This window comes from Argentina silus, assembly GCF_951799395.1.
Source record: "Argentina silus genome assembly, chromosome: X".
In the NCBI taxonomy this organism is placed as follows: Eukaryota; Metazoa; Chordata; class Actinopteri; order Argentiniformes; family Argentinidae; genus Argentina; species Argentina silus.
In genome coordinates, this window is record NC_139653.1 from 21446249 (window position 1) to 21507196 (window position 60948).

At 43.0% G+C, this 60948-nt stretch overlaps 1 protein-coding gene across 1 annotated transcript; it reads left to right on the forward strand.

Annotated features, from left to right (window-relative positions):
- Nucleotides 1-37837: 37837 nt before the first annotated feature.
- On the forward strand, nucleotides 37838-59893 carry sptlc3 (serine palmitoyltransferase, long chain base subunit 3). The gene is made up of 12 exons (XM_083695734.1): nucleotides 37838-37967; nucleotides 39064-39255; nucleotides 40271-40425; nucleotides 40552-40700; nucleotides 46341-46465; nucleotides 47843-47936; nucleotides 50400-50505; nucleotides 51975-52194; nucleotides 54394-54520; nucleotides 57631-57766; nucleotides 58801-58930; nucleotides 59031-59893. Exons 1-12 carry the CDS (start codon nucleotides 37860-37862, stop codon nucleotides 59142-59144), a joined length of 1656 nt encoding a protein of 551 aa, XP_083551860.1. The 5' UTR covers nucleotides 37838-37859; the 3' UTR covers nucleotides 59145-59893.
- Nucleotides 59894-60948: the final 1055 nt, after the last annotated feature.

Below are 60948 nucleotides of genomic sequence, written 5' to 3' on the forward strand. Positions count from 1 at the left end.
ATGTTACTGTTCCTTTAGGAAGACATGTTGCACATGTTACTGTGCCCTCATTGCACTGTTGTGTTGGATGCAGGGTGTCATCCGACATGCACTAATCCTGCTGTATTGACATGCGCGTCGAGTTGCAATGCAGCTCTTCTATTTGTTTTTGTTTGGTAGGTAGGTAAGGGCTTGCTGGAGTGACTCTGTGTCCGCTGGGTTCGTTGTCATGGCCAGATCGTACTGTTAAGGTCAGAGCTAATAAGCCCAGGTGCGGAACACAGAGTCAGGATACAAATATAAAATAATAGGGTATTTAATGAGGGAACGGGAAAAGCAGGGTGGAATGGTAAACGGGGTAGGGCAGGCAGGCAGATAGGGCAGGCAGGCAGGCAGACAGACAGGGCAGGTGAGGCACGTAGAGCAGGTTGGGCAGGCAGGGCAGGTAGACTAGGCAGGCAGGGCAGGCGGGTAGTGCGGGCAAGCAGACTGACAGGTGGACAGGCAGGCAGGTGGATAACCGGGTCGAGGTCCTGGAGCATTCAGACATAATGATCAGACTGAGTACTAAGACACTAGGACTTTAGAATCAATTAGAGACTAAGCGGCCGAGAACAAGACTTAGTTAGAAACCGGAGCCTGGCCACGGCCACACACAACACGAACAGACAGAAGACAGATAGGAGGCACTGGCACAGGCTAGGTGGAAGTGGAGAGTGTGACAGTTTTGGGGGTCTTAGCTACCTTGGTTCAGAGCATGGTGCGAATTTGATGCTGCTCAAGGTGCCTGGACGCTGGCCTGCCAATGCCTTGCCTTCCTTCAGCTATGGTTAGACTTGTTAGATTCTAGACTAAAGGGGTTGCATCCCTTGTGTCCAAGGCACCTCTATACATGTGAATGGGGGTGGCAAAGAGACAGAACTACAGCCTCCTAAGGCTCAGATGGCAAGCTTCTGTCAGTTGCGGGCATGATTGTTCGGGAAGTCCTCTATTAGTCTCTCAAGGGATTAAAGAAACACAATTTAGCAATTATATAAGTCCTTGACTCTTCTTCTAAGTGAACAGTGGTGTCCTGTAAGAAAACTACATTTTAAATCACTATCTAGATTCAGTCGCTGAGTAGCTTTTCTAGGTTTTCTCATGGTTGCATGGGCTTCTAAGGTGTGGTGAATACACTGTTCAGTATTTTTTCATCCTTATGATTCTCACACTGATTGCGTAGTAAATGTAGAATGACCAGGCAGATCTCGATAATCATCCATGGTGGGTCTTGAACTAGAAACTAGATGAGTTTTTTTCACATGCTTTGGTCAATCCTGAAACATGTGCAGGAAAGTGGTGATGAGGGACACCGGGATGGTTTTTCCTGATACACATAGGTCACACAGTTGCATTGGTGTTGGATGGTTCTGTTGTTAGGGTTTTGAAAAGTTATGGGCTCCCTGCCTTTTAATATTGTATTTTATGTTGTTTAACTGCAGACGGGGAGCTACATCAGAGTGGAGCCATCCAATTATGCCAAACCTAATGTATTACCATGTTCATTAAACTTGTTAAACCGACGTAAGTTTCCTGAATGAAATGAAGTTTACATAGGTTCAGGTAGGACACTTTAAGGAGAGTCAGGTGACGGACAGATGTACCCATGTATGAAATAAAGCAAAACACATCACATGTTCATGGGACAAGGCTTAGAGCCGAAATATGCAACACTCCACCATGGTTAAACAGTGTTTGATGCAACACTCCACCATGGTTAAACAGTGTTTGATGCAACACTCCACCATGGTTAAACAGTGTTTGATGCAACACTCCACCATGGTTAAACAGTGTTTGATGCAACACTCCACCATGGTTAAACAGTGTTTAATGCAAGTTACATTTGTTTGTCTAACCCGCCACTTCCACCTGCAGGTTTGCTCTGTGTTTACCTTCCTATGCGGGGTTTGAAAATGTATGGGCCTTATAATATTTGTATTTAAAGCGGGGAGTTATATCAGAGCGGAGCCATCCAATCATAAGGGTCCTGACTGAAATCAACAAGTGGAGGGTCTCAGTTTCTACCATGTCTGATGAGGGTAGTCATGATGGTTATTGTAGGATAGAGGCATAGATAGATAGAGTACATTAATTAAGAGTAATTACACCAAAGATTACACAAATCCAGTGTGAAAACTAGCAAATAGAAAATGACCAATTGTGCAACCATTGCAAATAATGTTGCATGATTTCACATCAGGGTTGGTTTTCAAAGTATTTATAAGTGCATTTATAAAGCGTTAAAAACTGACTCCTGACTGCAAGCTCCATATTGAATATCGAACAATCTAAACAAATGAGTTATAACTGTTTGTATATGGTTTATAATTGAATAATAAACTGGTTATAAATAATTTCTTCACTAATTCTAAACCATTTATAAACCCTCTACAAATGGTACCTTAACGTAAAGTGTTACCAAATAGGGTGTTTAATGTATGTTACACAATGTGTGTGTACATATCCGTTGTGTACAGTAAATTCTTCCAAGTAGAGATCTATTGTCTTGCAGATGGCATCTTACTACAGTACATACCTGAATAATGTACCTATCTAATAATAGCCCAGAATATCTGGTATGGGTGCTTATGTAATTGTTCACTAGAGTTCTCACCTTACACCAACTAATATGCTTGAGTTCACATCCACACGAGAGGGGTAGAGGAAAACAATAGGGAAATAGAAATGGAAAGGCAGAGAGAGGGAGAGTGGAGTGAGATATGGACAAAGCTGTACTGTTTGTGTGGAGGAGTGAAGGAGAAGGGAAGGCTCATCTCAGGTGCACTGGAGCCAGATGGAGAAACAACTGAATCAAGACCACAGAAATGCCCTCGTCATCAAGTATGGCCTCCAATTTTCATTAAAAAAAGTTGTGTGTGTGTGTGTGTGTGTGTGTGTGTGTGTGCGTGTGTGTGTGTGTGTGTGTGTGTGTCTGTATGTGTGCAAGAGAGAGAGACAGAGAAAGGGGCGGGGGAGGGGTAAGGGCTAAAGACAGCATGTGAAATCACAAATTAAAATTCAAAGCTGTTTCACAGCAGAATGATTTGACTCTGGCTTAAATAGATTCAATAAGAGAATTATGTGCATGCTGACCTTTCTCTTAATTACAGATTTTGAAACAAATTAATTAGTCAATCAAAGTCTGCCTGCCCACTGAAAAAGGAAGAGAAGGGAACAGAGAGCTCTTTATCATATTTATTATGACAATTTTGATATAATTCCACAAATGATCTCCTTTATGAAATAAGAATTCAGTTTCATTAGTGCATTGCATCCCCCACCACATGCTCCCGCTTCCTTCTATGGCAACCAAGGATAACATATTGCTTTAACTACAAAGGTAAAATCAATTGAACTATGAGGCAGCATATATGTTTTTATGACTGTGCATTTGTATCTTAGCAACTTGAACACTTGCCGATATGGCCTGCTAAGTGCTGCAAACTGGCAAGGCTCTAAATCTAATGGATCCCACGACAAACACAACCACAGATAAGGGTAGGTACAATCAAGAATGTTCTTTATTAATATTAAAATCCAAAGATAAAAAGGTAGTCCGTTCCTGTTGCAGCTATAGTGAGAGTCATAATAGTAACAGTGTCTTTGGCAATGTTCAGGTCCGTAAGTCTGACTCGGTAGTCTGGTTCGCCACCAGTTGTTCCACACTCTGGATCCCATGGCGCTTATTAAAGATCGCCAGTGTCCTGGGTAAATTCCCAATCTGACCCTCGTACTACCATTTTATTTCAGCCTTATTTTACTAGGCAAGTTCACTGAGAACATATTCTCATTTGCAGCAACGACCTGGGGAAGAGTTGCAGGGGAAAGGAGAGGGGATCTCATTCTATCATGGCCACCTAATCATCCCCTGCTTTCAATTGGCTCATTCATCCCTCTCCTTTCCCCTGCAACTCTTCCCCAGGTCGTTGCTGCAAATGAGAATATGTTCTCAGTCAACTTACCTGGTAAAATAAGGCTGAAATAAAATGGTAAGAGTATGTCTCAGTCAATTAAGTCCAGACCAACTGCAGAATCACAACATAACATGCAATGCAAAACCAATAGTTAATGCAATTCAATTTCACACTTAAGAATGTAAAGAGTAAAATTAATGGTTATCATTGTAAAAACAACAGCACACGATTGGAAGGCAGTCATCAATAAGGCATTATAATAAATGACCAGACATGCTGATAGATAAATATAATAGATAATCACAATCATAGCAAACTATAAGGCAGAATGGCAGTCTTTAGTAGCAATGAGTCAGTGTCACTTCTGACATAACAAGAGAGTTTGACCTGATAGAGACATCATGCTGTATTGCTCTGTTGATAGCCACTAAGAGGATCCCATAAATGGCTACAGTACATAAGACAGTTCTACCCTGAATTATATATTTGGAGGAGCAGCAGTGAGGACAGAGACTGTGTGTTTATTGGTTCTGTATGTGAGGGCTTTTCACTACTTCTGCTATTGCTTTTGTGTCTTTAAAGTCTTCCCCTCACTCCATTGTCTTACATCAGGTGTCACTATTCTAGTGTGACCCTGCTTCACCTTAACTACAATGTGGACAGAGTTGCACTATCTGTCGTAAGACAGATGCCTCCACTCCCCTCTACTGCGTTTGATTGGCCAGCTCCATTCAGAGGCTTTCATCTCTCCGCTCTCTTTATCTCTCTCATTGCCGTGGAAGATTGACTGAACCTCTGGACCTGATAACAGTGAGTGTTATACCCACCCAGGTCTCTGTCTCCCATATCCACAGGTTTCCTATCTGCACATGTCCAGGACGAGCTCCCAACGATGAAGCATGGAGGCGATCTGTCTCTGAAGCATCTGCTTGCGACAAATAGTTGCTGGAAGGCAGGCCTGCAGGGGTGAGATGAGAGGGACGAGTGATGGAGAGAAGATGCTGGAAGCAGAGGACAGGCCTGAGGCAGAAGATCTAAACTCCAACCAACTACTTCACTTACAGTGGCTGCTGAAAGAGAGAGAGCGAGATGTAATAGATAAAACAGAAGGTAATACCCATAGAGGGAGGGAAGGTCAAACAGAAAGAAAGACACTGCACCTGGGAATATTTTACATTATTGTTGTTATTTTGTATTTTATACATCAAAGATTCAATCTAATTTTCAGGATTCAGAGAAAGTTGTTTTTTAAGAAGGTAGGCCTAGCGTTTAGATATGTGTATCAGCTCTTTTTAAATAAACAAGTAATAAACATAAACAAGGAGAGGTGACTTGAGTTCCAAATTCTCTTAGATTAAGTATTCATACTTAATAATAACATTCACTGTGTGTCTGATTTCTTCTCTCTTAATTACCATCGTTCAGTACAGTATGGCTTGCCTTCAGTTCACCTCAAAACTTTCTGGGAAAAAAATGCACAGAGCCATGGTGAGTACTGCGGAGGCAAAGATGTTTTAAACATGAGAGGTTTTTGTTGCCTGCGTTTTGCTCTCAGCCATAATTAAATTCTTAATTTGTGAGCCCTCTGAATGGAATACAGGGGGATGGAATTCAATTCGGAGCCCATAATCATTTTCTGTGTCATCTGTGATGGTTTTTGGGGAGAGAGGAGGTACAGGAGGAGTGGAGGCGAACCCAGAGGCTACAAGCAAGGATGCTGTTCCTAGGCCTCTGTTAACTGCCACTGCTGCTGCCCCAGCAGCCCCAGCTGTATCTGTTACATCTTAATGAAGATCTCAGTAAAAGGCTGTGCCCTCGATCTCACAGAACAACTCCCTCCATTTAAACTAGCCAGCGAGGGACAGTGTACAGAGAATGATACACAATTAACATCTCTTGACCTCTCTGCCTTCCTCTCTTCCCTTGCTGTTATTATTGTTGGGTTTGGCATTGGTTTAGAGTTAATGGGGGGACTGTGCTGAACTGAGTGAGGGGAAGAGACAGCTTGTATTAAAGTGTGAAAAATCACTTCTGTTTTTTGTAAGTGGGTGTCAGTAAAATCTGCCTCACCACACACTCCATTTGACAACACTCCTTTTATCCTGTGTTGCATATCTTACAATCCAGCTCCCCCTCCCATCTCAAGCTGTATACAGTGTACATATACAATACCTTTTCAAATTCAGACCAGATAACCCTCCACCTATTTCTACAGGCAGGTCCTTTGGCTTTAACCCATCCAAGAGGGGAGGAGGGAACCCATTTTGAGAGTGCTGAGGTCTTTAGTCATGCCTGGCCTCTCCATGGTCTGCATCTGTCTGACAGTGCTGCGGAGCAGAGAGGCTCAGAGGTGGAGCGTAGAGTGCCACAGCTCTTTGATGTGTCAGCAGTGCATTGGCTGCACCTCTGTGAGATATTGAAATGTGATGCAGTGCTGATAGGGAAGGGTGAGGAATTGCCCTGGGCTAATTGAATATGCTTTGCGCTGCACAGTTTCTCCTGTCTCCAGGTCCTTGCCTCCCCCCTTGAAATCGGGAACTAGAAAAATGCATGCACCTCTGTGTGTGTGTGTGTGTGTGTGTGTATGTGTGTGAGGGGGGGCACTCCTTCAACTGTTCTTTTGACCTCTTTTTCTCCAAAGTTTTGAAAAATGTTCATTTCATCCTGAATCACTCCGGGGAGAGCTGGCTTGAGGTCAGTTCCCTGGTGATCATGTGTGCACGGAGGCAACCTGACAAATTTACTCATGGTCCGACCTTCCCGGGCACTGCGGAGCAAGAGGGACCGTGTGACTGGAAGTAAGAGGCAGCCATCCTGTGAGGATGACGGCCTGATGGCCAGCAGAGAGTGGGGGGATGATTGTGCGGTCAGATCAGCTCTGTGGAGGCGAGGGTTTAAAGGGGTTTAACATGTACGCAGCACATGCAATCCCCTAGCCCCAGGGTAGGACTCTATATTAGTAGGAGCTAGCAGCACTGCCTTTCTGATGGGGACTGAGCACAGCCTCAAAACCACCATGATTTTGCAATCATTACTGATTTAATCCTACTAATGAATCAACATATGAGACATACAAAGTTTATCCAGCAACTAATAATGTACAACATCAGATCATATGCTGAGCATAGTTTCATCTGAATAAAACCTCCAGGTACAGATATAGGAAATCTGTACATTAAAATGTGATCCATTGGACCACCAATCCATGAAGTTGGGGGCCCTTAGTCCTGAGTGAAGAAACAAGGCATCAGCACTGCTGCATTGTGCAGTAAAAAATACTTCAGCATAGAAAAAAATAATTCAGCATAGAGTATACTATAGGTGTCTTTAAGACAAAAAACTACAATTCCAGTGATTCATAAATGATGAATCATTAGTTTGGATCAAATGACTATGCAGGCAAATCCATTACTGTATATCTGTATTCATTTTTGTGAAACACCTTTCTTGGAGCAGGAAGCATCAGAAAAGGTTGAACAAAGCCTTGTCACATCAAGCCACCAGCTGTCACGTCATTGAATATTTTGCATCATGCACAAACACTGACATTATGTCACAAGTCAATGCATCACATTTACTTCCACTTACCTACTAACCTACTAACCTACTGATGTTGTCAAAACGTGACAAATTCACAGTCAATTTCAAGTTCTCCCTTTTCTGAGCAAGGAAACTTTTGACAGTCTGTGCTATGAGAAGGGAAATACTGTGGGGGATTTGAAACATTTCCTCTTTACCACCTTCTATCAGGATCATAATTAATCAAATTGGCCTAATTGGTCTCAGCTTTCAACATTCTATGTAAAACCCTAAGTTGAGAGCACTGAAGGTCCAGCTTGCTTCCTAGGATACAATCCAAGGTGGTTCACCTTGATAAGGATGATTAAGCATTGTCTATGATTACTAATGCCCTTTTCTGAGCAGCGTTGCCTTTCCTCCTACAATCTAATACATTTTCACTTCATTAATACCCTGACAATAATGTTCTCTTTCCAGAACAAGCACTCTACAGCACACTATCACCATTTGAGTGGCAACCGCACTAACTTACAATTTATGCAATCAGACACATGCATAAGCCAGAGAGAGAAGTAATCCTCCATTGGCAATGAATGTCATGAGTGTGAAAAAGGTTGTGGAGATGCCACTTTTAGAGGCTGACTCATATTACATTTATTATAATGTGATCAGATAGGGTACGTATGGGCTAATGTAATCCACACAACCATAACAGCCACAAATCACAGTTCATTTCAAGTTCGCACACTAATTTCCACTTAAATATGCATGAACAAAGAAAAAGTCAAATTAAATAAGATTATCAGATTGAAGAATAAATAACAAGCCTTATTGGAGATTGCATGGGGGAAAAGGGTGATTCATACTGATTCAAGTTGCCAAATGAAAAACAAGTTATATTCTATTCAGTCAATGGGGAAGGGGATCAAATTGCTCACTATCTATACCTTAATGTATGAATGGCAACTGTTCAAGCATAACTGTACAGTGTTCCTCTCTCTGTTTAGTGTACTGTATCTGTATTGTACTGGCAAATGAGACCTCAACATATATAGGCTCATAAATTGTGGTTCTGTAAAATAAATATGCAGCTGTTAATCATGTATGGATTTTATACTGATGTATGAGGAAGATCACTCAGTTATTGTAACTCAAACAGAGTAACTTTAGGAACAAGGGCTTATTTTCTAGAGGCTTGTGTGTTTCATGTAAAGCACCTGATAGCCAAGAGAGGCTTGAGACAGGCTTATTCATGAGACTTGCTGTCTTACAGATCCTATTGAATGTTACGGATGGGGGTCACACTCCCCCGTGCATTCCCTAGGTGTCACCCACCTCTGGCCACCCACTGTGCCTCCTCACTCATGGACTTATTACCTGCACCTGTGTTTAATTGTCACTGTTGCTTTATGTACCCTCACTTTCCTTCACTCCCCGCTGAGTCTTCACAGTGTGTGCACCGTGTGTTAGTCGCTTGAGACACGTAAGCCATTGAATATATACGAATACTGTTTTGGAGACTTTGTTTTCTCCCTTTTGTTTTTGAGTCAAGTCTGTGTTTGTACCTTTTTTTTGCCTTCTCTACTTTCAAGTAAAAATCCTTTTGTCCTTTTGTTTGGTATAAACCTCGACTGCCACCTCCTGAGCGCTACGATGGGTGACCATTGTAGAGCCAGGAGTTTCTCACCCAGTGCTCCCTGGTTTTCAGTCTTCAGCCATCCTCCTTCCCCACTGAGTCCGGGTGGCTTATATCATCACCCTGCTGACGGGTTGAGCCCTGACCTGGGCCATCGCGGAGTGGGAGAGCCAGACCCCGGCCTGCACCAACGTTCTCCCGTTCACACAGGAGCTGCGGAAGGTGTTCGACACGTCCCGGGTGGTTTCGGGGCACAAGGCGGGGAGACGGCTCCCAGCCTACCATCAAGGGAACCAGCCGGTGGCGGACTACTCTGTCGGCTTCCAGGTTAGGGAGGCTGGATGGGAGGGGAATGCACTGGTCGTCCTGTATGCTCAGGGACTCTCTGAGGGTATCAAGGACGAGCTCGCCCTCAGGGAGTTGCCTGAGTCATTGGACACCCTCAGAGTTGGGAGGGATGTGTTTCTCCAGGGGGGAGAGGAGACTATGAGAGGGGTGCTGTCTGTACTGCAGGCACACAGGACATGTCTGTGCAGCATGCCTGGAGGGAAAACGACCGGTCTCGCTAGCCATGGGAGGGGTGATAGTGGGTCGATGGTCACACTGCGACCCAGGAGATACGCTGATTTTTTTTCCTCTCGGTGGTGCAGTGGGCCCAATGCACCCATCATGTTCGGGCACTTATTGACTCAGGGGCGGCGGGGAATCTGCTGGATGCGGGCCTGGCCCAAGAGTGGGGTGTTCCGCTGTTAACTCTTCCCGAACCTATCCCTGTGGCCCATGGCCTTGGACTTGGACAGCTGGCCCTTGGGGTTGGGCAGCTGGCCCTTGGACTTGGACAGCTGGCCCTTGGGGTTGGGCAGGATAACTTGACGCACAGTCCCGGTGCGTCTCCAGGTAGGAGAGGGGCATAGGGAATTGATCCAGTTCCTCATTGTCGACTCCCCCAACTGCCCCCTAGTCCTCGGCCACCCCTGGCTGTCTGCCCACAACCCCCACATCAACTGACCAGTTCCTCCGTTGGGGTAACACTTGTGACAGCCATGGCCGGCCTCCGCGTTGCTGTCCCCCCAAGATACCTCACAGACATAAGAGCCTTTGTGGCCACCTGCATGGTAGGCGTGCGGAACAAAGGCTCCCGCCAACCATCTGCTGGGCTTTTCCGGTCCCTACCCATTCCCAAGCGCCCCTGTTCCCGGAGAAGGAGACGGAGACGGAGGTCCCGTCAATTTGGGCCTACGTCGGCCGCTGCCATTGCACCTGGAGGCGGGTGCACAACATCCCCCAGCAGGCTTCAGTTGGTCTCAGCCCCAGGTCGGTCGCAGGCGTCGCCCCGCTCCGGTCCTCTGCCCTGGACAGCTCCACTGCCCATGCCTCGCGCCTGGGGCCTGTCGCCTCCAGTCCTTTGGTGCCACGGTGAAACGGCAGGAGTCGTTCGTCGGGGGGGCGAGGGGGGGGGGACTGTTACAGATGGGGGTTTGGCCTCTGGTAAAAATCCTTTTGTTTGGTATCGCTGCCCACTCGTCTGCCTCCTTTATATGCACCACACCTGGGTCCGCTCATTATACCAAAACATTACAATTGAATGATAGTCTGTGTCTGATTGATGTAATGTAGGGAGTCCACATGTTTGTCAGATATCCCCCTCCATTAGAGGCTCTCCTGGCATGTACATCAAATTGATAGGCACTATGCTGCGCTCAAATATAAAAAAACATTCTGCTTTTAGGGGGTTAATGATATCTAGGTCACTGTTTTTTTATGAGATATTAAAATGCACAAAAACACAAGTATGCATGCAAGCAAGCACGCATATGCACACATACAGGCACGCACGCACGCACGTGCACACACACACACACACACACACACACACACACACACACACACACACACACTAAAGCCTCTCTAGAGCTACAAAACTACTGGATGGATGCCTTAAAACTGGGTAATCTAAACCCTTCAAAATGCAGTCCTTTTTCAACTCCAAGTAGTTTGTTTAATCTTCCACATACTCTTACATTTTAGTTTCTAGAGAAGAGTGTAACAACAGTGACTGTCCCAGATGTTTGAATGATTACATCCTAAGATGATAGAGAGGTGACTACATGACTGTTTTTGTAAAAACAAATACTGTGAACTGGCTTTCTACAGTACACTATGCACATCTGTGCCTTCTCCTATCAATTATGTCTACAGGGCGAACATGGTCAAATCCATGGTGACACACATGGTGTGACCACTTATGTCTTTGCCATTTAGCATCCCCTCTTCTGAGAGAGCTCTAATTAGGTCACTCTCAGTGGGATGTTAACACTACCCTTTATCAACAATGCCAGTTTAACCCTCAACACACCTTGAAGAGGCTAATGATGAAGAGGCAGGCCTCGACTGTACTATACATAACTCAACAAGAAAATAGTTCCACCTGATTTGACTCTGTCTACAGAACATCCACATAATCACTGTGATGCCTCATCTTTACCTACAAGTCAGAGAGAGTTGTGGCTCAGAGTGAATATATACGAGAGAGTGTAGAGTGCAGTTTGTGTCCTCCCACACAAACACCTGGACACGAAACTTTTCAGCAACAGCCAACGTTTACAGGCACAGATCACAGAGTTCATTGCACAAAATCACATTATGCAGATTCTGGTCTAAATTCCTATCTTCAATATACAGCCACACCCTTGAGTGTTGCATTATTAGGTTGCACCTCTGACTTATTCTCATTGATGTTGCAGATGAATCTAAATTATGCCTTTCATTTCATTGGCTGTTTGGAATGAAACATGTTTTAATTGTGATGTTCACCCCCTCCCCTATGTTCTCTACCTTGTGACATTTACTGGGAGTTCTGACGCAATATGAATTTGCATATCAACACCAGATAAACCCGTTTTTTATGTAGCATATTTATTTATTCTGTTGTTTGTTTATGCATTGTTTTTCCACATTATGATGATTTGATTTTAGGTTATCCTAATGTAATGCATGGCATGGAGGAAAATCATGGGGTTTGGGGAGATCTAAGGAGTTTGTTTCCGAGTTCACACCAGTGATGCAACACATTCAGAGGAGCCCTCTCCCATCCAGTCTACAGAGCCTTTGCCCACATAATTTGGCTTGTTTCATGAAACCTAAATCCTCATGAAAATTAAGATGACAAACCACAGCATGATTCACTATATATACAGTGCCCAGTGTAAGTAATGGGACAGCAAAGCTTTTTTTCTTCTTTTGGCTCTACACTCCAAAAGTTTGGATTTTAAATCAAACAAGTACTGTGAGGCTAAAGTATAGATTGTTAGCTTTTATTTGATGGAATTGTGTACATATTGGTTTCACAATTCAGAAATTACAACACTTTTTATGCATTGTCCCCCTCTTTTAGGAAACCCAAAAGTCATGGGACAGTTGGCATGACAGGTGTTTCTGGTAAGTCAGGTGTGTTCATCATTTGTGCAGGCATAAGAGAGCTGTCAATACACAGTGCCTTTGGCCTCTGGAAATTTATTAAAATGTAATTACAGAAATACCTCATGTACATAAGTATTCAGACCCTTCGCTATGACTCTTAAATTAGCTAAGATGCCAAAATGTCACCAACAAATCACTCAATAAGTTGAACTGAGTCCATCTTAATTTAATCCATTTTAAATTGAGTCTATATATACACACACAGTATGTATATGGTGAGTACTGAGCAGTGCTTTCATTAGAGAGGCGATCGCCAACTGTAACTGATCACTCTCTAATTGTTAATCAGTCTTCCTGATGAGTGCTCAAAGGTGCCATAACTGACTCAATATCTATACATTAATTTGCATTAAAATTCCTCCATGTACCAAATATGCCTTTCCAAATATAAGATTGTTGCCATTCTCATTATACAATATACATCATAATTGAAAAAAAACATTACTCGCATGAAAAAATAAATAATTAACTGCTTATATTTTCTGATTTCTCCTCTAAAAAATTACCCCATCATATGTGCAACAGCATCCCCCTCCCTCCTCCTATCAAACACCGCTGGCCTTCATAAATAATTAAAGATTTAATCTGTGATATTTTCAAAGGTCAGACCCACAACAAAGAGACAGAAATGCCAGTCCTCCTCTGCAGCACATTCAGTATCACTCCCAACTGGTTTTATGTTTTACCTAAAACATCTATAAAGACTGGGTGGAGAGATTTGGTAAGGCGGGTAAACCAAATACTGTTGATGCTTTTGTCATAAAGATACCTTATAGATATTTGATTCTGTAGTCTTGGACTGGATCATGGAGCTGAGCTACTCTGAGACAGACCAGGAGAGACTGCTCTTTCAGTCTGGCCAGAAGAGTCAAAGGGCACAGGAGCATGCATAGACACAGTACATTCTTGATTTAAATAGATTTGAATAGAGCTGCTGTATGAGCCAGCCAGTGCTTACCTTGATAACTCCCCTTGATGTATTATCAATGAGGCCATCTCTGTCCACCTCAGCTCAAGCTCCTGCCTAGATGGGGAGAAATCCTGCTACAGTCATCTCTTTTCACCTGCCCTGCTTTAATCTAATTAGATATCTTGCATTTTCACAGCTGATTAAAGGTGACACCCAAAATGTTTAAAACTTTAACTGGTAAGGTGAGGTATTAAAGGGAGACTTCACCGATTTTTGACATCAATATCGTTGTCCATATCACCTTACGAACGTGTGGGCATGTGAAACCCAGCTTTTGATCTACAGAAGCTGTTATTGCTAGTTTGAGTATTTAACCCAAAGTGACTCTTAGCTTAGACGTGGCTAGGAGGCACAAAGCTCAGTGGACATTGTAGGAAGTTCATAATTCAGACAATAACTTCCTTGTCCGATAAAAGGCTATTACGCTTATTTGCTTGATTTCTTTTTTTTTAATATGTTTTTTAGGGCATTTCTGCTTTATTGGGATACAGACGGTATTGAGATTGACAGGAAGGATGGATGACATGCAAGACGTGTCGAGGGTCGGAATCGAAGAAACTTGCGATTATGTGGTATGCGCATTTGTGTGCTACGCCACTAAGTGCCCCTATTTGCATGATTTTCAAAAAGAACAAGACCACTAATAACTTTGGGATGAAAATCTGTGAAATTTTCCTTCATGTGTTTTTATGGAGGAAGGTACTAAGATGTAGTTCTATACAATACAGAATCTATTCATAATACCAAGAGCACATTTTTTACATTTTATCTAGCTAGAGAGGCCTGCTATAAATGCCACTATAAAAACAACATAATCATTCATAAACTAGACCTTCATAACTGACCACGAAAGCTGTCTAATGATCAAATTAATAATAATCAAATTTGCTTTTTATATTTTTTTATAACGATGTATACATTTAAAAAAAATATATAGTTGCCCTTATATTTCAAACTGACTGACCAGTATCAGACCTGCTGAGTATGTAAGAATCATGCAGTAATATAACATTTAGCTAAAGATATTCATATTCACGCAGCCCTGTCAGTTAGCTGACTCATCTCTGCTTGTTCTTTCACAGAGACTGCTGCTGAGAGCTGAAGGCTTTATCATGTCCTGCCTCTCTGGCAGCAATATTTAAAGAGTCCAAATAAGTAAAACTTTCTCTTCATCCATTCCTCTGTGCCCTTATTCTCTGTTTGTGTATATCTGAGACACCCACAGACACACACGGTAGCATATGTCTTGGAGTGATATGATGTTTCTTAATAAGAGAGAGAAGTATCAACTAAATCTACACTCAATACCTTACACACCCATGTAAGATTTAGACTGTTAGAAGACATGCTAATCAGGCCAACCATTTGGAACAGATTTTCACAACATTCTTTGATGGTGAGTGATCAAGTTAAGTCTGACAGGAACTATCAAACCAAATAAAATACAGGTTGATATGACAGGACAATATTAATGCTTTGTATACTGCTTCAAACTGGGTGATAGATCAGAGGGTAAGACAGTTCTTGGTTCAGACCACACCACACACCAAGTTAGGAATTTTCATGCATGACAGCAGTAAGTACATTATGTTGGGTTTCAGTGGGATTGAGACTGGGTAGAAAAGTAGCCTATAGTTATAATAGGGTGCAAACGTATACATTTTCAGAAAGGAATTTTCTCTCGTTCACAAAATGTGATAATAATAATGATGCATTTATTTTGTATACTGTAGCGCTTTTTAAGGGATTGTTTGAAGGGTGTGTGCTGGATAAATTGGCATGCCTTCGTTTGTTAATCGGAAACGATAATAAAAAAAGATTAACCTCCCCCAGAGACGACTGGGACAACAAAAAGGCCCTGGACCTGTAAGCCCACAATAGTAGACACACTGGGTTGTTGTCTATTTCTAAAGCAACAGGAATACAAGGAGGTTTAAAGCAGCAGCCGTAATAGTAATGGATATGTTGACATTTGGACTGTTATTCCAAATAGCTTCCAATCTTAAAGTAAATGGATGTATTGTTTTACCTTAAAGTAGTAGGGATACGAGAGACAGTATAAATTTTAAAGTAACTGGACATAAATCCTTTAAGGTAACAGACTTAAAGTATTTGGTTCAGGCATTTTGAGTCCAATGTCAGGGTCAGTAGATGTGTGCATTGTTCCTAAAGTAATTGGAATATGGTTACAAGGGGTTGCTGACGTTGTTGGTTTGATTTCCTAGAGTAATGTACAAGAAAAATATTCCTTGAACACAGAAGTTATAACTGTCCTTTTATTTTCTTACACACACACTCTCTATCTCTCTTCCCCCATCAGTCCTTCAATCCTCAGTGTCATTCTCTGTACTTATTTTTTCTCTCCCTACACTTATCTTTCCCATCTCTTCTAAATGTCACCCTCTCCCTCCTCATGTATGTTCCTACTACCTCTGACCCACTCCCACTCTCCTAAACCTCTCCATCTCTCAAAATGCATTTTTTTCTGAGTCTCTTCCACTTTTATCTCTATCTAGCTATTCTTGTTATGCATAACCCTCGCTCTCTCCTCAGACTCTCGTCCTCTCTGGCCAGCCTGTTCATCCTCTGGGTCTTATGGGTTGAGATCTTATGTGACGTTAATTAATCTCTGGTGGCTGCAGTGGAGAATATGGGTCATCTCATCTCCGCTGATTTTGCCTGTGCAGGTCTGAGCATGGACAGATAACCATGACAGTGAGGGAGTGTAAGATCTGTGTGAGTGAGTGTGTGTGTTCTGTGTCATGCAAGTGTGTGCAAGAGAGGAGTAAAGACAAACAACTAGAGAGAGTAAGAAAGAGACAGCAGTGTGTGTTTGTGCCTTGTTTCTCTCCCAAGTCTCTCATCAGTTATTCCCAGCAGCCTCCTTCCTGTATGTCCTAGGGTTGACTTGTTTACTTGTGGAGGGTTTGATTGTGGCGCCCTGGTTTTAACCTCTCCCCTGCCTTTGAGTTAGTGTGTTTGTGTCAGTGAGCGCGCCCTGCTTGGCAGCCCTAAGACTGCCACCTTCTCCATTAAACATTCATGAACTGCAGTGCAGTGCCACCAATGCAGAAAGGTCATTCAAGAATGATCGGTTGAGTCTGGTAGTACTAACTCTGCACATCAACCCACCAAGGGACTGAATTTTCATTATAAATAAACATATTCCCCACATCTGCTGGTGTGCCATTTCCTCTGTAATAAGAAAAGGAACATTGCATTGTATTTTAGTTATTGAAACATGGAATGGTGTGGAATTAATTCAGTTTACCTTGTGTACAGTATGTGAGAATAGTAATGTATATGTTCCCATCTGTGCCTGGGAATTGAGAGTGACATATCAAAACCATGGTTATGGAGCACTCTTCATGCATTGGTTATTCACTGGAAGCCCTGCATACAAGAACTGTTAGTTCTGGTGTAGCTTGTGTTGATGTGCCCTTTTCAGTGGTTATTATTAGTGAAATCATGGTTAAATGGGTATGCGTAGGTGGTCTAAAGCAAGCAGACAGGAGTGAGGCCATTAAAGAGTAATTACAGGGGATCTGAGTCAATAGAGTGGGGAGGGCGGGAAGAGAGGCCAGCTAAACAAATCACATTACACCTCAATTAACATCAGAGGGCCTCATGAGTGTTCTATCTTACTCTACTCTAAAACTCTCCATTCATTCACTCGCATGTACTTCTCTCTCTCTCTCTCTCTTCAACAAAACCAAGCAATTTCACAAAAAAAGTGGCTTCTACAGCATTCCATTTACAGTACATACGAAAATAGAGATCCATAACGTATCCTTTAAGTGGCTCCACTCATCTCACATGGTTAATAATTAAGAGCTGTGGTGGTCCATCAGACTCACAGGGCAGACAGACGATGAGTGTGAGCGGTGGGGTGCCCAATGTCCCCAACAAGAGGCAAGGACAGTCCCACAGAGCCACACAGCTCAGGGCCAATTACTCACCTATTGCATGACTGGAGCTCAGGGGTGTCACATCTTGCTAATATGAGCCACGTAATTGCTGTTGTTTTTTCTGTTATAGTGTTATGGAAATTTGATCTTAGTGGACATTAAAAGGCACTCACATTAGGAGAGGTGACTTGTTTGCTGTTATTCAAGGGCAAGAATGACTGTCGGAGACATGCAGACTGGTGGCATGTTATTTCAAGTACATGCACATTTTTGGCCATTATATCTGTTAAAAGAATGGTTAATTATACTTTTGTTGTGTGTGTGTGTAGGCTTTTATACAAATTGAGGCATTCAACTGTTGTCAAACCATCTAAGGCTAACAATAACAATACATGGAAATATGATACAAACACGGTGATACTGTTGTTCTTATATTCTAGGGAAATAGGAAGAACAAGGATAAACACATGCAACAGCAATAAAGAGCGCTCACATTTTCATTATCTGGTTCATTATCCCTGTCACTGTCTGTTTTTCACACAGCTAAAGTGGTTCTCTGGGAGAAAGCGGCCCTCTTTAATTTCATGGAAAATTCTGGAAGCAGCATCCCACTCTGCTTTTCTGTGGTGTTATTTCCCCTGGGACCATGTATGGGGGACTCTGGAGAGGCAACAAACAAACGAAGGTCAGAGAAAATTATAGAGCCACTGATGCAAATACCAGAATTCTATTATGGCCATCATGACAGTCGATGACATGGCCATCATTATGGGATTCTTTTTTATGTTAGAGTGCTTATAAGAATGAGAAGAAAACACACCTCTTGATGGAGATTAGTCTTACAAGAAAGCTCTTAGGAATTGCCTTTCTAATTGTAGATTGCTTGTTTTTCTGACGTTCCCTGTTGCCATCTCCCTGACGGATTGTATGCCTACTATTCTGATTGATTACCTGTGTACTGAACCCTGCCTTACCTACCCCTTACTGGATTATATGTTTTACCTATTGACTGCCTACCCATGTAACAAATCTTTTCTGGAAGTTAAGACTTTTCTTTTGGATTTTAAGTTTTGGTCTCAGAGTCGTGCATTTGAATCCTTTGCCTGCGTACTATATTCTTTAGAGTACGAACTGGACAACAATGGACTCAGCCGACTCTGACTCTGTGTGTGCTGCGCTTCAGACCCAGGAGAGACGGATTCTCCGCCATGACGAGCAACTCACCTCAATCTGCCTGGGGGTGAGTGGGCTGTCAGAGCAACATGGGGGTTTCCAGGCTTTCATTGGCGGACAGGTTTGCCAGCCAGCCGACCAGACTCTCGTCCCTTCTCCTCCCATCCCAACGCCAGTTCCGACCTGTGATCCCACTCCTGCTTCCCTGCTCACACCACCAGCACTGGCTCTTCACCTCTCCAGACCCTAGCGGTTCTCCAGGGACTCCGGCAGCTGTCGGGCATTTCTGGTACAGTGTGGGCTCCACTTCGAGCTAGAGGCGTCGTCATTACAGTCGGAATGAGCCAAGGTGGCTTACATCATCACCCACCTCACCGGCAGAGCGGAGGCCTGGGCCACGACTGAGTGGGCAAGGGATTCTTCAGTCTGCCATTCCCTGAAGGTTTTCACGATTTTCAATCATACAACCCCCGGTCGAGAGGCAGCAAGGGAGCTCATGGGCCTGCGTCAGGGCACAAGGCGGGCTTCTGACTACACTATTGAGTTCCGCACACTGGCAGCTGGAATTCATTTGCGCAGTTTGACGCGTTTCTCCATGGGCTTTTCAACTCCTTCAAGTACCAGCTGGCTCCTCTTGAACTGCCCTCCGACCTGGATTCGCTTTTTTCTCTGGCCATAAGAATCGACAGGAGAAAGAGCGGGAGAGATCCAGGGCTGCAGTCCACTGTTGATCGCTCTTCGTCATGGTGTTTTCCTCATCAGATCCTGGCGACGGCCAACTCATCTTCGCCCCCTGCTGCATCGGACGAGTCCATGCAGCTAGGGAGGGCCAGCCTTTCTCCTGAGGAGTGCCAACATCGGATACAGGTGGGCAGGTGCATCTACTGTGCTCAGATGGGTTATTTCATGTCTGTGTGTCCTGTAAGACTTCAATGGAGAAGAGGGCGTTGATGTATTGAACTGTTTTTTCCACAATCCATCTTGTTGTTTTACTCCTGCACAACTAATAATTTCTTGGACTATTAACCATCCTGTGTTTGTGGACTCCGGAGCGGATGAGATTTTCATAGATTGGAGGTTTGCTAAAGGACATGGTATAGACGTTGTTCCTCTGGCCAAGCCATTAGAGGCCAACGCTCTTGATGGTCGATTATTATGCAGAGTCACTCACCACACAGAATCTATTCAGATTATCATCGGCAATAACCACACAGAAACCCTGAGTTTTCATTTGTTCAACTCCCCGTTACAGCCTCTCATTCTGGGATATCCCTGCCTCGCCAAGCATAACCCCCACAAAGACTGGTCCACTGGGAAGGTTACGGGGTGGAGCAAGGGATGCTCACTCTCATGCTTTCCATCCGTTCCGGTTTCTGTGTCTCCTCGATCTTGGGCCTCTGTATCTCCAGTGCTTCCTGGGTCTCATGTTTCCTCACGTCCCCTGGTTTCTTTGGATTCCGATTTCCCGGTCCTCTCTAGTGTTCCTCCCTGTTACCTCGACCTCAAAGAGGTATTCAACAACACCTGTGCTACCTCTCTGCCTCCTCACCAGTCCTACGACTGCACCATTGACCTGCTCCCAGGATCTTCTCCTCCCAGAGGGCATCTCTATTCCTTATCGGCCACAGAGAGGGATGCTATGAAGGAGTACATTAACTCTTCCCTACCCCGCCCTGATTGGATTCACCTGTTCATCATCATCATTCCCTGTGTATTTAGTCTGTGTGTTTCCCCTGTCTCGTTGCCAGTTCGTCTTTGTCCCTTGTGTCAAGCCTACCACCTCCTAGTGTTTTTGTATTCCCGTTTTTTTGTTCTGCGTTTGTTTTTATGACGTTCCCTGTTGCCATCTCCCTGACGGATTGTATGCCTACTATTCTGATTAATTACCTGTGTACCGAACCCGACCTTGCCTACTCCTTACTGGATTATATATTTTATCTATTGACTGCCTACCCATGTATCGAACCTTTTCTGGAAGTAAAGACCATTCTTTTCAAGAGAATGAAGTTTTGGTCTCTGAGTCGTGCATATGAGTCCTCTGCCTGCGTACTATATTCTTTACAAAGATAACATTGTGTGCAGTACTATAGTTTGGGTCTACTCTATTCTTTGTTTGCATCCAGTTTTGTGTTACAATGCATCCTTAATTAGGACTTTTCTTACAGGAGTGACGAATGATTCTACTCTCTGCTTCAACTGGCTGTTTGACTTTTGCCTCAAAACGTATTAGTGAAGATGATGATGACTGACAGGAACTTTCACATCTTGCCCCAATTAGCGAGTCACCCTTGTCTCCCTCCACATTCAACAAGGGGAGGGTTGACACATGGCCGTCACCCCCTCCCTTCTCTCCCTCAGGCTCTCAGGACTGTCACCAGCCATGTCACAGCCAGTCAGTCGTCATCATTCTATGCACCCACAATGGTTTCTGCCACACTGTCACTAACAAGGACCCTCTACGGGCTTTCAGCACCAAATCATCAGCAGGACTCTACTGTACATGGATCTCTGAGAGGTGCTTTGGGACCACAGCGGTTTTCTACTGTTGTTGCCGCACCTATTAAAATCCATTGGGTTAGAAGTGATGCTGGGCAAGGGTAAATCTGGTCAATGTGGTTTTGTGATGACAACCACTGTCATTGTACATATTCAGTTAAGCATTCAGGAAGAAATAAAGTAATCTGGTTATGAATACATCTTGACCTGACCAACTCTAGCAACAAGCAAACTAGTACAAAGACTAACTACTTTGAAAGAATGTAAAACGTTGAAAAAGATTTCAACTTTTGTGCCAGACATTTGTGAAATATCTCCTTAACTGTACTCTTTTGTTTGATCGATTCCTTTTTCATAGGATGAGAGTAAGCCATTAACTTCCTCCTTCACTCTGGGAGTTTCTGGTATCAACCCATTCCTCTCTGTGACACTTCCAAAGTGAGAGAGCAGCACTGCAGCGGGTAGATTTCTGTATGGCCAAAAGGCCACAGGAAACAGCTCTGTGATGGGCCCAACAAGGAGGTGCAGACCACAAACCTCAGTCTTCACACAAGGTCAGGGATTAACCAAGGGAGACTCAGGGTCAACTCACAGGCAGCCCTGGGAATAGGTTGCAGATGCATTATAATAACATGGTGCCTAATAATGAGGCTTCCATAATCCATGTCGCTCATGGAAGACTGCATTGTTGATGCAGATGAGTAATTATTAGATGCAACTTCTAAAATATAGTACATTCATTCTCCCATTCCAAACTGATTCAGATACAATATACTGTATGAGCCAGGGAGGGAGTCTTGTTAATTTGGGGAACAGCAGTATGTCATAATGTGGATTGATAGTCCCATAATAGCTTTGCTGCAGCTAAGCAGGACAGAATTAAAAAAAAAAAAAAAAAAAAGCTCTTCAGCTATCTGTCCCTCTCATTCTATTTGTCTCTCTCTTTGTCCCTAACACAAATTTGATTGTGTGGCAGCCCAAATTACAACCAGTCCCAGTCTCCAGTTTCAAATGTCAGTCTAATTATCTGTCTGGAATATGTATGCATTCTTGAGATCGCAAGTAATGAATGTGTACTATGCTTTGACTATAAAAAATAAGGCTACTATGTCGTTACATTGCTATCAACTGGGGTAGTTGATTACATAATTGTAAAGACATACAACAACATAGTACAGTATATGTCTTCTCGGATGGCCTGCTATTATTTCATCTCAAGCAAAAACTACCCTGTTTTTTTACGCTCGGAGATGCTTCCTCAATCACACATAGCTTTCATCAGTTCCTCTCTGTCTCCATCAGGGTGGCAGGCAGTGAGACACCTTCAGATCCAGATCTGCTTTATGATACACACTGATGGTTACTGTGGGACTTTATCAACTCAGATGACAAAGAGGACATACCCTTTAGAGCAGGGTTTTTTTTACCTTGACTGAAGAAGGACCAGCATCATATATGAAAAGAAACTATTGACAAAATATGTTCAAATTACAATTATTGTTTAATGTAATTATTGTTGTTTATCAAAAGGTGCAACAACATATACACCACCTCATTGACATTTAACATACCTATGCTCAAATGCTATCTTTTATCAATGTTATTGTAAGAATATATATATAAAACTCCTACCTTTCATGATAAAACAGTTTTTGTTTTTGCTTTCCTCTAAATTACCTGCTAGAGGTGCCATGACTTGTTAAATTGCATAGAAATGCTGGAAATTAGGTTTATATTGCTAAAAGGGTGTATTGCTTATTTAAGGCATTGTCTGTGTTTTGTCCTTGACCCACCACTCAGATTTCATTTTGGCCCACCAAGCCAAAAAGTTTGGGCACCCCTGCCTTAGAGCCTTGTAGCAATCAGTCACCAGCTAACCACTTGTAATTGTACACTCAGCAACCCTCTAAACCCGCTATGCCTTATATCACAAGCAGGCAACACACAGTTGTACAATCAAATCATTTGAAAAGTGAAAGCACACATACACACACACACACACACACACATGCATGCACACATATGAACACAAACACGCACACACAACACCTTATTTACACATCCACTCACTCACAATGGACACATGCTCTATTCATCCTCTTGCTGGCACCCCCCCTTCTCTACTCCTCCCTTTTACAGGAGGATGTGGGTGTCTGAACCAGTCATCTCATCAGCAGTGTCTACATAACACAACATTTTTACAGGAGGATGTGGGTGTCTGAACCAGTCATCTCATCAGCAGTGTCTACATAACACAACATTTTTACAGGAGGATGTGGGTGTCTGAACCAGTCATCTCATCAGCAGTGTCTACATAACACAACATTTTTACAGGAGGATGTGGGTGTCTGAACCAGTCATCTCATCAGCAGTGTCTACATAACACAACATTTTCTCTCCCATCTCCTGGTCTCACTAAGGTGTCATCCATCCTATATGAGACACAATATTGCTCTACCAGACAATGACAGCAGACCAACATGCTGCAGTGAGAGAGACCATCCCTTAGAACCAGCACCACAGGTCCATACATCACCCCAGAGAACAGCTTCAGGGGGGGCTGGCTGGTGACAAAGAGGAGGAGATTTAGTATGAAATCCTGTGCTCCCTCTCTCCGTGGGCCTGGTCTGGGCAGCCCCTGTAGAAAGAGAACAGTAATTACAGCTAGGGAAGAGCCTCGCTGGGAGTTTGGAGCCATGCAGAGATTGAATGTCATAAGGCAGATGGATTTCTGGGTGCCCGGAACAAATGGCTCCTTTTGCAGTCAGAGCAGGAAGTGATTTACTGTTCCACCTGTCTGCTCATTAATGTTGTCCAACCAGCTGGGATATTCAAAATTATAACCCCAAACTCTGACTTTAACGTCTAAGTAATTGTCCCCCACCGAAGAAATCTGAGAGGGGACTGTAATTCGGTCTCTGTCCATTCGTATGTCACAAAATTCTGTCCATTCGTATGTCACACACTTGGGACAATTTTGACGAAACCGTGGTGAATGATGCGTCTTGCCATAGTGATTGTTTAGGAATTTCAAGGTGATACCGATTCATATCGTACTGGTGCGGCTCAGGTGATTCATATCATACTGGTGCGGCTCAGGTGATTCATATCATACTGGTGCGGCTCAGGTGATTCATATCATACTGGTGCGGCTCAGGTGATTCATATCGTACTGGTGCGGCTCAGGTGATTCATATCGTACTGGTGTGGCTCAGGTGATTTAAAGGTTTTTATCATTAAAAAAGTCATAATTGGGTGTAAAGAGGAGAGCGTACCTAAGGCCGCACCTTTGGGCCAATTGACTGTTTTCAAATAATAATAACTGTTGTCAAATCCTTGAAAATTAATCAATTAAGCACTACACACTCTGGTAACTTTTCAGCCTACCTCAAATCCGTGAACTGCCTTCAAATAAACACAATTGGAAACAAAACTGATAATGAATGAAATAAGCACTACACATTCCAATAACTTTTTGGTCATATGTTTGAATAATTGTCACCAATTCACACAAGGAGGGGTGCTACATCATTCGTGGGGGACAACATGTTTACTGTACATTAACTTTTTGTAGCATATTACCATGACTGGACAGCCTCTCTAATAACCCCATAAGCTCTATGCCCTATTTGACTAATTTCCACCTAAAAACCATACACAAACTAAACTGCTTATAACATTAACAATATGATGATCAGATGCAAAAGCATGCAAAAGGATGCCATTTGATAGGTAACACCTTGAAGTTTGTGTGGATATGCTCAGATCATAGTTCAGAATAACATACTACACATGACAAGGAGACAAAGTGCAAATAGAATATCCGAAATTATTGTTTTTCATTTTCAAAGTCATCTTCCACAGAACATTGGCAAGTCTACTATAGGTCACAAGAGCTAAAACACTTCACAGTGCCTCGACAACTTGTCAATAACAAGTGTGCAAAAGAATTGTGTTGTTACTGCTAATAGAACAGACATTATACAGCTTTTGGTGAGTGGTTCCCTTGAAACTTCTCCAGGTGTCCCAAAATCTCTCCAAAGTGTCCAAATGCTTTACTTTCTTTTAGAACCATAGAAATGTGCAAAGAACATTATAAAATCAATAAAACCTATCAATGTTAAATTATGGATGACTATCAAACAACAACACATACATCAACTACTGTATATACAATAAAGCACAGTAATATGAACATTACCTTTACACCTCCTGGTGGGAAGTCACACCTCCCCCTATTGGCTACAAGCCTGTCTGGTTTTCCACAACCTATAGCGTCATTGTGTGGCTTCAACACAGAGAACATCGTATACAATGCTCTTTCAATGTAGTGACCCTGTTTCACATTTAGACTGCTCACACACTCATTCCTTCTCTGGTCACAGCAAACTATACTCGCTATTTTCTAACAACCTAATAAATAGCTACATACCTATGATATACACTCACTGGCCACTTTATTAGGTACACCTTGCTAGTACAGGGTTGGACCCCCTTTTGCCTTCAGAACTGCCTTAATTCTTTGTGGCATAGATTCAACAAGGTGCTGGAAACATTCCTCAGAGATTTTGGTCCATATTGATATGATAGCATCACGCAGTTGCTGCAGATTTGTCGGCTGCACATCCATGATGGGAATCTCCCGTTCCACCACATCCCAAAGGAGCTCTATTGGATTGAGATCTGGTGACTGTGGAGGCCATTGGAGTACAGTGAACTCATTGTCATGTTCAAGAAACCAGTTTGAGATGATGAGAGCTTTGTGACATGGTGCGTTATCCTGCTGGAAGTAGCCATCAGAAGATGGGTACACTGTGGTCATAAAGGGATGGACATGGTCAGCAACAATACTCAGGTAGACTGTGGCATTTAAACAATGCTCAATTGGTACTAAGGGGCCCAAAGTTTGCCAAGAAAATATCCCCCACACCATTACACCACCACCACCAGTCTGAACCGTTGATACAAGGCAGAATGGATCCATGCTTTCATGTTGTTTACGCCAAATTCTGACCCTACCATCTGAATGTCGCAGCAGAAATCAAGACTCATCAGACCAGGCAACATTTTTCCAATCTTCTATTGTCCAATTTTGGTGAGCCTGTGCGAATTGTAGCCTCAGTTTCCTGTTCTTAGCTGACAGGAGTGACACCTGGTGTTGTCTTCTGCTGCTGTAGCCCATCTGCTTCAAGGTTCGTTCAGAGATGGTCTTCTGCATACCTTGGTTGTAACAAGTGGTTATTTGAGTTACTGTTGCCTTTCTATCATCTCGAACCAGTCTGGCCATTTTCCTCTGACCTCTGGCATCAACAAGGCATTTTCGCCCAGAGAACTGCCGCTCACTGGATATTTTCTCTTTTTCTGACCATTCTCTGTAAACCCTAGAGATGGTTGTGCATGAAAATCCCAGTAGATAGTTTCTGAAATACTCAGACCAGCCCGTCTGGCACCAACAAACATGCCACGTTCAAAGTCACTTAAATCACCTTTCTTCCCCATTCTGATGCTTGGTTTAAACTTCAGCAGGTCGTCTTGACCATGTCTACATGCTGTGGCGCCCGGCCCGTGCCTAAGCCCATGCGCGAGTGTGGGACGGTGGTAAATGGAGTATATATCTCGCCTCGCTTTGTCTCTGCTGTTTCTGCTGTCCCTCTCTTGCCCCGTGTTGTCTTCGGCAGGACCATGTATGGAGTTCCTGCGCCCCAAGGGGCCACAGCTGCAACCCGTGGAGATAATCACCGTATGCCCATACATGGAGTTCCTGCCCATCAAGGCACAGGTGAAGGGCATCAGCAGGAGCAGCAGAGACGGTACAAAAGTAGCCCACGGAGCACCCAGTGGGGAGGAGTTGCTACGGCGAACCAAGGAGCAGTTGATGAGAGAGAGAATAAGCCAAGTCACCATTGTCCAGTGTATGACCCCTGACCATAGGAGAGCCCGCTACGTTGCCAACCTTCGCCTGTCTGACTACCCCGCTGCCGCCCCGACCTGGAACGTAAGAGGACCACCCACCGTGTACCGAACCCCCCTGCTATCTTCACGACACGACGCCTTCTCACCCCCACCCTCTCTCTATCATTTCCCTCTCCCCGCTAACCGAATAAATATCTTTGATTATAATTCTGGTGTGGACCTCTCTGCTTACACTGTGTTTGGGTCCGTGACGCGCCCGCACACCCCGGCGGCCGTCACAATGCCTAAATGCATTGAGTTGCTGCCATGTGATTGGCTGATTAGATATTTGCGTTAACGAGCAGTTAAGTGTACCTAATAAAGTGGCCGGTGAATGTATACATATGATGTCTGATCAAACACAGAGACCGCTACGGTGACTGTTATGACCTGTTTGTTGCTTGATCAACAAAAAAAATGCAAAATCAACATCTCAACACTTTGGGCTGTAGATTCACTTGACCTTCACAGAAAACAACACTGACCTGCTACGTAGAACCAATAGATTGTCCTGTTTCAACTAGTACCAAACGTGTATGTTCTGTAATATTTTTTGAGTATTCAGAGCGTCTGGAGATGGGAGCGTCCATGTTTTTGTACTTTGCGACTTGAAGCGTTGCCCATAGATCGAGGTGATGTCATTTGTGACATCACCGAAACAAAGATATTATGGCATCTTTGTAAACCCACGATCCGCACCTTTCGTTTGGTATATGGCATTCGCCTATGCAGTTTACTGTGTTATGACTAACTGATCAGACCTTTAAACATAAACAGAGATCGGGCCGTAATTGGGCCCGTGCAGCTTAAGAGGACAATATTAACAGTCTATCTAATTAGAACAGAGATGGACTGTTCTATTACCAACTGACTGGCACAGAAACAAGTGCAGTATGCGGATGTGAGAGAAGAGAGACTGTACTGATTGACAGGGACAGAGTGCATGGAGAGGGGGATAAAAGAGAGGAAAAACTAGTGGGCAGAAATCCAAGATATCAGAAGATATTCCCTCCAGCTTTCATTAAGCAGGGCAGCACTGTTCTGTAATGGCAAATGACGCGCAAGTCTTAAATGAGTCACAATATCTGTAGAACTTAATTAGGGTCAAAGCAGAGAGAAGGGGACTTTAAGAGCCCATCTGACCCCCTGACCACAGAGGGAGCCCACAGGGCCAGCCGGGCGCACACAGCCTTTGAAAAAGTCATGAGCCTCTCTATTTTTGTATCTCCTCTCTCCATCCTCAACCCGTCCTCTATATTTCTCCCCCTCTTTCTCCCAGGTTCATTCAGCAGCTCTGTCATTCTGTTTCACCCGCCGTCTCCTTTCAAACCAGACTCTCATTTTTCTCTTTTTCTCTGTTCTTTTTGATGGGAAAAGAGCTGTGGGGAATCTTCCATCCCCTGCAGACGTGCACACCCACTCAAGGTTAGGCACACTGCAGCTGTTGGAGATAATGCACCAGGGTACCTACTGTCAAACATGACTAACTGAAGACATTTATACAAAAGTCTATATGGCCAAGCCTCCAAACTGCTGCACTTATAGAGGAGTTTGTCTCTTTGGCAATGGTCTTAGGCTGTTTTCATATATCATATCTACTAAATAAACCAGCTATGGAATCCAAGATGGCGGCGCGTGCACACGCAGCGACCACTCGCGCTCCAGAGAATGCGGTGTTTTGTTTGTTTAATAAGTGTTTGCCCGAAAGTTTGTCGTGTTCGTCTCGTCTGTCTGCGTCGAAATACAAGTACAGTCGACAGGCTCTGCTAGACATCTGCGAGAGCAAGATTTACAACGTTTTGGACACCACAACAGAGACACTCAAAGAGCTCGGATTACTTCGCCGGCCCGCGACTACTCGACCCGACCCGACTCGACTCGACTCGACTGCCAACACTCCCCCGGAAAGGAGAGGTCGGAAGCGGTGCGCGAGGAAGCAGAAGAGGGGCAAGCGCGGAGGTATCCGGGCTAGGCTAGCGGCTAGTCCAACTCGCCCAGCCATACCATCCATCATCCTGGCCAACGTACGATCCTTGGACAACAAAATGGATCATATACGACTGCTGAGGTCAGCGAATCGGACAGTGAGTAACTGCTGTGTACTTGTTTTCACTGAAACATGGCTGAACGACAACATCCCCGACTCCGCTGTACAACTTGAGCAGCTGACATGCTATCGAGCGGACAGAGCCCTCGTCAACGGAGGTAAACAGCGTGGCGGCGGAGTTTGTGTTTACATTCGTGATGCGTGGTGCCGGGACGCTGTGGTAGTATGCAGACACTGTTCACCACTGGCGGAGTTTATGATCATAAAGTGCCGTCCTTTCTATCTGCCGAGGGAGTTTACTGCGGTCTTGCTAGCCGCAGTATACATCCCTCCAACCTCCAGCAACAGTGACAGGAATGCGGCACTTTGTGAACTGTACCAGGCCATCAGTGAACAACAGACAGCACACCCAGATGGATTTACCATCCTAGCTAACCCTACCTTAAGACTGTCCTACCAAAACTCCATCAGCATGTCAATTTCCCAACAAGAGGGGAAAACACCTTGGACTTGGTCTACACTTCTCACAAAGGAGCATACAAGGCCTCCCCCCTCCCCCACATCGGACTCTCTGATCACATCACTGTCATGCTAATGCCAGCATATAGGCCCAGAGTGAAAGTCGGAAAACCGGTCCGGAAAGAGATAACTGTGTGGCCGGAGGGGTCCAGGTCTGCTCTCAAGGACTGTCTTGCAACAACAGACTGGGACATGTTCAAGCAAGCAGCCACACAGAACAACCATACGGACAATGAGGAGCTCACAGACACTGTCCTCTCCTACATCCGTAAGTGCTCTGATGATGTGACCCACAAAAAGACCATCATCACTCGGGCTAACCAGAAGCCATGGCTGACAGGGGCAGTCCATCGGCTGCTGAGGGCCAGAGACAAAGCCTTCAGAGCCGGGGATGAAAATGGCCTAAGAACAGCGAGAGCCAGCCTGTCCCGTGGCATCAGGAAAGCAAAACGGGACTACACCAACAAGATTACCTGCCACTTCAAGGACAGCAGAGACACGCGGAGCCTGTGGCAGGGCATTCAGACCATAACGGACTACAAGCCCGCGCCACAGACCTGCGACAACAACATCTCTCTGCTCAACAACCTCAACAGCTTCTTTGCACGGTTTGAAGCAACAAACACAACAAGCCCACAGAAAACCCCACCCCCCCCCACGATCAGGTCCTGTGCCTGTCTGCTGCCAGTGTGAAGAGGACACTCTCTACCATCAACCCCCGCAAAGCAACAGGCCCAGACAACATCCCAGGCCGTGTGCTGAGGGACTGCGCAGAGGAGCTTAAGGATGTCTTCACGGACATCTTTAACACTTCTTTGCGTCAAGCTGCTGTCCCATCACATTTCAAGACCTCCATCATCATACCTGTGCCAAAGAAATCCGCTCCATCCTGCTTCAATGACTATCGCCCTGTAGCACTGACCCCCATCATCATGAAGTGCTTTGAACGGCTAGTCATGTCTCACATTAAGTCCATCCTCCCCCCCACCCTGGACCCCTTTCAGTTTGCATACCGAGCAAAACGTTCCACAGAGGACGCAATCTGCTCTGCTCTCCACCCAGCCCTCACCCACCTGGAAAAAGCAGACTCATATGTGAGAATGCTTTTCATAGACTTTAGCTCAGCATTTAACACCATAATCCCGCAACAACTGATCTGTAAACTGGACCAGCTGGGGCTCAACACCTCCCTCTGCAACTGGCTGCTGGACTTCCTCAGCGAGAGACCACAAGCAGTACGAGTCGGCAACAACACCTCGAGCAGCATCACACTCAGCACAGGGGCCCCCCAAGGCTGTGTGCTCAGTCCCCTGCTCTTCACCCTGCTGACTCACGACTGCACATCAACCCACAGCACCAATCACATGGTGAAGTTTGCGGACGACACAACTCTGGTGGGTCTCATCTCCAAGAACGACGAGACCCACTATAGAAAGGAGGTCAACCTTCTGACCACGTGGTGCAGAGACAACAACCTCCTGCTGAATGTCAGCAAAACGAAGGAGATTGTGGTCGACTTCCGGAGAGGGCACACCGAACACCCACCACTGACCATCGATGGTGCTGCTGTGGAGAGAGTGAGCAGCACCAAATTCCTGGGGGTGCACATCAGTGAGGACCTCTCCTGGACCACCAACACCGCATCACTGACGAAGACAGCCCAGCGGCGCCTCTACTTCCTCCGCAAGCTGAAGCGAGCGAAAGCTCCCACACCTATCCTGACAACATTCTACCGAGGCACCATTGAAAGCATCCTGTCCAGCTGCATCACTGTGTGGGGCGGTAGCTGCACCGAACACAGTAGGAAAGCACTGCAACGCATTGTGAACACAGCTGCTAAGATCATTGGTGCCCCACTCCCTTCCCTGCAAGAGACTTACTCCACCCGCCTCACCCGCAAAGCTACCTCGATTGTGAGCGACGCAAGCCACCCCGCACACCGTCTGTTCAGCCTCCTGCCTTCTGGAAGAAGGTATAGGAGCCTCCGTGCCCACACCACCAGACTCACGAAAAGCTTCATACCCCAAGCTGTCAGGAAGCTAAATTCTCTCCCCTCACTTCCCCCAGCCACATCCTCCAAGCTGTCAAGAAGCTGAAACCACCACCCCCCCTCCCAACCCTTCAGCCCCCCCCCCCCCCCCCCCCCCCAAAAAAAAACACTACGGACTCTGGACAATCCACTATTCTATTGCTACAATGCACTATTGCACTATTATTATTTTTTTTATACAGAATACACAGTATTTGGCTGCTACTTACTGTCTTTACTGACTGCTCTTTTTGCACTGTTTAAATTATTTTTATTGAATGTTTTACTTTTAGTATGTGTTATCTGTTGTGCCTGGGCACTTTATCTGTCTCACCGTGGGAGAGTGAGAAACGTCCTCTCGATTCCTTTGTATGTCTTGACATGTGAAGAATTGACAATAAAGCCACTTTTGACTTTTTTGACTTTTTTTTGAGTTACGGTACAAATTCTCACATCAGTACTTGAAATTCCGTACAAATACAATCTTCTATAGATGATGAAAAAAAATTGTTATTTGTTAAAGACAACATTCAGTATAAACACTCACTAAAATGTCAAAATAAAAAACTTTGGCTTACGGTATGTAAACCCGGTTCTCTGTAGGAAAGAGGGAGACATCTCACTATGGGATATGCACCCCTGCATACCCTGCTCGCTGAAACCCTCTTCAATCACACCTGGAACAGGCTGGGAACACTTTGCATGGCTGACCCTTCCCCAGCACCAGCTGAGCCCACCCCAGCCAGCTAGTAACAAAGCCGTCTTATAAGGCAAAGTCTCAAAGTCGACGGTGCCCGTAAGCACATCGAGAACCAGCAACAAGTACCAAATAGGGATAGTGGGAGAAATGAGGCTGACGGGAGGGAATGTGTAAAAGACCGCAGCTAGTGACTTGTGAGCCATCGCATCCACGGCCAGAGGAACATTGCAATCCTTTATTGCTAAAGACAGACGGCAATGCACATTGTCCGGTGTTGTAAGTACTGTGCGTTCTATGGCGGCCCTGCCATGACATCTCCACATCTCCTAGACGACATCCGGATGGAGTCGCATTCCCTTGCTCCCCTTCATTGAGTCTGAACATATGCCGCTCATTGAACGCCCTTTGTGAACTGCCGCCCATCCCTGTAATGACGCATCTGACGTCACAACCCTGTGTAAGATGACTCCCACTATGAGGCAGCCTCTCAGGAGGTGCAAGGGGTTCCTCCACTGCTGTAGCGCCATTAGGCACATCATGGAGACAAGTACACGTCTGTGCCGATGCAGAGAAGGATCCAGACGGAGTGCTATGACCCATTGCTGGAATTTTCGCATGAGAAGGAGGTGAAGCTGGACTACTACTATCAGGAGGCCATGCACCCAAGTAGCCTCAGACAGTACGAGACAGTACGAGACTTTCATGGCTGGATGAAACACGAAAACTCGAAGCATAGGCGAAAAGCCATACAGCTCGAGCTGCCTGTCTACGGTGGGGGCAGCTTGAGCCGAGAGATTTGTCCCTTTGCTCGGTGTGAGCGAGCTTTTGGCACATTTATCCGGAAGCCTAGGATGATCAGGTTTGACACTGTGTGATCTGCTGTCTGATCCGAGGTGTCCGCACATATCAACCAATTGTTGATGTAAGTGAGGACCCTCAAGCCCTTTTCCTAAAGGAAGGCTATGGCTCCTTCAGCACACTTGTGAGGCCAGAGACAGTGAATGGTAGGGTTAGATGCACTATCTGATACACAAACTAAAATTGAACATGAAAGGAACTACGAGAGAAAGTAGCCATGTAGTGGTTTATAGTAGTTACCTGTGTGGGTTTATTACTAGTCAATCACCCTGTTGTTAGCCAGCTAGCATAGCATAATGTAGTGTGGTGAATGCTAGCGAGCCAAGCTAATAACAGTGGAATGGGGAGAGCAGGCTAATGGTCATGTACTATCTAGCCAAATAATGCTGCAACCAAATGTGGAAAACGCGGGAGCAAACTACACTCTTTCTTTCACCTAGTGTAATAAAAGAAAACAAAACTCATGTGGCACCCGAAAGGCAGGAGAGAAAGTAGCTTGGCAAGTGATTAATTCAATCTCTTATTGGAAAACCAAACTAGAGAGAACTTCGCTCTGTAAGACTGAAGCCTGAATCAGCAGGATTTTTGTGAGGAAGAATAAGCAACCTTACGCCCTGGGGAAACAGTTAAGCTACGTAGCTAGGTTCTATCGGAACACAGGCTTGCAAATAAGTGAGTGAAGAGTGAAAAGAATGAAATGGGCGCGCACTTTTTTTTTTTGTTTCTTATAATGGTGTTTTGTAGTTGTTATATACTGTAGTGACTGAGTCCTGCTTTTAGCTCTCTCTTGACAGCCAGCACATACAAAGACACCACGATATACACAGACAACTCACAAAAACACACTCCATCACACTACTGTTCCTACTGTACCACTTGAGCTTCTAAAACATACAACACAGCTTATGCAAAATGTATTTGAAATTCCATAACTACTTTTATTTTTTCCTTAATGCTTGCTGATGTGGGGTATTAAAATGAGGTCAGTCAGGCCTGATGAAGAAATTATGTGATTTAATGGCCCCCAAGGGGGAGTTTAAATATAGCTCTGCATTACCACTGGCCCCTAACAGCACAGTGGGACAGGGAGTTATCCATAAACGCTCAAATCCATATGTTTGGATCTATGCATGTTTTGTATGCATACACATACACATACATAGGCATATGTGTATGAGTGTGTGTGTGTGTGTGTGTGTGTGTGTGTATGTGTGTGGAGATTTGGAGCAAATGTAAGCTTTAGACTCCATCAGAGCTATTTGTAGGCTAATCCCCCCAGCTACCACTAGGTGGAGGGACAATTCTTTGCTTCATCATGCACAGTGCGTACTGGGTGAATGGGATGTCACTTACATGACCAATTAATACTAATCAACTAAACCATGGTCATGTACACATTTCCATACTACTTTCAGTGACAATTATTTAAAGGAGTGAAATAAGTTCATGGGTTGAGGTCTGGAATTAGTCAAGCTGGATCAATTAGTTCATAATGATCATAGCTAAGACACGTGATCATAGCTAAGACACATACAGTAAGCAAGCAGTTTTGGATCTGTTCATATGCATTGGGTCTTTAAGGAAAGCCCCTTCTACATGACATTAAGATGAAAGCAACACAGAGGAAGCCCTCCTGTTGTGCCCAGTAGGCAGTCAAATCCCCTACAGATCGTTTTCTAGGATCTGTATTCTAGGTAAGGTTCTCTTTTAAAGAAGGTTAAAAATAATTTGTTCAAAAATGAAAACTGTATCCAATTTACATAAAGGCACTCTCTTTACCCAAATAGGAGATGTTAGAGCAGCAGGGGGGGGAAATAAAAGTGTTAAACCTTTTAAGAAATTAAAAAATGTATCATTATCGCATGGGAGATGTTGCATTGGAGGGTTTGGCAAGAATGAAAAGGATTGACATAAAAAGAAGGCCAATCTTAAAAAGTATTAAAAACATGAGAGATGTTTCTTGAAGTTTAAAATGAGGAATGTCCCCATGGAGCTGGGCTTATTTGTGTGATCATCCTCAAACAGTAAGCACATTTTTGTTAAAGAGACTGTGGTTCATAGCCCACAACAACAACAAGATCCTCAATAGCCTATTAAGGAACACAACATAACTGTTAACATTATAGGGAAATTCTAGATCATTTGGATTTTGGATAGCAACAAATATGAAATTAAGAAAACATTCGTAAAGGCAATCTCAACAGCCCCGCACAGATTGACATAGCTAATGAAGCCTGACAGATCTAGGTTACAGCTGGTCCCAGGGTAACAACCCAGCAGAGGCACCAGAGAGCACTGGCCACAAAGACTATGCCACTCAAGGCCGCAGGTTGAGGTAAAGGTTTAGGAGATTAGAACAATGGCTGTCATTAACTTACATAGACTATGGCAACTTCTATTCAATAACTCTGTAGGTGAGAGATCTACATAACTAAGATGAAGTTACACAACATTTCCCTTTCTCAGACTGTCTCTACCTCTCTCCAACACTCAGATAATATGCTCTCTACCTGCACTCCTCACCCTTAAAACTGGCATCTGTCAGCCTGTTCTTTCTCTCCCCCCTCCCCCCCCTCTCTCTCTCTGACAAGAGTGTTGGGTTATTAGACAACACAAACCCTCATCAGTTGGCGTGAAGAAGAGGCAGCTCTGAAGTGATCGCCGATGACACCTGTCATCCCACAGGGCCCAAGTGTTTTCAACCATAACATCACACCCAGCCATCAAACAAGCCCTGATCCTATCAGATTTGCAATTTAAATTAAGATTTAAAAACTCTAGACACATGTCAGAGACAGCACAATTTCTTATTATGGAGGGGTGGAAGGGTGAAGGGAGATACAGAGCATAGATAAGGGGTAACAGAGAGGAGTTCAACATTGAGAAGGGAGACAGGATCCTGTAAGATATGGCACATCAACATGTGATCCCTGTATGTAAGTTAGGATGCATCACTGCCGTTCAAAGAAGTTTTAATATACTGTATTTTCTGCATGCTCGCAATTTCATTGGATGTTGCATTCCAAGAACCCTCCCCCACATGGCCTAGAATGGTTGTTTGTCGTTATGTGTGTCCTCTTTTCCAACCGGGTAAGACTATTTTGCAGAGAGTTGCTGCATATGCTAGCTTGCAAAATTGTAGAAAATGGAAGAAAACTTGATGGGAAAACTGAATTCTGTTTTTTGGAGCTCCGCCCACGGAAGGTATTTGATTGGTATGACCTGTCGCGAGGCATCACTCATTTAAAACGGGTTTCTACCCCTTTGTAGCTACATTCTGCAAAGGATTTACCTTTTTCCTAGTTCGGAAAGCCTGGTCTCACCAAGGTTATTTCTGAAAGAATGTACACACACGCACACACACGTGCACACACACACAAATTTGGCCTTTCTAACTCCCAAATAGAAGGTGACACTGGATAGGTATCAGCAATATGACCAGACAACCCTCTGGTTGTCTATGTATCGTTACACCTCTAGCAGTCAACAAGGGAGGAGGGAAGAGAACAACTTTGTCAGATTAAATTGTGACCCAATAACAACACATGGCAGTGACTCAGTGAATGTGAGCTGGGTGTTGTCACACAAACATACTTCCCTGACTGCATGACGTCATGCTTAGACATGTTTTACATTCCAAACTCTAGACCCATCCCTTAAATCTAACATGTGACATTTCTGACATATACAAACACAAACTCAGCAAAAGGGCGAGAGGTACATTAAAAATGCATTTCCTTTCCCTAGTTGAGGTATGTGACATTGCAAACCCTTCACTGGCACACAATCCCTCTAGTCTATGCAACCTGAATAAGGATTAGTTACTAGGCCCTAACAATTATTTGTGAATTTCAGCAGCAGAGGCAGACAGCTGCCTCCATGAAGAAACTGAGAAGAAACTGATGTTTTAAGTGTTATCTTGATTTTGCGCCAATATAGTTTTGACTAATTCATTCCACACCAGTAAATGATCAACCGGAATCACTAACTGCAGAGCCCCAAATCACCCTTGATCATACAACACCTTTTCCAGTGCATTCAATAACAGCCCTAGCACATATGTGTATGCATTATGTGAAAATAAGCTAGTTTCTGCCCTCTATAAATTAATTTATGTTGTTCTTATTCTACTATAGCCTATCAATGTTTTACTATCACAAATAAGAGCTGTTTAACAGTACTATAGTACAGAAGCTCATATTGTTTGAAATAATCAAGCTAACTTCATGGTTGTTTGTTTAACTTCCTGTTTTAGTAGGCTACAATGAGTAGCACTTTCACAGAAATAGAGAAGTGCAAACTTATGATACAATCCTTTTTTTCTCCAACACAAATATGCAGTGTTTCTGTGTGTAAAGGTCATGAGTCCAAGATGTTTTGAAATGCTAAAATGTACTATTTTGGTTAAAGGTGTTTAATGAGGGTCAAAATGAAGCTGTTGCTATACCTTCTCAAATAATTCACTATTACTTTACTCTGAATGACAAGATGTTAAGCGTGGACTTGTTTTCTCGAGCAGCACAGGAAGTCATAGTAGTATAATTACCCAACCGGTTTTATACTTGACGTGCAACGCAGGAGAACAAAAAAACACTTCCTTAATTTTTCTCAGTCGACTCGATACCTTCTTTTGAACAGGAATGGCAAGAACTGCTGCCCTTGTGCCAAACGGAAACCTAAAAATACAATTGAACCAGAACAATCCGAAAAGTGGCATTTATAAGACAAATGGATACCACAAGGGTCAGGTATGTCAAACCTTTAGCCAGTTAGCATGGTGCGTACATTAAATGTATGTGGACAAAATTAATTTATCTCGAGATCAATGTTTCCATAGTTGGCTATAACTCATAGAACGGTGGGTTACCTGCATAAGTCAGTGGTTACCTGTGACAGTGTTTCCCAACCTGTAGCTCTGGTACGTGTGGCTCTCTGACGCTGAGCCTTCCGTCAGCAAGCCGCACGTAAAACCCTTTACCAGAGCTACACACCTGAGCCTACAGCCTACGTCGGGTATATCTCGTGGAGGTCAGTTTTGTATTTGCGAGAGGATCAGCCTCAGCAAGGCACTGAGCAGTTCCACTGACACTGATCACATAATCGCTGTTTATTTCTTACAGCAGGTGTTATGTTAGTAGTTAGCAGTTAGTCACTCAACGTCACCAATGCCATACGAAAGAATACCTGAGGTGACTTATCGTTCTCTCCTTCAGAGAAATTAACTTAGACGATTTGTAGATCAGTTATGCGCAAACCGACCCTCTCAAACGTGGAGGATGGCTTTACTTCCACAAACCACATCTCCATCACCAAATTAAGACACTCAGTTTTGAGATGTATGCGATTATGCAATGTTGAACATTCGATTAGACAGATGTTTTGTTTCGTTTTGTAGGCTATTGCATGAAGTTCTAAAAACACATGCGGGTGCCTTATGCTTATGCATAGCCTAAGTGGTCAATATGTAAATGTCCTGAAATAGGTATAAATAAACATAAACACACGAGTAGGCCCATACCCTGAATTGTATATTCTTCCATTCATATGTGATTTGTGGTAATGTGATTTGAGCCACCATGTGATTTGGGTAAAAGGCTAATCTGATCATTATCAATGAATGTTATGCACAGATGCTGACTAGAGTCTTAAGTGATCAACACGTTGCCATCCTGTGTCCATTGTATGTTCAATGATAATATAGCTACTCATTTACAAAATTACATGATCTCTGTGTGTTCCAATAATTACATTTGAATCAGAAATAATAAGAACAATATGTTGATATTTGGAAGATCATAGTAGGTTACTGTTAAAAAAACACATCTGTTGTTGTTTGTGGTTTAGAGAAACAGCACAGGAAATGGGGTACACTCCAGGAGGCGAGGACCGGAGTCCTTTGAGCAGGCTCCCATGTATGTGGCTGTCATGACATACCTTGGATTTGGCATTGTCACCCTGTTTGGCTACTTCAGAGACTTCCTTAGGGCTGTGGGCCTTGAGAAATGCCACCTGGCTCAGGAGAGAGAGGAACAGAAGGTTATCCCCAACCACATAAACACACGCATACAGACACACACACACACACACACACACACACACACACACACACACACACACACACACACACACACACACACACACAGACACAGACACAGACACTTCACCCCCCTCACCCAAAAATCACATACATAGGCCTATAGTTAACAACAAAAGTGTCTCCACACACTTAGGACACCATGTAGTGTACCTGTTGAAGACTTAATTAATTCTCAGTAGATTCAAATGTGTTTTTCCTACTATGTGCATATCCTTAGAGATGTCTCTCGCTAAGCATTGGGAAATGGAAGTGCATAAACAAAGTCAAATCACTCATGATTTCCCATACTAGCATTATAGTCTACCACAAAGTCAGACATTTTATTTCAGTCTTTTTTTACAGTGTAGACTTCTGTCCAAATGTGTTCACAACCTTTGAACCTGGCATTGCTGTCCTGTGTGTTGTTATATGGATCATCATCTTGATCAGCCACAATGTCTCAAAGCTACTTTGTTAAGCATCAAGGTTGACAACCTGAAATTGAAATTAGTGTACAGTCTGCTCCATCTGTTTGACATTTTACTTGTATCTCAGGGGAGGGAGAGCTTTGCACTGCCCCTAAAAAAATACTGACTTCATTGGATCAGATGCTCCATAGTGTTTATGGAAGCTTAAATCTGTGATCATCAAATATACTTATAAACATGGTTAATGACATGTTTCCATATTGGCTAGGCTGGCTTGCTCTGTTGCATTCCTAGGGGAACTCTTTGAACAACGCTGGGTTAGGGTCCCTGTGATCTGTAACTATTGATTAAAATAGCCTTTTATTCACTGTTATATTTTGTAACCTCCCTGAGGGTTTATCAAGCTTTTAATGGACAATTAGTTGACAACAATGTCATAGCCACTTACCAATCTACTCAATAACATTCAAGGTAATGTGCCATTTATGTGTCATGCTGTGATATCAAATGATGATATCCAATATCATACGTTTACATTTGTTTGCAGGATTTTGTTCCACTTTATCTAGATTTTGAGAACTTTTACACACGTAACCTCTATATGAGGGTACGAGACAACTGGAACCGGCCCATTTGCAGTCTGCCCGGACCTGTGTTTGACGTGATGGAGAGGGTGTCTGAGGACTACAACTGGACTTTTAGGTATTACAACTTATTGCGAATGATAGTTAGTTCCAGCAAATTATCATGAATTTAATTTAGCAATGAATGCGGGAAAATCGATACAAACAGCATAGAAAATGATTAGTGAATATAACCCTCTGACAGGTTAACAGGGAAGACAATCAACAATGTCATTAACATGGGCTCTTACAACTACCTCGGCTTTGCTGAAAACAACGCTGATTTCCTGAAAACAGTGGCGGACAAAACACGCCAGTATGGGGTTGGGGTCTGCAGCACTAGACAGGAAATGGGTGAGTGTGTGGTTAACATTTCAAGTCTTTCTTGTTTGAGAAAGTTTGCAGACCATAGTTTGCTCCAGGTTCTCAGAATTAATGAATAAACTTCACATTTTGAATGAATGAATATTTCACATTTACGTGGAAAGATTCAGTCAACAGACCTTCATCAGGGTGTTTATTATTTTATTTTATTTCCTTTTCTATGTAGTCATTCTTGAAATACAGTGCCCTGCGTAAGTAATGGGAAAGTGAAGCATTTTTTCTTCTTTTGGCTCTGCACTCCAAAAATTTGAATTTGAAATCAAACAATTACTATAAGGTTAAAGGAGAGATTCTCAGCTTTTATTTGATGGTATTTATGTACATATTTATTTCACCATTTAGAAATGACAGCACCTTTTATAAATAGTCCCCCTATTTCAGGGCACCATAAGTAATGGGACAGATTCATATAATGTCCAAATGAAGCACTCATGTTTAGTACTTGGTCAACAACCCGTTGCATGTAATAACTGCCTGAAGTCTGCGACCCATTGACACCACCAGATGCTGGTTATCTTTTCTGGTGATGCTCTGCCAGGCCTGTACTGCAGCCATCTTCAGTTGTTGTTTGTTTTGAGCTATTTTTGCCTAAAATCTTATCACCAGGAAATGAAATGCATCTTCAATTGGATTTAATTCTGAAGATTGACTTGGCCAGTCAAGACCTCTTCCACTTTTTGGCCCAAGTGAAATATACCTACTATGCCAATATGTTTGGGGTCATTGTCTTACTGCACTGTATGATGAAGCTCCATCCAATGAATTTGGAGGTATTTGCTTGCACTTGAACACACACAATGTTTCTGTACACATTCTGCTGCTGCCATCAGCAGTTACATCATCAAATATGCTAGTAAATTGGAACTTCACTGGAGACACCCAAACAAGCTTGCCGTGCTGTAACACTGACATTATATGCATATATTGGCTGTCAAACGTGATTCCACCATAATAAAATTGACTAGTGTTAACTGTTTCGCTTTCCCCATCATCCCAGGTTAGAAAATGTATTTTCAACAAATGTTTTTCAGCTATATTAGCGATTGGTGAGGTTAATCATGTTACTTGTACCAGTACACATGTCTCAAACATCATATGCAAATATTTTATCACGCTCAATTGCTGAAACAGTACTGTACTATGTACTAGTCTCCTATGGAGCTTCAAATACAAGCTTGCTATGTTTGTCTCCAGATATTTCTATTGTCATGGGATACTTTGATTATGATGTAATCATTTTACTAGTGTATAAAGACAAGTTGGCCAGTTCTAGTGACAGTTATACATGCCCAAGGCATAACACCCCCACAACCATGTTTTACAGATGAGGTGGTATGCTGTAAATCTTGGGCTGATCCTTTTTCCACTTGCAATCACACTGGTACATGATGATATTCATCTTATCTGTCCATCTTATCTTTTCCAGACCTCTGCAGGCTATTTAGGTACTTTTTAGCATACTGTAACTTGACCATCCTTTTTGAGGATAACTAGTGGTTTGCATCTTGCAGTGAAGCATCTATAGTTTGGCTGGTGATGTGTTCTACGGGTGGTAGACTCTGACATCTTCATACCTGCCTCCTATAGAGTGTTCCAGATCTGTGGTGCAGTTGTTTTGGGGTTTTTCTTAATTATAGTGAGCATTCTTAGGTCATCCACTGTAGAAGTCTTCCTTGGCCTACGGAACACACCAGACTTACAAGAAACACCTGTAAAGCCAATTGTCACATTTACTTTTGGTGCCCTGAAAAAGGGAATATGTATAAAAAGTGTTGTCATTTTTAAATGGTGAAACCAGTATATACACAAACACCCTCAAATAAAAGCTGAGAATCTCTACTACCTCATAGTAATTGTTTGGAGTACAGAGCCAAAAGAAGAACAAATGCTTCACTGTCCCATTACTTACAAAGGGCACAGAAGATAAAAAAAAAACATTGCTCACATCTTGCCAATTTGTTTCTGTGAACCACTGGTGTCCACTTGAGTCACTGAAGTGCCTATAAAAAAGCCATCCTATGTTAAGTCAACAGTGTTGTACTTACTGCACACTAAATTTAAGGGATTTTCAGTAACCATTTTTGTTTGTTCCTATTTTTACGGGTGTTTTAAATTCTTTATGTCTGTAACACTTACACAAGAGCCCATAATACAGTTCAGTGCTGTGATGATACAGAAAAGGTTAACCATCAAACTGGTAAAGAAATTCCATCTCTTTTATCACACTCACCATCATTTATTATCTTTCTCATGAATTATACTGCCAGAATCTTTAATTATCTTCTAGGGGCTGCAACGTTGTATGAATAATTCAGCCATTGTTAAATTATGTACAGTTTGAGCAATAAGCAGGGATCATTACATAGTGGTCCACACTGAGCTGTGTTGAAATGGTATCATGGTGTAATGTAACATTATAAAATGCTCTTAACTTAAAACAGGCCACAGATCAATCTGACTCTCAGTGTTAGAACAGAGGAGATCTGGAGGAAGAGCGGATGGCCTCAGAACGATTGTGGGTCCTATTCTTACAACTTTGAACCAGCCTCTGAGAATGCTGTCTAAATGCCTGTAGTACAGGATACAAACCTGATCAATCAGGTTTCAAATTCTGACTGTTGCTGAATGAATGGTTCACAGCTGTGTGTTTATAGGTCAATATGTGTTAAACAGGTGCTGTGATGAACCTCACTAAACACCACACGATTAGCAAAAACTAACTCTCAAAAGGCATCTATTTGTCTCTGCTGTTGACCCTTTTAGTTTTTAGTCTATATATGCTATGCCTGTGCCTGATTTGAGAGTGGAACAACTGAGGTGATCTCTCTTACAGTGAGTTGAGTAGCGAGTGTAGAGTGCTATGGCACTTCAGAGGCTTGACAGACCTCAAAGCTGGGAACAGAGGGAACCAGAGAAATAAAAAGAGCATGTGATCATTAGTCTTATGGATGTTTGTCAGAGTGCAAGTACAAAGTCCCCCTCACACCATCCATTATTCATTTATGTGATTTATTTATATGTTTATTCCTTTTCAAAACGAGTCTGTTTCTTGGTGTGTTTGTAATGTGTTTCTGTTGGCTCGCTGAGAGATAAGAAATGACAACCGCCTCCCCCATGGGACCTTATTAAACATCAATTATTAATTAGCCCAGCATCGATGTTTGAAGAGTGACGCCACAAACTCCCATGTTTTAAGTTCATATTCAGTGATCTGTATACCACTCTTAGGCCAGCCATATTGTAAACAGATAGTTCACTGTAGGTAGAGTTTGTTCTGTCATTGGATGAAGAAAGTGAGGCATACTTTATCATCCTCTGTTCATTGATTGGATTTGATATCACTCTCGACATTGTAGGTACTTGCTTACTGTAGTCACACTCTTAACCAACTTTAGTAGGATATCAGTTGGCTCGATTTACCTTGGGTATGTTTGGATGTTTAAAATACCAGCTGTGTCAATCATTCATCAAACTCTATCAATATGTAGCCTAATGTGTACCATTTCCTACTTTTCACACAATGATTAAAGAGAGAGTTCACCCAAATTTACTAAATCACATATTTGGTTCCTTATCCTGAAAGGAGTGTATGGACAAGGACAGACTTCAATCTACATGTTGGTTCTGTTTATCTGGGCACTGTAACTAACCACAGTTAGCATTTTGAGCCAGAAACCAATGGAAGTCAATGATACCTAAATTAGCGTATTCAAATTTAAGTAATTTCAATAATGTCATTGAGTCTTTTCAGAGAATTTGTGCATGACATTTCAGACATACTAATTTAGGTACAATGGACTTCCATTGGTTTTTGGTTCAAAATGCTAACCCAGCAATTCCAAACCTGTGGGAATTATTATTTTCTTAAAACATTTTTTAAAGAATTTCTAATTTTAAATAATTAAAATGTTATTTCTAATTAGTATGTTTAAAAACTAATTCCATGGTATTTTGCTTTAAACCTTAAAAAGGATTTAGAAATTTGGTGAACTATCCCCTTAACAGAAAATGAATTGGAATCAATAGGTAACCTATACAGTACCATAGCACAATGACAATAGCACAGTGATTTTATGTCATTTTTATATGTAAAATGGATATAAACTCTTTATTGGTCTTTATAGATGATCACAAATGCAAGGTCAGTGATAGATGATTAACTCTACTTGGCTATCTGATGCTTAAAGCTTTGAAGACTTAGACATGTGTTCAATAAAAGATAACAGTTAGCTCTAAAGGTTTGCCAATACCCCTTTATTGCTTCCTGTGAGTGCTGGGACTTGTCATTGGTTGTCCACCTTGGAGGAGGGCCATGTTGCCAAGGTGAAATAGTGACTTGGCTTTCTGGTGAACAAGAGATGATTACTCGGTTGGGAGGTAGTTGTAACCTAGGGGACAGTTGACACATTTAATCAGGCAACTGTGGTCACATAATTCACACTTGATTCCAGGTAACATAGGTGACTCTGGTGCACCTGAGACCATCCAGAACTAAAGAATCCATATGAGGGCAGCATACAAATCAGGAAGCAGGTTTGTGAGGTCACTGCTGAGTAAATGAGACCACGTGCCATGTGCCGGTGGGGGCTTTGGACCAGAGCCTGATGTTAAAACACAGAAGGCCATAAAGGGAGAGCTGCTTTAATGCATTATGTTCTTATACACACCGCTCAATACCAGATAGCTCCTGCCTTCCTGCCTAAAACATTGAATCTGTATGAGGCCTCCAATGTATGTTCTCTGTATTTTTCAAATTTCAATCCAATTCTAAACTCATAGATATGTTAGTGTATGCACTGGTTATGTGTAGGTGATGGAGTCATATCACCAAGTTGCTGCAGCAATGTCACACCTCACATGGCAAGCCAGTGGTTACTTCGTCATCCATTAATTTTGATACGGTTAAACTGTAATATGACAGTATTTCACTGAATTGTCTGTTGTGAGATCTGTTTTGTCTGAGTTTAGTGTGGACTCATCAACAGTCTAATGTATTGCAGCTGGTAATATACCATTGCCCTCAGCCACAGGAACCTTTCAGTGCCTGTTTTTTTCCCTGTGGCTCACAATTAGACTAGCAATTCTTTTTTATCAGCTGGATTGGAGGACATGGCTGAAAGCACCCCAGAGATGGCAGAAACCCCCAGCTTTATTGCACAAAATAGGAAAACACTATGTCGGGAGCAAATTACAATTTGATCAATTTTCAAAATGAATTCTATGTCATACGTGTCAGATTGGGTTATAGCCAACTACCTTGGTCTGAAATTGTGCTGTGAAGCTGTTTGTTGAGCTTGTATCAACCCTACATATTTCTGGTGATGTTAAGGATTGTTTCACCTTTTTCATTTTATGGCTACCTAGAAAGTCAGTGAGCAAGTAAATTACCTCTATCATGGGATGTCAAGATGCTGGTATGAAGCATCAACCCTGTTGCTCCTTTTTTCTGCTCTTAGTGAACTGTCATTCACCTCATTCAAAACACCTGGTCAACTTAAGAACATTATGCTAAAACACATTGTGATCAGAGAGATCACTCTTGGTAGCAGCTAATGGAGTGTAGTCATTCATTGTCTTTTTAATGACTGTTATTGTTGTTGTTTCTCTCAGGTAACCTGGGCATCCATGAGGAGTTGGAGCAGCTTGTTGCCACCTTCCTTGGTGTAGAATCCTCCATGATCCTTGGGATGGGCTTTGCCACCAACTCTATGAACATCCCAGCACTAGTTGGCAAGGTGTGTCTTAAACTCACTCACTTTCATGATCGTCTCAAAGTCCAGCTCTGTGGGATTGTGTTTCACAGCCTAGATCAAATTAATCCAATTATCTTAGTATTTGTTCCTCTCCTACACGTGGCCCAAATTAAATACAATAACACAGAATAACAGTCAACTAAACACAATAACTAGCAACCCCCCTCGAACCCCTGTTAATTAAAATCCTAATTAAACATAACAGTAGCCAGGAGGAGGCTGCCTGTGGCCATACATAAAGTGCAGTAGTCAACAACAGTCAAAGGCATAGACAGGGAAGCACCACTGAAGGCTATGATTACCCCATGCCCTGTTTAGTTGGCACACTAACCTAGCTAATACGGACGCTAGGGGTTACCATCGGCAAAACAGAGCATGGATGTCACTGATTGGACTGGACGGGAGTAGGGGGAGGTGGCCTGGGGTTTGGGTATAAGTGACGAGGATGGGGTCATTTATGCAGCTCAAGTGGTGCAGTAGCCCCACAAGCCAGCGTTGAGGGCCCTGACTCCCCTGGAGGGACTAGCTTGTATGGGGGTCTGGTCAGGTCTGCTGATGCTGTCCACAGGGGCTGGCTTTACCAGGCAAGGGTTGGCTGGGTAGAGCCAATGTGACAGCTGCTGGTATACACAGGCCAAATGGCCCCCAAGCCAAGATACTCTATGTGGCCCTGCCACTGAGACACTGTCAGTCTAAACCATACAGTCTAATGAAGGCAAATGCTTCTGCTCCCTCCTGTCAGATCTGTGAGTTACATCAATAGATAATATATAGACCAGGCTGCAGCATGAAACTTAAGGAACAATAGGAACAGGGCAGAGGAGTGATGTTGAATATGGCTGTATTGAGACTGAAGGCAGGGTTGCCAACTTTCAGAAGTGGGTGAGATTGAGATTTGTTGATGTTATTTGCGTGTACCAAAAACCCTGTCGGGGGTTCTGGAAGTCCTCCCCCAAAATTTTTGTTGCCTCATAAATTTCAAGCAATTGTAGGTATGTTGCTTGGCCCATGATCAGTAGTGGCAGAACAAATAGCTAAAATATGTTACTATCATTATCAATCAGATCATACACCTCAGATGTAGTGCCTTCATGTAGGTACTAGTCCTTAAAATGCTTTTCTAATTCACTCACAAATTTAATGAATGATAGTGTATTTTGGATTGTGAGTATCATGGTAAATGAGTGAGATTTGACTTGATGGTGTGAGACCCTGAGAGGGTGGTCCAAATTGTGAGAGTCACGGTCAATGCATGCGAGTTGGCAACCCTATAAGTGATGCTTAAAAGTCTCTCATTTGTTTATTGGTAGAGTTGTTGATTATCTATTGATGTAACTCTGGGCTTGTGCTGGTTTACAGGGTTGCCTGATCCTGAGTGACGAGCTGAATCACACATCTCTCATCTTGGGAGCCAGGTTGTCTGGGGCAACCATCCGAGTGTACAAGCACAACAGTAAGTCGATTTGAGATACTGCCTCTCTTTCAACTCCTCTGCCCAAACACTGCTTTGTGCTCTCTGAGTTCTTGTCAGGCATGGTCAAAGCAACAGGTAGATGTCCTTTGCAGATACTCATACAAGCAAGATGTACAGTATGTGTGTGCAGATGATTTAGGATAGAAACGTGGTTGAGATAAGTAGGGTGACTAAATGATAAAGACTACTTAATACATAACAGTTACTGATTATTAACAGTTATGATTATTTTTCTTTAATAGATGTTCCCTTCCTGTAAGTTGAAAATAGTTTTCTTGACATTGGTGAAGCACTTCACATATCGCAACATCAAGCAACACAAATATTTTAAACTAACTTTCATATTTCAGACATATGCTTTATCTTGTGAATTTTCCAAGAAATGATAAAACTAACAAACAGCTAAATCGTAACAGAGCCCAGTTCTTTGGCATTTGAGACATCATCTCTCCCTCTCACAGGAGACAGGACAAGTGAGCATATCTGACGTGTAAACATATCTGATGGCTGCAAATGTGTGCTGACAGGTACAAGCAGAGTCAGTTAAGGGTCCTCCCAGCAGGCCCCAGAGGGCAGGCATCTGAGAGAAAGGCCTCAGGCGCCTCTCCAGCTGACCCCTCCCTGTCCATGTCCCACACACTAGACTAGGGTTGGTCGATATCAACATTTTCTTATTCACAATATTGCTTTAGATAACATCAGTATATGATAATATCATTAATTTCTGAAGTGTGGTGGAGACATGCCAGCGTGACCAAAAATGACTGAACTTCAGCGCATAGAGTGTATGGCTGGTGTTGTAAATAGTCTGGTGAAACAAAGCGACATTTTTTCACTGCTAGATGTGCTTTGCCTTGCAAAACAGCATGATACTGCACTTGTACAGCACTGTACTTGTAGTTGTGCACATATCTGGAGTTTTAAGCATTTTTACACACTATTGTCTGTAAGAGAACAATATCACAATATCGAATATCCGCCCAACCCTACAATAGATTGAGCTACTGTACACTAGTCTACTCTACAGCACCAGTTTCATGAAAGACACACAAAGCCTCTGTTTCTCCAGCACACTACTGTAAATAACTGAACTGGTCATTATGACAAAAGACTAAACACATGGTTAACAACGCAATGCATTACTTTTTACATGTTCCAATACACATCATTAGGCCTGTCTGAAATGCTCCATAGGAATTGTGAAGGTGTTTGTCTGTGTGTCCCACCACCTGGCCTCATACTGTATGTGGCAGGTTTGAGGTGGGTAGACTTGGAATTCCAGGCCAGAGAGCGACTTAACATGTTGGACACTACTGAGAGAGCATAGTATAGGGAGAGAAACAGGCCACAGTCTCTAAGACCTGTCTGACATTTTCTTGGCCTCTCTCTGTGAAAGATGCTGCATATAGATTTGGCTAAAAGGTCTACATAAAAGCAGTGATTGTAATGAAGAATAAGAGATAACTTGCTATTGTACTGGCAATGTTTATTCTGGGAGAGGCCAGTTTATTCAATTAAAAAGACAGTTCACATTAAACGTCTTTGTGTTTCCCTACTGTTTAACTCGAAAGAACAGATTTTAACAAAACATAAGTTCCTGTCTTGTTCATAAACTTTGACACACAACCTAGTCTGATGCAATGACAATCATCTGATCTGCAATCAGGTCTTATATCTGAAATCACTGACTCTCATTGAAATTAACGCCTCATTTTGAATTACATCCCAGGATGAAAGTATGTGTGGAATTAACAATGTTTTTTTATTTGCTGTTTGGTTTAATATGACATGAGATTATAAAAGTGCTTGTTTTCAGTGTTTGGTTTTATCAGAGTATCATCTCATACACCTCTACATCATATGTACAGAATCTCGTCAGAATGCATTTTCCTCCCATGAATACTTTGTTATTCAATACTGCCATCTACTGCAGTATTTTGCCATCTGCAAAAATTTTTTGTTTCGTCAAACCCTAAGTACGGGCATAGTGTTGTATTGTATTGTAAATGTCGATATATAAATCTATATTATTTATTTATTCATGTTTCCCCTCTGAGCCACTCCCCACTCCAAAGACCTTTACTCTAGCCAATGTACTTTAAGATCAGTTGGTAATCCTATCTGCTAGAGATTACAGGTGTTCATTAGCCACATGCTGCTTTGGTATTTCCTGTTTGTAGAAGGTGTTGCTGGCGGATATAGCAGTGCTTTGTGTACTCTGTACACTGCCCTGCTCTATGGGTGTGCTTGTGTGTTTCTAGACTGTGGATAATCTTTCTGAGCAGATTTGTGTGTTTTTTTATGTTATAAATACAGTATATATTATCATGTGAAGTATTATTTGTAACACTTCTGTAAATCAACTGTTTCCAGTATGGTGCTTTGTTGTGCTTTCTGGATCTTCAGGCTCTGTGTGTGTGTGTGTGTGTGTGTGTGTCTTAGACATGCAGAGCCTGGAGAGACTACTGAAAGAAGCTGTATGTTCTGGGCAGCCTCGTACCCACAGGCCCTGGAAGAAGATCCTCATCATGGTGGAGGGCATCTACAGGTCAGCTGCAGCTTCTACAGCATGACTCGAGCCACTATCTGTTTAATCAATCTCTCTAACCACAGGGTTATAGGTGCTCTTTAGCAGATTTTTGCGGTGCCAGGGCTCAGAGCCCTCTCAGTCAGGAATCTTTTTTGTAACCTGAGGAGTGCTCTGCCTGTGTATCAGCCTCTGTAGTAGCCTCCATTTTCAGTGCTTCCCTCTGTATCATAGAATAATTAGGTGTGTGTGTATGTGTGTGTGTGTGTGTGTGTGTGTGTGTGTGTGTGTGTGTGTGTGTGTGTGTGTGTGTGTGTGTGTGTGTGTGAGAGCGCGTGTGTGTGGGTGCACGTGTGTTTTTTTGTGTGGGCGTGTGATTGTGGGAGAGAGATGTTTCTGCAGGGAGAGGAGTGTACTGTAAGTGCTTTGGGGGTCTGGTACTGTTTGATTACTGGAGGAGGGAGATTTTGTCTCCCTCCTGGCAGAGAGCAATCCGGAGCCTCTATGACCCTCTCCACCTGCTCACTTGCCACAAATCACAGCCAAATGGAGCCACAGAGATTGACTCTGCTATACCTGCATCCCTTTCTCCCCCTCCCTCCCTCTATTGCTCATCCACAAACTCCTTTTTGCTGTCCCTTTCTTTTCTTTCATTATTTTTTTTCTGTTTCTCTTCTCTCCCATCCTCCCATTGAATCTCTCTTCTTTCAATCTAGATTTCTGATTATATCTATGCTATTTTTTGGGCAGATATGCCCTACAATACCAATCAGAATATTGGTCTGTGAGTATAAGGATCATGTTGAAGTCTTATCAACTAATTACTGTACCTATTAAAGTGTTTAATGTGGTCATCAATTTCAATTAATTTAACAATTTAGTTCTACCTAAATACATTTGTTGATTAAGATTACTTTAAATCATTATCTGCAAAGCTGCTCTAATGAGAAGATTTCCAACAAATTAGAGATGGGGTATAGGTACAGTCTTGAAGTCAAGAACTATGCTCCGGTCCACACCCCCTCTCCAGGAACATCAAAAGGCCTGGATAAAGAGCGGAGGGATCAGTCCCCTTCTTTGAAGTCCACATAAGTCTTAAAGTAGCCCTGTCTGGTGTCATTTGGTTTACATGAAGTGTAGAGGTGCTCCATCAAAGCTGGAATAGCAGGTCTGGGAATGCACCCTCCCCAGCAATACGCACATTCTGCTTACCTCTGCCCTTAAAAGGGCTGCCTTGGATGGAAGGAATGGAGCGGGAGAGGTGGGAGGAAAATAGGGGGGTGGGCCTTTGAGGATTCTTGGGTGATAGGGCATGTGAGGTTATGTAATGTAATCTATGTACGTGTGCAGTGCCTTTAACAGTGTGGGGACTGTGTGTCTATGTTTTCATGTACTTAATGAACTTTTACATGCTAAAATGTGTCACTGTCTGCTCCTGTATTGCATGTAAGATTCAATATGTGTTTCTGCATCATGCTTCCCCACTCTAGTATGGAAGGCTCTGTGGTGCGTCTGCCTGAGATCGTGGCTCTCAAAAAGAAGTATAAAGCCTACCTGTACCTGGATGAGGCCCACAGTATTGGTGCTGTGGGCCCTACAGGGAGGGGCGTGACAGAGCTCTTTGGTCTGGACCCGACTGACATTGATGTGATGATGGGCACCTTCACTAAGAGCTTTGGGGCAGCTGGCGGCTACATCGCAGGGAACAAGGTATGAGGGTATTCAAGCACTTTTTAACCCCTGTTCTTATTACTTTATTTGCACGCCATATACTGTATCTCTGTTCTACATCTCCCCATACAGCTATCACATGTATTCTATTATTCCTGCTGTCTTAGATAGCAACAGATAGAACCAGTTTGTTGATGCAGTACTGTAGTACAGGTGTACGTTTAAATCTTCTATGTCACAGATGGACCTACTCACCTCAGGTTAACACCCTCTTCTACTCTATTCTAAAGCAGAGATACCTGTCTGACTGGAGAAACTTGCCTGACTGGACATACAAAATAGTAGTGAGCTACTATTTTGTATGTCCAGTCAGGCAAGTTTCTCCAGTCAGGCAGGTATCTCTGCTATTTGGCCTCGGTCTTCTCAGCCTCATCCTGTAAAGATGGGTGGAGTCTCAACCAGTCCCCATCTCCCCCATAACCCCCATGTGTCCAACAGATGTTCCCAACTCTGTGTCGCAGAGCCTTTGTAACTCCTTATGACTCCATTAAAAATGTCACTTTAGTACATAACTACTAAAGTTGATTAAAAAAGAGGGGTAAGCCCTTCCTTGCTTCATGTTGGCCAACCACTATTCAATCTTAAGAAGGTAAAGCTGGCAGTGCGCCAGCCCCTTCTTGTGGAGAACATTGGAACTGCGCTCCAGATTTCACAGACCTTTAACAAGCATGGTAATGTTTGAAGTAATAACATGCTGCCTCCTTTAAAAGCTGGGTATAGTGAACTACTGGGAGGATAAGAGAGAAAGCCTTTTGATTAGAGTTTATTGTTGTTGTGGCGAAATCCCTGAATCCTACATTAAATAGATTCAGGTTGAGCAACAAAAGTTTAGACAGATGTGTTCTGGAAAGCAGTGATATAATGGGTATTTTATAAGCTTGCCAGAAATAAGTAGCAAGTAGCAATGAATAGACTCCAAACTCCTTATAATTCAGTTCAGCCTTGTGAAGAGAACCCTTTATCTATGAGGGATGGCCCGTGTGTGCATGTGGCAGGTGGTCATCTCTTCAGTTGCTAGGAGGCTGAGTTTGAGAGGATAGACACCTTCACTTGTCCATGCTCTACTTCCCAGCTGTGGGACGGATTTCAAACATGTTCTCTTAACCAGTTTACCTCTGTCGTAGCAAAAGCCTGCGAAGCCCTAAAGCTGTGAGAATCCCCAGCCATAAATGAAAACAGATGTTTGGTTGTTTCAGGGTTCTTTTCCTGGGTTTGAGTATTTCCCCCTAAATCTCTTTCCTCACATCTGTCTGAGGATGCCGCTGCCACCCGGTGGAGACAGATGGCAAAGGGTGGAAATGGCCAGACAGCATCTCCGGCTCCCTGTCATCACCCCTGACTGGCAGACGATCATAGTTCCAGTCCTAGACCACAGACACACACATGCTTTAGGGACCAAATCAGCCCAGTTTCCTGTATGCTGCTCTGTACTTGTCAACTGATAGCTGAGTTAATCTACTGCTGACATTTAGGAATAATGACCATGACAGTCCCGAACCTGGCTCACTTCACCATTAGGCATGGTCTTTCTCAAATAAGTCCATTGACGCCTTCAGTATTCATACCAGGACAAGCCCTCGTATTCACAGTTTGCATCCACAGCTTGACTGATGAAGAAATTAAATAGAGAAACAGTTTATGGTTTAGAGTAGTTTTAATTGCCTCTCAGGTGTTAACAGTCTATGAGCACTCTCTAGTGGTACATTTGGATAGCTGCATGATCAAACTCCATACATACCTGATGGAATGAAAATAATGTGTTGTGTTAACACACAATAAGCAGTTTTTGATTATAATCATCCATTGCAAAACTGGAAAACCTCAAGAGAAGGTTCATGTGGCTGAATTCTAATGCAATTATGCAAAACATCTGTCTTTTTCTGACTGCTCCTTGGCTGAGCAATGGAAATATTTGTTATGTCTCTACAAACATTTCCTATGCAAAATAAAACTACTCTCCTTACAATATTCCTCTTGTTTTTTTCCACCAGGACAGGATTGAACATCAGTGTCTCTGTTTTTGTTTTATATGTATCCACCTCTCCTGTGTGGATGAATGTATTTGTTCATCCTCAGTGTGTGTGTGTGTGTGTGTGTGTGTGTGTGTGTGTGTGTGTGTGTGTGTGTGTGTGTGTGTGTGTGTGTGTGTGTGTGTGTGTGTGTGTGTGTGTTTTGCAGGAGCTGGTGAACTACCTCCGGAGCCACTCCCACAGTGCTGTCTATGCCTCTGCCATGTCTCCCCCTGTCACAGAGCAGATCATCCGTGCCATGAAATGCATCATGGGACTGGACGGAAGCACAGTAGGTGAGCATCCATCATATTCATGCCTCAACCACCATCCCCTTGTGGGCCGCATCCTCTCCAATAGCATCAGTTGTTTGCTTCACAAATGTAAAACTGGTGACATTTTATAGAAACAGTGGAATAACCCATCCCTCAGGGCCAGACCAAAATTAGCTTTACAGGCAAGCCCAACACTACAGGGAAAGACAAACAACAGTACCAGTCTGAAAATGTGCTAGCGATTATGGGGGTCTGCTCTGGGAGAGAGGATGTGCAGTCCCTCTACACACGTGACCCTGCCGTGGGGGGAAATCAGTTTCACATGCGCAAGGAGGAGACCTGTGTCTCTGAACAGTCTCTGCTGTAATGGCTTCAGACACTGAGGCAGTGCATTCATTACCTGTCTAGCTCTCATATGGAAGGCACAGTTTTACTGAGGTATGTCCTTTTGGAGTTAAGGGAGTGTGTGCCACATGCTAGGAAATGTAGTGTGCACATGGTCTTGGAGAGGAGTTCATTTCGTTAATTTCCATACTGACATATTATAGTAAAAATAGTAAAAAGCCACATTTATGTAATATTGTATACTCATGTTGATTGTACTCTATAAGTCAGTATGGAGGTTAACGGGACATGTCCAGCAGTGTATAGAAGTGTGAAAGGTCAGAGCCAGGGCTTACAGTGTGCAGTGATGACTTGCTCTACTCCGGGTCTGAGAGGAGAAATACTTTGACGTATCCCAGGAAAACAGCTGTTTGTTGTGAGGAAATCAGTTCTGACCTGTTTGACAGAGAGGAGGGAGCACAGCTAGCCGTGTGCACTCTTCCAAGACGTCTGGGAAGGGTGGTGTTGAACATCTCTTCTCAGTGGCCATTATGAGGTTACAGAAGAATGCTGTGGATTGAGAGGTCAATTTATCTGTACACATACTGGAGGTGATTTCTAGATTTGTCAGCCACAGTCAATCTATATATCACACAAACTATATTTGGTTATGTGGTTTGCAATAGGCAACAATACTTCAACTTAAACAACAGGCCAACTATTTATTTAATAGAACCCAGAGAGTTTTCTTCAATGGAAGCTTCTCTAACATCAGATATGCGGTATCTCTCATGCTATAATAACTATATATGCTATAATTCCACACTATATATCATCACCTACAGCCAGTGAGCTCACTGAGACTCTTAATACAGAGTTAGTCCGTATCCGAATGGGTGATTAACAATAAACTGTTCTTAAATACATCTAAAAACAACAGCATTGACCTAGCAAAGCTGCAGTTGGCTCAAAACAGAGCAGCACACCTTGCCCTTAACTGCACACACAGAACTAATATCAACAATATGCTTGATAGTCTTTCCTTGCTTGGGGTTGAGGAGAGATTGACTACTTCTCTTCTAGTCTTTTTGATAAAAAAAAAAGTTCTGTCCACTTGTATAATCTATTTGATACACTTCAAACAGACGGTGGTTTTGGACCCAAACCAAAAACTGATTTATTGCGTCAGTATAGAGCCATGCCATCATGGAATACTCTGCCACCAGAGGTTGCTCAGACAAAAAACAAGTTTAGCTTTAAAAAACAGATACAATATATTTTTATCACAGGGCCTATCCTCTTTCTAAAGAACTAATTTAACTCAACTGTGCATAACAATATGAATGTAAATGGTGTTTAAAAAGTATTTGTGTCTTGTATTCGTGGCTTGACAATAAATTACTCTTTTGAATTATTTTATTTAATTATTTTTATTCATTTCTTTATTATTAGTACTCATACCTTTTTTATTGTATTATTATTTTAATAATATGTTCATATGTTTAATATGTTTTTGCTATTATCTTATGTTCTTGTATATTTATTTTGTTGTGTAACTGTTCTGTCTCTAACTGAACTGTACTGCTGTCTACTGTACGTGTGGTGGTTGCATGATGAAGTAGAATACAGAAAGACCATCTGAACAGCCATCACAACCTCAAGTGCTGGTAAACCTAAGGTCCTGCTCCAGCATATTGCAAAAATCCCCTGACCTCTGCCTTCTACTGTAGTTAAGGAGCGGTTTACAAAATGGGGCTCAGGCTTTTGGCATATGTTGAAGTGTTTGCTTTTGCTTTCTGCTGAGATAAGGAGGTTTAAACAGCTCTCTCACACTCCTTTGAAAAAGTTGCCAATCTTTTCCCAGGTAATCAGAGGGAAACAGTTTGTGTGCTTCCAAGGCTGGTTGTGCCAAACACTGCTGCAATGGAGCTGCCTGGCTCCCTACTCCACATCATTAGGGAGCTCAGGGGGTCAGGAGACCAGGCCCTGTGTGCTGCTATTGATTTGTCTCAGATTATATTTATGTGAAATGGACATGATACTTAAGCACTGTTTGTATTGGGTTTCACCCATGGCCACGCTCCAGAGGCAATCCATGGTCAGGCTTTTTGTGCAAAATCCATCGTATCCTATTTGCGAGCCGTATAGACTTGGCAATACGTGAGTGCGTACACCAGGCCGTCAGGCCAACAAAATGGAAACATCTGCTACTGCAGCAACTGTAATCATGGACAAGTCCACAGTGGAGGAAAGAATGGCCCAGATGGAGGCACAGGCCTCTCCAGGGGACATCACACAACAGTAGATGCTCTTTCAGGGGACATCGCACTGTGGATGTCTCTCCTAGGCATGGGTCCCCCTGGTCTAGACTAGGAGCTGTATAGTATCTCATATGTCTCTCTGCCACACTTTACCAGAACAAGCAGACCTTGTCATTGCCACCATGACATCTCTTATACTCTCTCTCTTTCTCTGAGATGGTTTATGTTAGCTGGCCATATGGCAGGGTACTCATTACAGGGTTTAAACCTGTTGCCTTGGCTGACACAAATAATTTAGGATCTATAGAGACGTTTTTAATCTATCTCTTTGTGGCTCCAGTGCTGTCAGTAGTACCCTGTATGGAATTTGACACACTGTGCTCTGCTCAGCTCTGCTGTTAGATCTCACTGTGCATGCCTCAGGCTCTGATGTAACATACATTTCTCTCCAATAGTTGGAATAGAGTGGACACACACAAGCTAAAATAACAAGTAAGTAACAGTAATACTTCATATGTAAACCAGCTTCCTTTTCTCCCATTGTAGGCAAAGCCAGGGTTCAGCAGTTAGCAGAGAACACCAGGTACTTTAGAAGTGGACTACAGGAGATGGGATTCATCATCTATGGCAGTGACGACTCCCCTGTGGTCCCCATATTGCTCTACATGCCTGGCAAAGTGGTGTAAGTATGAGGACCCTAGGCCATGACCAAGGACCTTCAACTAGTGACCCTACACAAAGATTAGAACTTGAGAGACTGGCTCTGTCCACTTGTCTGTTTGGATGCATTATGTTTGTTTCTCATTTATATTGCTTTCTGGGGACATACAGTTTTATTTTTCTGTTAAAAATGTTTACTAAGACACTATGGTCTACTCTCCACCACCCTGTTTACACTGATTGAGCAATAACAATTAGTGACAATACATTTGTCTCTGCAAGCTCACTGGACATCACAAGATGATCAATATGTATCTTCGCAGAATGACTTTGGATGGCGGCCATGTTAGATGTTCCAGATGCTCCATGAATCAGTGTAAAAAATGTGCCATGTGAGGCTCATCCACACACAGCCGCTTCAGACGCTTCCAAAGATAACAGCCTTCTGGCAGGCTAACAAAGGGCCTGGCAGCTGTGAGGCCTTTTTAACTAAGCTTCCACTATGCCCTGGCTTTGCTGCAGTCTTAGCCCCCAGTGAAAAACAATCTAGAGGCCGTCTCTCCCCACTCCGCTCTGTCCACTCTCTATTTTCCTGTTGATCTACTCGCCTCTTTCTTTATCCCTCACTAGCCGCCTCCTTCACTTTCCGTCTCTCTCTGTTTATACGTCTGCTCACAGCTGCTATATTCACAAAGTATTTCTCTCTTTCCTGAGAGAGGAGAGATAACAGGTAGTTTTACTAGGTCCTGAGGCAGATATGCAAGGCTGCAAATTGATGGAGCCTTGTGGAGTCGTCATGCAGTTGTGTTATAGGGTTAGCTTGGATAAGATTTGAAACTGAGACTTTGGCTCTTCGTACTGACCATCGCCTGCTCCAGTCCAGTTACTGCCTCAAAAACAAATAATAGAGAAAGATTTTCCAATGCCTGCTGACATAATGTTTACATAACCTTTAACCATTCAAACAAAGAAGATAACCCACTCAGTCCTGTGCTACAAAGTCAGGGTGCACCAATTGTCCCTCTGTAATAGTTGGGGTGTCTGTCTGTTCTTCAGGGCTTTCTCCCGTGCCATGCTGAAGAGGAAGATTGGTGTGGTGGTGGTAGGATTCCCGGCTACACCCATCGCAGAGGCACGGGCAAGATTCTGTGTGTCTGCAGCACATACCAGGGCCATGCTGGACCAGGTGAGACTGAGTTCACACACACACAGTGTAGGACCTGTTTCTCTCCTTCTCTATAGTCTTTATCTGATGTTTTCTAATATCCTCTCATTATTGCCTGCAGGTTCTGCAGGATCTGAATGAAGTAGGAGATGACCTGTGTCTGAAGTTTTCTCGTCGGAAATACTCCCCTCGTCCAGAACTTGACGATGAGACAGACTTTGAGCTGGACAGCTGAAACCATGACCCTTGACCATGGTCCCATGTGTGGCAAGAGAGATCTCCCCTGCCCGAGTCCTATAGAGAGTAGGGGCACATCCCTGCCTCATATAACAAGAAAGGCAATCCAGTGTCAAGTGTTTGGCAGCTGCTCTGTACATGTATATGTGTTTATATTAGAGTGTACTGTAAATGAAGAGCTCTTATCTTTCATATCATTGTACAAACAAAATGTACTTGAGTTATATGAAAGAATATATGAAATACAAAGCCAGAAGAACTTCTGTGTTTATTATTTGTTTATTAAATGTTCTTATGTCGACACTCCACTGATTTGCTTGTATAGCAGGGGAGGCTAGTTGAGGCAGAAATCGGAGGACAGGCTCATTGTAATGCATAAATGGAATGAGGAATGGTATCAAACACATTGCATATTTCATTTCATGCATTACAATGAGCCTGCCCTCTGATTTCTACCTCCAGCCGCCTCTGTTGTAGAGGTCCTGAACTGATGCAGTCACACTGGCTTTGGTCAGTGTGTGCACCCCCAAAAACCTCATGCATTTTGTCTCCATGCCAGATAAGGTTGAGGTATTGTTTGAATAAAAATGACTGAATACACTGTAGTTGGATCCATAAACAAACCAATGTATTTCGGAATACTCTGCATTTGTTGTTGTTGAACTGATGTCTATAGAAAACGATATTGTTTTCGTAAGTAATAGATCATGTAGCAATTACCTCTCTGCCAGGGAATTAAACCTCAAGAGCTCATGCTCACAAGAAAATAGGTGTTTTTGCTTGTTCTGTGGCAACACTCCTAAGACTCAGTCTTAACAGCTTAATTGTTGTACTTTTAAAGAGGTGCTGTTCTCTCATACAGTGTCTGAGTTTTGTGAAGCTAAGCATTCAGAGTATGCATCACCTGAGCCAACAGTAACCTAACCTAGCAATTAGCACAGAACACAAATTCTCTTGGTATGGAGTAATCATTTGATTAACAGGAAGGAATTTAGGCGGATGATAAATATTTCACAACGTGTCAGAGTCTAGTCTGCACTTGTTTTGCCCACAGAACGATAAAATGTTTGTGTATTTTCCATCACATTAACAACATAGTGATTGCATTTTACCAGACTACAGAAGACAGAATGCTACACCATTGATGAAACTCAGTAGCCCATGTCCCACTGCAAAATGTTTAGGATAAATACACACATACAAAGATCCACTTTATACTGAATGTAAGTTTTAACATTCAATTTCAGACAAAAAGTCCCTGTGTATAACCCAGTCCTGTAAAAGATTTGTCCCCACTAAACCTAGACCCATAGTTTACCCACCGGACTGTGGCTAATGACCTCACTGACACATCCTCCTGCACTAATTAAAACAGCTTTGACAGGAGTCACAAGGTCACTATGCCTAGAGCAGATCTACCATCATTCTGGGGAAAGTAATATTCAGATTGGCTTTTTAAATGGACTCTTCTTATATGTATAAACAAAAACAACAAAGTAGATGTATTTTTAGAAGTTTGCTCATTTCCGGTGATTGCAGAGTGAGAATATAAATGTGTGGCAGTGAGAGAGGAAGGCACACAGTGGTATACAGTACAGTAGGTCTAGGATAGAGACCAGGCCTCGCTTGCCTTACTGTTAGACACACTTTGATCCTTGCCCTCCCATTAGTTAGCCCCCTCAATGTCTAGGGAGCTGACAGGTCTGGAAAACAGATGTCCTGCCAAATTTCCCTCCCCACACCACCTCTCCTAAAGGGGCTCAATTCTAATAGAAATGGCGAGTGGTCTGCAAGGTTCTCTG

Excerpts from the sequence above, each read along its gene's own strand:
- sptlc3 (XM_083695734.1), top strand. The coding sequence starts at position 37,860 with ATGGCAAGAACTGCTGCCCTTGTGCCAAACGGAAACCTAAAAATACAA. Across the intron at positions 46,466-47,842 it reads TCCCAGCACTAGTTGGCAAG|GGTTGCCTGATCCTGAGTGA; the intron begins GTGTGTCTTAAA and ends GCTGGTTTACAG. Across the intron at positions 47,937-50,399 it reads CCGAGTGTACAAGCACAACA|ACATGCAGAGCCTGGAGAGA; the intron begins GTAAGTCGATTT and ends TGTGTGTCTTAG.